General features: G+C 46.1%; 2 protein-coding genes across 2 annotated transcripts; both read left to right on the forward strand.

Moving 5' to 3' along the window:
• The first annotated feature begins 3,657 nt into the window (after positions 1–3,657).
• Positions 3,658–11,086, forward strand: FATE1 (fetal and adult testis expressed 1). Its single transcript, XM_016164592.2, has 6 exons — positions 3,658–3,761; positions 3,947–4,280; positions 5,289–5,416; positions 9,126–9,232; positions 9,643–9,721; positions 10,515–11,086. Exons 2-6 carry the CDS (start codon positions 4,175–4,177, stop codon positions 10,644–10,646), a joined length of 552 nt encoding a protein of 183 aa, XP_016020078.1. The 5' UTR covers positions 3,658–3,761; positions 3,947–4,174; the 3' UTR covers positions 10,647–11,086.
• A 13,499-nt stretch (positions 11,087–24,585) lies between these two features.
• On the forward strand, positions 24,586–30,843 carry CNGA2 (cyclic nucleotide gated channel subunit alpha 2). Its single transcript, XM_016164584.2, has 6 exons — positions 24,586–24,702; positions 24,918–25,010; positions 25,655–25,825; positions 26,923–27,030; positions 28,733–28,839; positions 29,175–30,843. Exons 1-6 carry the CDS (start codon positions 24,593–24,595, stop codon positions 30,578–30,580), a joined length of 1,995 nt encoding a protein of 664 aa, XP_016020070.1. The 5' UTR covers positions 24,586–24,592; the 3' UTR covers positions 30,581–30,843.
• Positions 30,844–70,843: the final 40,000 nt, after the last annotated feature.

The following is a 70,843-nucleotide window of genomic DNA, read 5'->3' on the forward strand; positions in this document are numbered from 1 at the left end:
GCCAGCTACAATCTCCGCAGTTTGCTACTCTGTTCTTCCTGTCTCTTTAAGGAATGAAGGGACAGCTGCAAGGCTCTGCTAGTCCCCCTTCCACTTCCCCTATGGCCAGGGGAGGGTCTGGGGCTCCAGCGATGACCTCAGTACCAGCTGCTTCCAGGAGCAGGAAGGAGAATTGTTCAGAGGTTCATAAGTTCTATTAGCAAGAGGAAAGGAAGCTCCCAGATGCCTGGAAGATCTGGGTTTGCAGCCAAAATCAGGCTTGCTACTTTGGGCTTGGGATTATAGCTGTCTGAGACATGGTCTGAACAGCACTGGGAAGCAGCAATCATGCCCATGGCTTTGAATGGCCTCTTCCATAGAAGAAGCTCAGATAATCCCAAACATACCTCCCTGAAAACAAGAAACAGTTTAAAACTGGGTGTTAGCACCATCTTCCACGTGAAAATGGAGAACTGAGGCTCAGAGCAGAGAAAACAACTTGTCTAAGATGACCCATTGTCAGAGCTAGAAGTCACTCCTAGGCGTACTTACCCTGGGCCTGAGTTCCTGCCGTCTTCCAATTCTTCATCCTTCATGCAAGGGAAGTGAGAGCAGGTAGCAGACAGGCCATCAGACCTCAAGCCAGTTGGGCATCTAAGTCAAGTGCACGGCTGGCTGAACAGCTGGAAGAGGCCAGCTGTGGGAAGCATTGGCGAAGGCAGGTAGTCGGGCAAGCAAAGAGTCAGACAGACATAAGACAAGGGCAGACAGGCAGGCAACAGCCCGAGGTGGACATCTGCTCTGTGGTGGGGGCGAGCGGCTGGAGGCCCTCTAGATTTCAGCACAAACTTGGATGCAATTAACAGTGTTTGTTTGGTCCCCAGTGCAGGCTCTTTGCTCACAATCACCTTTAGGGAAAACAAAGGTATGTTTTCTTTGGAGATGCTTAGCTTGAAGGGAGGGAGAGCTTTTGTTCCCACTCTTCTGTTAATAAAAGAGTTCTTGTTTTAATAAAGATCCGAACCCTCCAGCAGGTAGTTCACAGGAAAGAAACATAGCTCAATAAACATATAAAAAATTGCTCAGGTTTATTCATGATTAAAACAATATAAATTAAAGCGAAATGTGATAAATATCATTTTTCATCCATCGGAATGATGCTCTTTTAAAAAGTTTCATAATACAGTATTTTCTGTTGATAAAACTGTGAAGAAACCAGCACTTTCTTCCCCTTGGTAAAGGCACACTTGGTGCAGCCTCTTCAAAGAGGACATTGGTCATATCGGACGGTATTGGTTGAAATTGTCAACACACAAACTCTAGGACCCCACAATTTCATCTCTAGGTATCTGCAATACAGAAACATTTACCCATGTGTGCAAAAAGGCATGGCTAGGAATACTCACTGCTACGTTGTTTATAAAACTAAAAAGCTCTAGACATCCAAAATGTCCACGAGCAGGTCAATAAAGAGGGATGCATCTGCGCAGCAAAATACTGTGCTGTGTTTAAAAGACATGAGGTAGATTTGTTCTGACATGGGAGATCCCCAAGGCACACAATTCACTTAAAAAAAATAAATGGCAGAAGAGCACATACCTCAAATGTATGATCTCATTTGTGTAAAACGCTGTAAGCCTATACACACACACATCTAAGCCAGATGTTCTCTGGACCCCTCCCTCCCCTTCTCAGAGGCATTTGTCTAACCTCCAGGGTGGGAAGAGCTTCGGGTCCCCTGGCCCTTTCTTCTGGGAGCCTTCCACTGGTGTCCAGATCCCTGCAGCCCATCACTCACACTTGGCCATAGGCCACCATCCTGGCCTGCGTAAGGCTTGGCAGATCTCTCTGTACACAGGATGTTATAGCTCTTTAGGCCCCTCGGGCTGGCATACCAGACAGTGGGGACTTTTTGGAGTATTTTGAATGAGAATTTGGGGGCAATTTCAGAAGGAAATTATAATGGAAGGAAAAGGTTAACATGCTAGAGAGACATACTAAGGGACAAGTTCAAAGTCACACAGCAAATTCCGTCTCCCACCTCCCGGCCATTCTTGGTGCCCAAGGTGAAATGCCAGGGTTTATGGGTGGCATTAGGGGCCCAGAGACCAGGAAGGAGGTCTCCCCACTCACTTTGCATGGCTAAGGTGGCGGGTTCCTTTTCCGCCAGAGGGTAGTGCCTCTGCATGCCCAGGAAGCCCCCGCTGGTCGAGCCCAGTTGGCAGTCAAAGGGTAACCTGATCTGAGCAGTGCAAGGTCCTGCGTGTGCCTGTCCACGCAGTTCGGCTCTGCTGACTTGAGTGCTCTAGCAATCTAGCCACACCGTAGGGAGAGGATCGTTAATTCTATTGTCCAATGTCGAGACTGAGGCCCAAAGAAAGGAAAGACTTGCTCAAGGTCGAATCCTGAGACCCTGGTGAGAATGGGCAGGGCACAGGATTATTGCCAGATAAAAAACAGGATACCCAGTTGAATGTGAATAGCAGATAAACCATGAATAATTTTTAGTGTAAGTATGTCCCAAATGTTACATGGATCATAATTAAACTAAAAAATTATTTGTTGTTTATTTGAAATTCAGCTTCAATTGGCTTTTTATATTCTTATTTTTTCAGTCTGGTAACCCAGGCCTGGCAGAAACCCATGGATCCTGCTTCTCAAGTTCCTGAGTCCTACAGAGCACACTTCTTTGCCTCTAAGGTGCCCTCGAGAAGGCTCATATTTCATGGCAGCTGCTCCCCTGGAACTGGGAAGGGCTGTTTTAGGGGCCCTTGGGAATGCAGGCAGGGCCTATATCAGCTCTGCTCTGGAGAGCTTGGTTCTAAAGCTGGACAAGTGGGGCCAGGGAGGGGCACGGGCAGCCCAGACCACCCCGCCCTCTCCTAGCGAGTCCTGGCCCCTCCCTTTCCTCTCCCTGCTCCTTTCCTTCCTCCCTTTCTCCTCCCTCCACTTTTGTCTCTTCCTCCCACCCGGCCGCAGCTGTATTTGGCTCCTTTTACAAATAGCCTTCTCTTCCTCAAGGGCCTCTGTGATTGTTCCCAAGAGCTGAGGGTTTCCAAGTGCTGACCGATTCAAACTTCGGTGGTTGTATCAGTCAGGATTCCCCATAGAAAAGGAGCAAATAGGATGGGTGGATGTATATGTACATGCATCTGTGTATGTATAGAGAGATTTACTTTAAGGAATTGACTCATGCCGTTGACGGGCTCAGCAAGAGCAACATTGGCAGGGCAGGCCAGCAGGCTGGAATCAGGCAGGAGTTGATACTGCAGTCTCTAGCAGAATTTCTTCTCTGGAAAATCTCAGTGTTTGCTCTTAAGGCCTTTCAATTGATTGGATGAAGCCCACTCACATTATCCAGGGTTAGTAGTCTTCTTTATTTCAAGTCCACTGATTGTAAATGTTAATCACGACTACAAAATTCCACCAGTCTAGTGTTTACTGGAATAACTGGAGACTGTCGGCTAGCCAAGTGGTCATATAAACCTCACAGTGGTCTAATCAGTAGGGAAGTTGAGGGAGAATTTAGACTTACATCTAGAGATGCAGGGCCTGGAGATACTGGGGGCTCCAGCGGCTGCAGGCAGGTCTCTTCTAACTTGCTCTTCCCTCCTTTGGTTCTCATGGTTCCTGCGCAGGTTGACTCAGGATATCCAAGGACCATCTCTCCTGCCTGGGAACTCTGGATTTGGGGAGGCAGGGTATGCTCTGCAGAGGACAGCTTTGGAAGGGTGCTACGGTGGGATTGCTAGCCAGAGCTGGGCTTGCAGAAGCCACAACAGGTGTGTAATCGAACCCTGCTTGGGCCACTGACTGACTCTGGGGTCCCGTGCCACTCTCTGTCTCTTTCTAGAAATGACGGACGGTGGACCCCACCTGCCCCCAATGGGAGCCAAATCAGGTGACCTGAGAGCCAGGGCAGTTCTCACAGGCAAAAGTTGTGAGCCTTATCTCTTTTCCTGTGTAGCAGGGGAGAAGCAGAGGAGTAGGCCGTCATCTCAGCCAACAAGATACACCAGGAACAGAAGGTGCTGGTCCAAGGTTGGAGCCCACATGGGAGTGTGGCTCCACCCCCTAGTCAGGATATATCTTCCTTGAGCCCCTACACTTTGAAGCGCTGATTTTCCAAGTGCTTTCTCTCTACCCTGCTCCCTCTGCATCCTTGGCCATAGCTACAAGTGAACAACTGGTCGTGATGGCAGGAAGCTCCTCTAACATCAAGGAGGAGGTAGAAATGTCCATGGTAGAAGAGATGGTTCCTGGAATCCATGGGCAAGATCATGAGCGTCTGAGATTAGCAGGTGAGGATCCCCTGAAATGTCCCTTCCCTCGGGTGCCTGCACTTGTGTATTTGTGTTGGAGAAGCTGTGTATGTCGCTAGGTATATACTCATGTATACACACACACACATACACATATTCATGTATGTGTGTGGATACGTGTGATTGTCTTGCTGTGCATATACATGTATTTGTGGCTTGAGTGACAGAGAGCTGGGGGGAAAGGGATTGATGTGAGCATTTTGCAGCCCATGAGGTAGGAAGACGGGACCAAAATATGTGGTCCCTTCATCTCCCCTTTATCCAAGCCACCACTGTGTCTCTTGCAAAACATTCGGAGGGCTCAATTTATAAGATCAATCAGATCGATTTCCTCCCCTAACACCCAATGCCTTCTCCTGCCCTTTAGGGTGATATCCAAACTCATTACCATGATATACAAGTGCTGATGAAGGTCACATCCTCAACATATCTCATGCTTGTCCTATAACACCCCAGGACTGGTTCTTTCTCATAGCCTTTCTGCTAGCTGTTTCTTCTGCCAGGAATGCCTCTTCTCTAGATTTTCCATGGCTGGGCTCTTTTTCTTGTTAAGGTCTCTGCCTCAATGTTTCTTCTGACTTTTCTAAAAGTGGCCATGTCCTTCTGTCACATTGCCTGTGTTTATCATTTTGGAAGCATGTGTCTCTTAATCTGAATCTGCACTGATGGATTATTTTCTTTTTTGTTCCTCATTCCCCTTGTATACACACAGACAGTCAGTTTCTTGATGGCTGCCATCTTGCCTCTTGGTTATCACTCTTTCTAATAATTTACTTAGCCCAGAGAGTGGCTTTCGGTAAATACTTGCTAAACTTTTGAAAGGATAAACAAACTGAGGTCTGGGATTAGCTAGTAGACAGCAGTGAATGGATGCTGAGTAATTTTTAAGAAGTTTGGGGACCCGCCCCCTTTCTGGTGTGTTCTATACCCAGGAAGCCTTGGTAAAGCTTTTATGGATGTTCTTGAGGCCTTTGTTCTTCTCCCCAGAAATATTGGAGCGTGGATCTTGGTCCTTGGGTGCTCCTCAGCGGCGACAGAAGTTGGATTCAAAGGCTGCTGGCTCTGCTGCAGGCCAACCGGCTTGGAATACGAGTGCCAACCAGCCCAAGAAAGCGGTACTCTATGGGGTTCTTGGCGCATGGTGGCTGGGCAGGGTTGGGAGTACTGGCTATAGTGGCTCTAGTCTGATGGTGTTAGGTCAAGCAGGATGACATGTTGACTTGTGGGGAGGAGGAAACAAGCAAATGAGGGCAAGGACATCTAGCAAGGGGTTAGATCCATTCTTTGGTAGGCTGGGAGTTCAACCTTGGGAGTCTAGAATGCCTGACGCACATAGCGCTTAAGGAGTGCACATATATTTTACTCTGCAAAACTTCAGTGTATGTGAAATGGCACTTTCCTTTATTAAAAAATAAATAAGTATATGTATCGCTCTCTATATATCTAAATGTATCTATATATCTATATTTCTCTGTATATCTATATTTTATATATGATATATATTTCTACATATAAATATATATAATAAATAGAAATATATTTAAATAAAAATTATATATCTCAGGGCTGGGACAAGAAACAATAAGGCAAGTGAGGTTCTTATGTTTCCTTCCTGGCTGTTAGGAAATCCAATCAGTTGAATCTGATCACTTTATAGCCAGTCCTTTATACCATATTCACTGCGGGTGAAGGAATGTTCTAGAAAAAAAATAGTGGCTATATTGTTGCAAAGCATACTGGAAAAAGGCAGCCTTTTTGGAGATAAGGAAGAACTGTCCGTTCTAGGCCATCACTTGAGTCTAGTGAATTCTGTTAACTCCATTCAGTGTAGGTGAGGGCAAGCTTTAGAACAATGGTTGTTATACTGTTGCAAAGGTTACTGTGGAAAGGCAAGAAGGTTGGAGAGTGGGGGACTTGACTGTTCCAGGGAATGGATTAACATAAATGCTGAAATGATTCCACCCCCAACGAACAAAGAGGAAAAGAACTCCAAGGTCAGAGACCTTCTGGGAATAAAAACAGGTCAGAAATATGGAATTGGCTTCCTGTGTTCAAAGGCTGAAGCCAAATTAAGCTGCTCCAGCAGGTCAGACTCTAGCAAGCCACCTATGCCCCTAAGACTGATGGGGTGGTGGTGGTGGTATAACCTCTGGATTAATTAAAGTTACCTGTTAGGACCTGAGGAGCACACTTTTAAAAAACAAAGTCATTATTAGCGACCTTAGAAATAAATTTAGACATTTAGAATTACAAAAATTAATTTATCAATTCAATTTATTTATTCATTATTATTTGAGCAAAAAAAAAATAACAGAATTGATATCGCCTCTTAGAGAACCATAACATAAAGGACAATAATAATAATAATAATAATATTCTGCTGAGTTGAGGAGAAAAAATAATGTGCCTTAAAAAGTACATAAAAATAAAAATAACACGTTTGGAAATAATTAGCAGAGGGAAGCTGGGACTTGCTGCGGTCCATAGATTTTCCTGATCTCCATGAAATTTATACAAAGCTCTTGTATTTTACAATGCATAGAATTCTAAATAGAGAGTTTCTAAAATTAAAAACCAAAAAGCAACACAACAACTGTTTTTGAACGTGTTAAAACAAACTCTATTATTACAAACAAACCCCAGTCAACAGTCACTCACCCGTATTTGGTCTTCAAATCTCTCAAAAAACTTTCTGTCCTTCTTATCCCAGTCTTTAAGGAAATCAAGGGGATAGTTGGAAATTATTCTAAAGAGACCTCTTGATTAAATTCCTCTTTATAGTCCTGGGGTCCTCTTGACACCCACTGTCCATTTAACGCTATTTCTGAAGTTTCTTAAGAAGAAGAAGAAGAAAATAGTTTGACTGTGGAGTACTGTTCACACACACACGAAGGTTACACCAGCACCTATGTGTCCTTTTGAGAAAGATAATTTGCATTATTACAACAAATAGAGACATGATGTTAGAGTCCCTGTAAAAATCGTTTATATGGAAATTGTCCCAAATTCAAATTGCCACTGAATGCTGTTCCTAAGAAGAAAGGATGGCTGCACATCTTTCTCAGGTGATAGGGAAGCCTTGACCATCTATTTTTATTTTTAAGAATGAGGTAGATAGAAGAGCTAACCAGGAACTCTGAGTCTTGGTGAGGCCTGTCAAATGTCAGGTTCTCCTTTCAGAGAGACTGGCTGTTATGTTGGGGCACCCTTAAATGCCAGAATGAAGAGGTTTCTGTTCTGCTGCACGACCACCCCCACTTGCCCATTCATTTAGTTCAATTTGAGCTTGGGAGTAAATGCCCGGCTGCCAGCCAGGTGGGGTGGGAGGGGCCAATGACTATTTTTTTTACACATTTTCAGTTAATGCTCCTGTTTTTCACTCCAGTCCTCAAGACCTCCCCAGTGTCCCTACAGCCTCCAAGTTCGGGTCCTCTCTGGACGCTGCCAGGCGAGAGGGTCCCTTCTCAGCCGCTCCCCATCTGCTGCTGAGCCACGCTGAGGCCCGCTTGGCTTGCCTTCATTATTGGCACTTTCTGAATTCCACAATGTTGTTGAGCTCTTTTGTTCTCCGTTGCCTCTCCCATTATCTTCTTTTTTATGTATTTATACCATTTTGCTGTCTTCACTGTCACTTTAATGGAGTCTCATGGGGAAGTAGTGTTAGATATGAGAGGTATCACAGCGTAATGGTCAAAAGCACAACCTCCGGAACAAAATGTCCTGGGTTCAAATTACCGCTCTGTTACTTACCAGTTGCATGACTTGAGTAAGTAATTTGACTGTTCTCTGCCTCAGTTTTCTCATCTTTTAAGATGGGGTGATAGTTATACCTGTTTCAAAGGGTCAAGATGAAGATTTAACGACTTGATATCAGTTAGGTCTTGGAAGATGACATGGTCCCTGGCATGTGCTAAGTGCGTATTACACAAGTATCTTGTGAAATATCTCATCTTGCACTGGAAACCTAGAGCTGAGATTTGAACCCAGGTAGGTCTGTCACATTCTGTTCCTCTAGGCCAGTGGCCCCCAAGCTTTTTGGCACCAGGGACTGGTGCTACTATGAGAATCTAATTCCTGTTGATTTGAGGTGTTGCTGAGCCGCTGGGGAGCGGCTGCAAACACAGATGAAGCTTCCCTTGCTGGCCTGCCACTTGCCTCCTGCTGTGAGGCTCGGTTCCTAACAGTCCAGAGACCAGTACCAGTCTGTGGCCCAGGAGGTTAAGGATCCCTGCTCTAGCTCACACTGGCTCTTCAAGGCATGACATACCCCTGGCCCCAAAGCTCTGGGCCAGAGATATCCACTCCAGATAGTAATTAGAAGATGAATAGAATTAAAAGACACAAGGATGGCTGGGCTCACTCAGAGAAGGAGAAGGAGGCTATGGTTTCTCAGTAGCCGGGCTTCTTTCCAGAGTTGCGAGATTTCCCATGTCTTTGAGAAGTGCAGTCGCCTCTCCAGGCCTCGATTTCCTTGGCTCTAAAACCAAGGTTTTCCATTCTTCTTCAGTGGTTGCTCAGACCCAGCTGATGTCTGCATGTGATGGTGCTGGCCGGAAACAGGGAGCTCTATCGCTGCTCTTCCTCGGCCATAGCCTAGATGGCCGGGAGCTACTGAGGACTATAGTGTGGGTGGGATGGTGGCAGGTGGCCAACTTGTGAGGTTCCCAGGCTCTCCTAGTGGTCTGAAGCTGCCAGCCCTCGATTCTGGAGGATCAGACACCATGTGACTCCCAGGAGGGTGCTCCATGGGCTCTGGGCAAAGTGTGAGGCAGCCACTCATCTGGACCTGAACAGGCTACTTTGACTGACCATCCCTTTTCTTAGGGGGCCAAGCTGCCGATGCCCAAAACTTCGAGAGAACAAGACCATGGGGATGCCTCTCCTCAGGAGTATCCTCGTGACTTCCAAGCCATCAGGTTTCATTATGAGAAGTAAGAAGCATCTCAGAAACCCTGCAAGGGGAAAGGAGGAACTCTTTGGGCAGAGACCAGGGGGCGAGGCAGGGAAGGTAGAGGGGCTAATAAGCACACTGGTCACAAAGGACTTGTGAGCAGCTGGCTATAGTTGGAGTACTGGGGACCTGTTGTCTCTTTATACAGCCCCTGAGCATCCTGGCTCCTTACCCATTCTAGACCTCTGAGTACTCTGGGTCTGGGCTGACTCCATGCCCTCAGGCCCCCGTATCTACTTACCAAGGAAGAGAAGGACTGGAGGCTGACAGAGTCACTGTCCAGAGAAGCCCTGACCATAGCTGCTTGCCCTCACGCCTTCGTGTATTTCCTGCCAGGCCTGGCTTGGGGCAACCAACAGCTCTGACCCACTGTCTTTTCTCATTTTTCAGCAGCCCAGAGGCAGATATAATTGCAGAGATTGGCCTGGAAGAGCTAAATGAACTGGAGATGGAGGTCATGAGAAGCCAGGTGAGCGCCTGCTCTGCAGGGACCCACATGGAGGATGGAGGAAGAATCATGGTGTTTTGCGGTGGGTGGGTCTCGACAGCGATGAGGTCAGATTGAGGCCGTGCAGTCATTACAGTCACCTTACCCTCTAGTAGCCAAGGTGCGGTCAGGCTCCTTTCCCCTTCCTATCAGTTACCGTGGCTCCAGCATCCCGTCTTGCTGCCAAGCCTTAAGCCTGCCTCTCTCCTAAGATGTGGAAAAGGAATAGAGGAAGAGGAAAGGAGGACAAAGAGGGAATCTAGGAAAATGCAGAAGTCTATGAAGAGTGCCTCTCAGAGGTCTGAGAGAGAGGGGGTCTCAGACCAAGTTCAACTCTTCTTGCGCAGAAAGCACAGCAGCCATGGGCATGAGTGTGGGCACAGAGAGCCATTGACCTGGTGGCCCTTTCTGGGCTGAGTGTCACCCCATCCTGGGGCGCTCACTGTGGTTCTGCTGCAGCCCCCTGCCAGCCCACCCCAGGATTGAAATGTCCTTCAATGCTTCCACCGCCCAGCTGGGAAGGGCTGTTTTTACCCAGACAACGGGATGCATGCCGAAAAAGGGGCAAGACAGCTGGACCTGTCAACATAGGCAGCCTGACCCACCCCAGGCACTGGTCTCAGCCGCTGTGCCTACTTCTTACCTAAAGGCATTTTGACCTCCCAAAAGGAACCAAAGCCTTTTCCTATTCTAACTTCATACATTTCCCCACTGGTAGGCCATGGGCTTCTCCAGAAGAGCCTAGCTTACCAGTTTGCTGTTGATCTCTCTGCAGCTGCGTGTGATCACTGGGCGTCTGTGTGCCCTGGAGGACCAGGGTGCCACCGCTCGCCAAAGGGAAGCTCTGTTCTTCACCATGCTGCTGTCGGCCTGCGTGGTCAACTTGTGGTTGTGGATGCGCCAGTGATTTTTCCATGTACCACCACGCTGCCAGAGCCATCGCCTTCTTTCCCTTCTTTCCTTCTCTCCATGGGCCATCCTTGCAATCCTTCCTCTGTCTCCCAGCAGCCCCTAGCGGTGGCAGGGCCATTTTCCAGCCTCTGGTTGGACCCCTACTGGGGGAGACGTTAGCTGCTGCGAAGTAGAGGAAGTGTAGATGAAGTAGATAAGTAGAGAAAGATCTGAATGGACTGAGATACAGCACCTTTGAGGGAAGGTGAGTTGCATCTGGTCCCAGTAATGTCAGTGGTAGGTGCTTCCCTCCTGCTCATCAGGGCTCCATGGTGACCATCTCATCCCTTTTGTTCCATTCTATGTGACAAGCTCTTGGCTTGGCTATGTCTTCCTGTTTTCTTCCATGTAATGCATAGGCTCGGCACAGAGAAATGCTCAATAAAAGTTTAGTGATAGCAGCAAATTCTGGTGTCTGAGTTTCTTATATCAAGGACTCATGTGGTACCCTAGTTACCCCTTCCCCTCCCTCTCCCATTGTCCCCATTCCAAGCAGGGGCCTTCTTAGCAGGGGGGCTTGCAAGGTCCTTCATGTTGGTCTCAGGTGGGTGAGTACCTGCAGGAATGTGTTTCTGCGGCAGCTTGTCCTGGCCGGGCATTGCAGGGACTCAATCAGAGGAAATCTCCTAGAAAGGACCAGAAAACTTTCCATTTACCCAGGAGTAAATTGAGTCCCATAGGAGGTGATCATGGCCCCAAGGTTATCTAGCGAGATCAGGTCAGGGCTGGGTCTAGGATGTGTTCTCCTGAGTTCTTCATACAAACGTGCTGACAATAAGTCCCAAATTCATTTCTGAATGCTGCATGGGAAGCCATACGGCGGGGTTTTGAACCCCATTCCCTCACAGCCCTTTGAAGCTCACTTCAGACAGGGCGGATTGCTGGGTAGGGCAGTGGGACTCGATCTAAGCAGACAGGAGTGCCACTGCTTGCTTGAGGCCCAACCTCAAGGCAGATGTGCTGGGCTGTAGGAAAACTTTGGAAGAGCTGCTGCCCTTTACCGTGAAACCAAGGGATAAATGTATGTCTCTTGCAGTGCAGGGTCCCAGAACATTCTCTTTGGCTTTAGTAGTTTACCAGATCATCCCTAATTCTCAAAATTTGTCATGACTTCTTCATCTATAAAGATGAGAGAATGTGTTAGTCACAAGATATAAAATAAACATGACCATGTGTGTGTGTGTGTGTGAGAGAGAGAGAGAGAGAGAGAGAGAGGACAGACTTGAGTCCTAAAACATATCCTGCTCCTGTCTGGTGCTCTGTGGCTCCCATACAATGAGGGGGGTCCTTCACTCTTGACTTTCTGGGGCTTGCAATACTTCTGAGAGTCCAAAGTCTTGGAAAGAACCTGGAGCTTCCCTGCCCCCTCCAAATGAGCTCTGGGGCTCCAGGAATCACCAAAGGCCAAGAGGAAGGCTGGAGGACCTCCTTGCAGGCCACGCCCCCGCTGTCTACAGCCTCAGGACAGAGTCGAGGTGTCAGAACTAACTAAGGGGAGAAGCCCACGGTTCAGGTTCAGTGAGGAGCAGCATGCATGTGCTTCCTGCCACCAGCCATAAATTCCCAGTGCCTTTGATGACATGCAAGGCAAGCCAAGGATAATAGGAGGCCTGCCCTCAATTGGTCCTCCTAATGCTGCACCATTCTTCTGCTATAGCAGAGCCACACAGAAAAACTAAGAGGAAGACCAGGCTGCTATAGAGCAGGGCAAGGCCTGCCTTTGGGACATGGGCGTGTGTATGTGTGAGAGAACACAGACCTGTTTGCAGAAAAAGTCTGGTTGAAAATATGTTGCGAAACAAAGGTTCACCCTTGAGAGCAATTTAGCTGAGCTGCAAACAAACAGTGTGGCGGCCCCTTGGAGAAATACCTCCTGGGCTGTGGGAGCTCAGGTGGAGTCCTTGCCTAGGCCCTGACTTCCCCTCCATCCGCTCTGAGTAGTGACAGCTTGCGTGTTCTGAGTCCTGCCTGACTGCTCCATCTCCAGGGGCCTCCAGAGGGAAACTGGAGCCCGAGCTGCCCCATGGTGGCCTCCATGGCTTCTTGGGACACAGGCAGTGGACGCCTCTGCAGAGTTGTGTAAGGGACCCCGTTATGGGAACTGGCACCCTCTGTCTGATCCTCTGGTTATTATCTGTCTGGAACATCTGCCCCCTTGATGCTATTTCCCTGCCAAGCTGCCCTGGCCTTGGCCAAGCACAAGGCCAGCCCTCTCCCAAGAAGCCCGGAACTTCCTCATGAACAAGTGAAGGGGAGAGCGGGGCTTATTTACACTTCAGAGTGAGAGGGGTTCTTCTGCCGCATGATGTGTATTGTTCCTTTGTGAAATTCCCATAGGGTGCCCAGGCTTGGTATTAGAGGAGTACACAGACAGTTGCCCACTAGACCATGAGCTGCTTGAGGGCCAGGGCTACCTTCCATTGCCTTCCACATCTGTACACCCAGCAAAAGTAAACAGCTGGCCAGAAGACTTCTGACCAGGGTCTCCAGAGAGCGATTCTGGCCTGATTGCCTCCTAAAGGGAAGGTCGGCTTTGCCTTGGTCCTATAAGCCTGACCTTTAGGGCATGGCCTCTGTGGAAAAGCCTTCTGCATAAAAGATCAATTCTAACCACGTACTTTCTCTGGTTCACCTATTATGTGCCAGCATGTTGCATTTCAAAATTATTGAATTACACAAATCCTGCTTGATGATATCCTTCTGAATCAAGCAAACATTACAGGTGTAGCTAACAAAGCCCCTTGTCCTCCGATGGCAAGCTCCTCCCGTCCCCTCCCCCACCAGAGCTAACTCCTGTGGTTGGCCTAGTGTCCATTCTTGCAAGCTCCTGCTGTCATCTGCAGATACGTGCACCCATATGTGCCATGGGCTTTGTGCACAGGGTCTCATGTAAGCCGCCCCATGTAGCCCTCTAAGAGAGGGGCCAGTCCCCCAAGCCATGTGCACAGGTGGGGAAAGCTGTAAGCTTTCAGTCGTGGTACCTGCTGGGCCGACCCGCCTTTGCGGGAGCTGAAACTCAATATTCCAGTTTTTCTGTCTCAAGTTGGTTTCTCAGCAGCTGGGGGAAGGTGGGTAGAAGAAGGTAGGAATGTGAATGGGGGAGGTGAGGGTGCACTGAGCTGGCTCCATTGTACCTGAGAGCAGCCCGAAATCCTGACTTCTGCAAAAGGAGCCAATGACTCACCATCCAAGGACTCTTGCTCACTCCCCCTTCCTCAACCCTGGTTCCTCTGGGAAGCCAAGTTCAGGGGGTCTTGGAGGGGAAGGAAAGGATTTTCCTTCAGCACTCCTCTACTCCAGTTACCTTTTCCTTCTCCCAGAGTTTTCCCTGACTTGCCCTCTGGCCAGGTAGGCTGGCTGGGACTGTAACCAAGGCCTGGAGGCAGGTGCGTGAGGGCGGTGAGCTGGTTGGTAGCTTTGGGTCCCCAGACGGAAAGCCCTGAATGATGTATGTTCCAGGTAAGGGAGAGCTCCTCGGGGAGCTTGGGAGGGGCTTGTGCCTGGGTCTGGGCAGACAAGCAGCTTCCACAGTTGGGCTGCCCAGCATCTACCTCTCACCTGCTGACAGCCTGGAGTTTGCAGAGCCCACAGTGAGAGGGTCAGGTGTCCAGCCAACAGGCAGGACAGCCTCTCCAGTGGGCAGGTGCCACTCTGAGCCAGGGCCTTGAGCTTGACTCAGCTGTGGGCATGAACTCCTTTGGGCCACTGCCAGCCTCCCCTGCTGGCGTCAGGCAAGGAGGGGAAGCTCTGTGACTGGGAGGCTCCCAATCGTGTGGGGGTTCAGAGACCCTACTTGGCTGGGGACAGGAGCATCAGGAGGTCTCTGCTGGTTTCAGGTGCTGATGAATCCTCAAGGGCTCATTCCTGATTGGAGGCTTTGCAGACAGACTGACAGATGCTGACTGTGTCCAGAGACATCCCCTTTGAAACCGTCTGATTGGTAAGGAAGAGGGCTCGCATTGGACTGATGTAGGCACTGACCAAGGGCTGACACCTTCCTGTGGCCACAGGCCGGTGGCATCCATAGGGTTGGGCTGGAGCTCGTTAAAATGTGCAGGTCATTGAACCGGGCTTGACAGGGGACCTTGTGTGCCTGGTCTGTCCAAGTTGCTAAAAGAAACTGGCTATGTGGGGAACCTTTGTTACTTGTCAAAGCAGCCAAATGAAATCCAGGGAGCTCCAGGATTATGGAGGCACTTAGTGCTATGCTAGGCTTGACCGAAGGTGATGAGCCATTGTTTCCTCTTAAAAGGACAGCAGGAAGAAGGCTTGGAGCAGAGGGGCCAAGGGCCTACCTGGCCAGGAAGGGTTTGGTGGGAGAGAGGGAAGAGCCTGTGAACCTCACCACCTGCGCACACCTCCACTGTCTGCCTGGCCCGGAGCATTTCTGGGCATCTTAGCCTCAGAGCATGGAGAGTGAGCCATTTAGAGCTCCATGGCTCTCTGCATATGAGGCATAATGGAGGTGGAGGGGATTATGTGCACTTCTCCCAGGAAGCTTGCTAGGATTGTGAACTTTGCTTTCAGCCCTTCATGCTTCACCCCGTCCTCCTCAGGAGACCATCTAGGGATGCTTGCACCTACTGCAGGTCTCTTAAGCCTTGGAAGCCTGCCCCTCTGCCATTTGGGCAAATGTATCTTTAGCAAATCCTTTGCAGTTTCTGACTGAGGGAAGATTCGAGCACCAGGTAGCGAGCCTGGGGTATAACAGGCTCCTCATTTTGGTCCTCCAGGTGAGCTTGCCCTCCATCTCAGCTTGAGCTCAGACCAGCAAGTGTCGAATCCATCCACATTAGACTATGGCCATAGGAGGCAAGTAATGCTGGGTGGCCTATTCCCTAGACCTCCCGTCACTGTCTGGGCCCTGCTGCTGGCAGAGTATAGGCAAAGCCCTTAGCATCACTTGTTAAATGGAGGCTTCCAGGATGGTGGCTTCCATCTCCAGAGGGAAGGACACTGAATGCTTGGCCTGGGCACATGTGTTTCAAGTTGAGCCCCAGCTAATGCCGACAGGATGCATGTACTTGGTTGGCCCTTAGGTACCATGGTAGCCTCAGAGCTGCCAGGACTAGCCCTGGGTACATCCCACTAGGCTCCAACATGAGATGGCCCCTCAGGAGATGAAGCTGCAAAAATGGGTCTGGTGAGATCTGGAAGAGGTTTGAATGCTCAAGTGCAGAGTTTAAAGTTTGTCATGGAGTTGATATCTCCATCCATTCAACAAGTACCTGACCTATTCTTAGTCCTGGGACACACCAGGGAATAAGTCATACCCAGTCCCTGGTCACATGGATGTGACCATGTCATGGGGGACAGTAAATCACTGTCAGGACATGATAAATCTGTGATATAAATAAAATGGAGGAAAGTGGAGATAAAAGGTGTGGATTTGAGAAAATGCAGAGCAAGTTTAGGGAATTCATTCATTCACTTTCTAAACACGTATGTGTTTGCCACTGGGCTAAGCTCTGGGGACTAATGGCTAAAGAAAACAGACAAGTCCTCGCCTTGATAAAGCTTATTTTTAGGGCGAAGGCATCAGTCCACAGATTTTCGAAGCAAGAGTGACAGAGAGACTCAGATGTGGACTTACTGAACTCAGCCTGGCAGTGTGGAAGGTAGCAAAGAGGAAGGGCTGGGGATCTGAAGGCTGAGAAGAATTGAGTCAGAAGGCTGTAACAAGGGTTGAGGCCAGGCCTAGGGCAGCAGCAGTCAGGATGGACAGGGAAGAAGGAACTGGAGAGAGATTTCAGCAGAAGCGCTGATAGGATTCATGTCTGGGGTCGGGCTATGCGGGATGACTCTTAGGTTTATAGGTTGATCACATGTGGGAGAGATGTGTGTTTCTCAAGATAAGGTATTAGAAAGGTAGGATCAGGGGCTGGGGTGAGATGGTCATGTCAATTTGGGACATGTTAAGTCCAGGACCCAGCAACTACCCCTAGGAAATAGAGCTGACCCTTGGGTACCTGGGGATATGGACCATGGGATCAGCTTCTCAGTGAGGACAGCAAGAGCTGGGGGATGAGTATTATCTCTAGAGTTCAGCCTGTCCTAGGAGGAGCCTCCCTTGGGACTGAGTGTGACTCATGTCAGATATATTGTTCCAGCCTTATCTTTGTAAAGAAATAAAGCCTCTCTTGGCAAAAGTAGCCCTACCATGGGAAGTTTCTGATGTAATGGTGTCTTCACTAGAGGCTCTAGATCTTTCTCAAAGTAGTGACCAACCACCCAGGCCTACCACTGGGCAAAACTCTGCTTTCTCTGTGTCCTACTGGAGATTTAATTTACTCAACAAATAGTTCTTAAGCATCTATTTCATGAAAGTGTTAGCCTGGAGCCTGGCCTCAAGATGGCTGATGATAGCCCAAAACAGATCAGCATCAAGCACCCACTGCCTGCCTAGAGAGTGCTAGGCATTCTCTCCACCTCCAGGTTGGGGCTGTCTACCCCCAGCTCCTGCAACTCTCCATCATGGCTCAGTCTCTTTCCCCTGTACCCCCAGGCCTGGGGCATGAAGGGTCATTGCAGCTTCAACTCCACACTCAAGTCAGCTCCAAGAACCTGCCAAGCCTGGTGTAGTTCTGACCTAACTCTCCTCTTGGTATTGCCCTGGCTCTGTTCACCTTCCAGGCTGGCCATGTGGCTGAGTGCACTTTGACAGCCATATTGCTTGCATATGAATCTGTACAATGGGGATAATAATAGTAATAGTTTTGTCAGGTTGTAAGGATTCATTCAGTTAACTTAGGTCAAATATTTAGCACATGGTAGCTGCTCAATGAATAAGAAGTTGCCTCACTCCCAAGTTCTAGCTTCCTCTTGGCTCTCCTTGTTGCTGTTGGCCTGCTTGCCTACCTCCCTGATTTTCTCCCTGCGTACCCTATGCCCTGCCGCCCATGGACCCCCCCCACCCCCCGACACCATTCCCTGCCTGCTGCCCAGGACATTTTCCAATGCAATAGTCAGAATTGTTTATCTGGGGCACTAGTTTCTGGCTGAGACTTAGAGCCTGCCTCTCTAGGCCGTTAGTCACAAAAGAGTTTCCTTCCCAATCACGGTGGAAGACTTTGGCTTGTATTAACTTGAATCTGAGGCCAAGATGGCCTGGACTATAAAAGAAGTTGTAATACCTGGTTACCTGCAGAGTTTCATGAACCTTCTGGGAAGACCCACTGGAGTTCCTTCCTACTAGCAGTTCTATCTCCTGAGATTCCTCAGAACTGTGCCAAGGTCTAACCTTTATAGCCTCTCCCCTTCATCCTTCCCTTTCTTCTTTCTTCCTTACACCAATACGTATGGAGTTATTTCTAGGTCTCAGTCCCTACATACCAATGTAGGCACTGATGCTTGCTTTCAGGCAGTGCACACTCTAGTGAAGGAGGGTAATGGCAAGAAGAGTGGCATAGTCTGGACTCAGGCTTCACCTCAGGACTTTGGGAAGTTGGAAGGAAGCTGTGCACAGGGAGAATGAACATGGACATGCTCTTCAGGGAGAAGTTTGAGTTCCAAAGCAGCCTGAAGGCCAGAAGCTAAAGGCTTGAAGGCTCAGTCAACCACGAATGCCTATGATGATGAATTCATTGTGATTTGGGACAAGGTGAAGTGTGCTTGTCCAAGGGAAGCTGGAGAGTAATGTCAAGTTGGAAATTGGAAGGAAAGGCTGAAGCTCAGCAGAGAGGTGCTGCTGTCATCCTCACCCTTATTAGTGGATATTTGATGCTCCCCTTACTTTTTTGATTGTACATATTGTGTCTTATTTCTCTGGCTAGTTTTAAATTGTTCCTGTTATCAATGGATTTGTGTGATTTGATTACAATGTATCTTGGTACAATTTTCTTCATATTCCTTGTGCTTGGATGTCATTGAACTTCTTACATCTGTGGGTTTATAATTGTATCAAATTTGGAAAACTTTTTGCCATTATTTCTTCAAATATGTTCTCTCTCCCTTCCTTCCAGAACTTCAACCACATCTGTATTAAACCACTTGAAATTGTACCACAGTTTTCTGATGCTTTGCTCTTTCTTTTTCTGATTCTTTTTTCTCTCTGTGATTCATTTTGGATAGTTTTACTGGGTCGTCATCAAATTCACGAATCTCTTCTTGTGCAATATCTAGTCTGCTGTTATTCCATCTAACGTATCCTTTTCATCTCACAATATGTTGTTTCCATCTTTCGAGTTTGATTGAGGTCTTTTCATATTTTCCATAACCTTACTTAACTTTTTGAATATATAGAATACAGTTATATTGACTGTTTTAATACTCTTGCCTGGTAATTTTATATTTAGGTCAGTTCTGATTGATAGATTGTTTCTGCTTCATTAAGGAGAAATTATGTGCATGCCAGGTAATTTTTGAATGGATGCCACACACTGTGAGTTTTCTCTTTTTGCATGCTAGATACTTTTTTATTCCCAAAAATATTTTTGAGATTTGTTCTGGGATGAAGTTTAGTTACTTGGAAAGAGTTTGATTCTTTTGAGTCTTGCTTTTCAGATTTTTTCCCCCAGTGGAATCAGAACAGTTTTCAGTCTAAAAACCAATTATTTTCCATTATAGATGCAAGATATTTATGGATATATTATCCAATACCCCATAAGGTTTTCCAGCCTAGATGGTAGCATTAGGCACTATTCCAAATCTTTTGTTAGGGTTAGGGACTAGAATCTCTAATTTCAGGGAATGATTCTTTCCCCAGACATGGATAGCTTCCACATAGGTGTATGCTGAAAAATGCTCAGCTGAACACTTGAGAGGGACTCTCTGCATATCTCCAGAGTTCTCTCTCTGTGCTGCTCTCGTTTCTTCAGTACTCTGCTCTGCAAACTCTAACTGCCTTGGCCTCCTTGGATTCTCTTATATGTCTGTATTCTCAACCTAGGGAATCTGTCCATTTGGGTACCACATCTCTGCGCCATGGCCTGGAGACTCTCACAAGAGAGTAAATTAGAGTGATTGTAGGGATCACCTCATTTATTTCCTGTCTCTTAGGGATAATGACCCATTTTTTGCCTAATGTCTAATGTCTTGAAAATTGTTATTTCATATATTTTGCCTAAGTTTAGTTATTTCATTCTGGAGGGTATATCTGGTTCCTGTTGCTCCATCTTGTCCAGAAGCAGAAGTGTTGAATATTCCTTTAAAATCAATTAATTGACATAGTGGAGGCCTAAGGTGAGTAATAGAAGTATAAAGAGAGGAAGTAATGGAAGATGAAAGATGCAGGTTATCATCCATTGACTATTTATTTAAAACTTACTTATTGAGCATCTACCATGTGCCAGGCACTGAGAAAAGATGGTATCTCGGACTGAGGTGCTAATTGTGGAAATAGTGAAAAGTGATTGGATACAGGACATGTTTTGAAGGTAGATCCCATGTGATTTGCATGTATAAATGTGGAGGTATGAAAGAAAGAGAAGAATCAAGGATAACTCTGAGGCTTTTGACTTAAATAACTAAGAGAACGGCCTCGCCTTTGTTGAGTATGGAAGGATAAAGTTTGGAAGGCAAGATCAATTTTGCACACATTCAGTCTGAGATGCCTATTCAATATCCTAGTGGTAATGTCAAGGAGGCAAACTGGAGTTCAAGGGAGAGGCTAGGCTGGTGTTATAAACTTGCAAATCATCAGCATACTGATGTGTCTGAAGTCACAGAATGGATGAGGGAAAGATGAAGACGTAAAAGATAAGGATTCCATCCAAAGACTGAGTTCAAGACACTCTAAACTTTAGAGTTAGGAAAGAGGAAGAGGCTTCTTCATAGGAGACTGGAAGAAGTAGTCAGTGAGGTATGAGGACAGCCAGGAATGGAAATCTGTTTCAAGAAGGAGAGAGCAGATAAGCTATGTTAAATGCCACTGAGAAATACAATAGAGGTGAATGAACAAGTGACTGAGGATGAATTGTGTTCTTGGCTGTTTTCTCTTTTCTTCTGGGAGAAACACTGAGGTCAGAGACTCTGCTAGATTAGCTCAAGAACCTCAGCATGTAGAACAGACCCAGTACACAGCAGGTGCCTTGAGAATATGTATGGACTAAATGAATGAAAGAAAAAAAATAGAGCACTGGCCAGTTGTGAGAACTTGAATGGTCTCAAACTTGAAGTTAATAGCTCTTGCTTCAATTTTTGGCTATATGACTAACTTATCCCTTCTGGCCTTAATATCCCTGAAAGAATTGTCTTCAGAATGCTTTCAGCCAACATCCAAGAGACTTCTTGGACCAGGTTGGTTTTTCTATAAAAGCTTTGTGCTAGTTGTTTAACTTTTAGATAAGGAGAAAAGAGGCCCAGAAGTATACCATAAATGATGTTGGGCTTTTTGCAGAATCATCATGACTTACTCTTGGTTTATAAGTCTCCCTCTTTGAGGATTCCACTTTCTATCTAGGACCTCTGCCTACCTCTCTTCTCTGTTAACTCCATGGTCTGTAGTCTTCCTCGTTCGGCCCAGTCTTTCCCCCAGGTCTCCCCTGTGCTTCCTCACAGCAGCTATTGAAAACCTCTGGCTTCATCCAAAGTCTCCATCTATTGCTGCCCGATGCCTCTCTTGCTTCACTGAGAATGCTGGGATTTTTGTGTGTGAGCTTCTTAAACTGTCTCTCGCTGTACTCTTACCCCCATCTTAAATGTTTGTCTATAACCTCTTTCCCTCCTGGCCTGTTTGTCAGTGGCCCTTTCACCTGTGTACTTGATAATTCTCTCGCCAATTCTGGTACCTGGATCCACCATATCCATCTTTTTCATGAGTTCCGGCATTAACTGGAGTTGGTCATGAGCACACATATTTTCATTATCTATTGAATCCTCCTCAAAACCTTTGCACTTGCTTTATTATCTCCTTTCTGTAAAAAAAGGTAACAGCAATTGCAACACAGAGAATTTTTCACAAGCAAGTCCCCTCCAATTCCCACGCTATCTCCTTTCTCAGTCGAGGTTCTAGAAAGAGAGCTACATTCTCTATCTCTTGTTCCTCATCTCCTACTTACTCTGAAACCCTGCAAAATATTCCCTATTTTCCCACTACTCCTGAGGCTGCTCTGGATAAGATCACCAGCTAGGACCCTGTTAGTGAATACAGGCCCCCTCTAGCTCTCTCATCTCAAAGAGAGGAAGGCTCAGACTCTATAAGAAGCCCTGCTCTTCCAGACATTGTGGTGGGGTGATGACCCTACGAACTCTTCTGCTCCTGAGACTCTCCCTTCCCAGGGGTCTGTCATCTTCACTCTCCTCCACTTTGTTCCTCAAGCCATCTGTCACCTTTTCAGCTCCTGAGAACTCTCCCTTTAGCCTCCTTCTATGCTCTCATGCTACAGGGGTAGGTCATCCTCTCTGAGAGCTTTAACTCCCAGACCTCAGTGAATGTTGGGATAGTCGGTCTGTTGCAGCAGGCCTAGAGAGTGATAGCAAAGGCTCAAGACTTGAACAGGGCCTTGGACACAGAGAACTGTTGATAGACAGAGCTTTCACACTTTGGGAGGACAGTTGACTAAGGACAAAGGCTGCTTGGATGTGATAATGATCGAAAGAAACAAGGAGTATGGTTGACATCCAGGTTTCTGGCTTGAGTTGCTGGTTAGAGGACAAGCCTCTTTACGAGGTGGGTAAATTGGAAGAGAAGCCAATTTGTCAAAAAGAGCATCAAGTTCATTTTTAGCTATGCTGTGTTTGAGGTGCCTCAAAGGAGAAGCAGCTGGAGATATGGGTGGGCAGCTTGAGAGAGACATCTGGTTTGGGACATAACGGTAACTGAAGTCTTGGGACTAGATAAAGTTTCTTGGAATGGGCTTGTTCCCAGACAAGTGGCCTGAAGGGGCGATTCCGATGTAGGGTAGTATGTGTGGCAAAACAGGCGCCTCTGGGCATCCAGGCTCAGGGAAGGGCTTGTTACTGGCAAAGAAAGAACAGGGATCGTGACAGAGGAATCTCTTTTGGTCCCAGAACCTTAGAGATGGGATAATTCGTATCATGTGCCGCCAGAGCTACCCTCGTGTGGGCTCAAGGCCAGTGCTATTGGGGATGATCGGTGAGGAAGGGAGAGATGCAAGTGCAGGCAGGCTGGGCCAGCACTGTCTCTCCATCAGTAACAGGCTGTCTTAAATCCTCTGTCTGGTATTTGTATCCTCTCTGGGCTGTTCTTGGACTTCTTGGCCTTATTCTTGTAAGCACAGCTCACTCTGAACCCCAGGTCCAGCCTCCCCACACTAGTTTCCCCTCCATCCTTGCAATAGACTTGTCTTTCACAGCTTCTCCTCTACCCCTGAACTTCATTCACTGTGTTATATCCCCTCTAAATTTTCAGACTTCTAGGAGACCAGCCCTGAAACCCTGATCAGTGGTAGCGGCCCCAGCTTTGTTTGTGTTGCTTGGAAGTTTCAATCTCCATGGTCTACTGCCTCTAGGGTCCAAGCGAGTTCCTCTCCCTCAGGTCCCCTCATTAGCATCCTGGTTCTCTGGTCCCACAGAGAGTGCCAGATGAGCAGCCCTGAGGCTGCTTGTTATTACCACTCACCACAGAGGTCGACCTGCGTGCTATCACCATGGTGACAGCTCCAGAAGCTGGAACAAGCTGGGGAGGGGGGGCGGTTCACAGGCAATCCAATGGTTTTGGTGACCATTTCTGACCAAATCTGGTAAAGCCTACCAACTGGTCTTAGCAGGAAATTGCTGCTCCAAGTCTCTCCTGCCTCAACCTCCCTGATTCCATGGCAAAAGATACAGTAGAACAAAATCTTCTCTTTTCTGGAATTTTCTCTTTCAGCCTATTTTGTGGGTACTTCTTCCTCTACTAAATTTTTAAATGTCGGGCCTCTCTAGGGCTCTGGCCTGGACCCTCACTCTGTAGTCTCTTCCTGCACGATCGCACTAATTTTCTCTTCCTCGCTTCCCACACCCAATCCTTCTCTGAGTCCTGTTCATTTTTCCTAAATAGTTCTCCACTCTGTCTTGCCTCATGCTCCAGTGGCACAATCTTCTCCAGCCTTCTCCCACCTTGTTTATGTTCTTGCTCCTTCGATAATCCAGTCTCCACCTAGCAGCCCCAAGGATATTTCTAGAATGTAATGCTGTCTTTGTCGTGTTTTTGCTTAGTCCTTCCAAGGCTCTCTGTGGCCCAGACTAGAGAGTCCTGACTGGGACCGTTGCGTATGGAGCCCACTGGAGTTCTCCCTTTTCTCCTCCTTACTGCCTGCCCCACCCATAGGACTCCTCTCTGTTTCTTAGCTTCAGTTACATTGTTTTGGGGGTGCTGGAGAGAATGTAATTGGAACAGAAAGGAAGGAACCCCAGAGATAGTGCCCCTGGTTGAAGAAGTCAGTGAGGGATGGAACTCCTACCTGAGAATCATGAGCTCTGGGATGGTCTTGGGAGAGAACCACAAGGCAGGGGGTGGGCGTCAGCTGCCTTGAGCCAAGGATATACATCTCCTCTCACTGGGCAGGAGTTTGGGGGAAGTGGCTAGTTTGGAATTGCTCAGCAGCCTAAGCATGCACCAGACATTTTCTAAAACAGGGCACCAGAAGATGGCTTAAAGGGTTTTCTGTTTGTTTTGTTTTGTATTAGCTTTCATAGTTTGTATGTCAAACAATTCACTGGAGTAAAAGAAAAAGGAACACATCTTGCAATTTAATATTTCTTGCCTTTTAATTACTTATCAGGGTGGGGAGATCACTAGATCTTCTTGATGCTTGGAGCCTAGCACTTAGGTAATGCTGAGTATCCCTGCCCTGCACTGGTGGAGCAATACCCAGGTTTATCAGCATTTGCTAAATGGGCCCTGGTTTTCATTTTACTGCTTACCAGCATTTCTCCTGCCTTATATGGATGTCAGGGTCCTCTTTGACCTTTCTCTTTGCCCTCTCCCTGGCAGGCGAGGGTCCCACTTGTACATGGAGGATGACAGAAAAATCTAATGGTGTGAAGAGCTCCCCAGCCAATAATCACAACCATCATGCACCTCCCACCATCAAGGTCAATGGCAAAGATGACCGCAGGACCAGTAGCAGGTGAGTGTTCTGAGGCTGGTCATTTCAAAGATGGCCTGGAGGCTGCTACTTCCTCCCAGCTCTGCCTCGTTATCACACAGCAAACAATCTTAAATTCAAGAACACTCTCTCAAGGTACCATAGGATGTCTAAGCACCTCCCAGGAGGGGAGAGTGCTGATAGGAGACGAAGTATGCCTCGAGAACCCTTGGTCAACTCTGTTCCTCCCTCTGCAGGCCACAGTCTGCAGCTGAAGATGACACCTCTTCAGAACTGCAGAGACTGGCAGAGATGGATGACCCCCAACGGGGGAGGGGTGGTTTCCGAAGGTAGGTTCCACCATGGTCCTGCTGCTACCCCCTCCCTCCCATGGGGACTGTCAAAGTAGCTACCATGGCTCTCTTCCTCCCATTCCCACCGTGCCTTTCCACCAAGGCCTCTGGGAAACATTGTCAGTGCTATCCTAGCTCAACTCTTACCTCCTGAGGAGGCTTCTATGAACAAACTTGGAGTCGCAGAGGAAGCTTACCTTTAGACTTGTTAGTCTCAGTGTCGGGGCAGGGAGAGGGAGGAGGGATCTTTCCCAGGAGACAGCTCTACATAGAGAGCAGTGAAGTCTGCAGCCCAGAGTTGTAGGCTTCATAGAGAAATAAGGAAGCTTGGGCCAACCTTTCTCCAGGCCTGTCCTCTCTTAACACAACTTCCATCTTGCCCTGGAAACTTCCTATTTGCTCTTTGTAATGAACTGAGATGGCACCCCCTACAGGAAGTCTACCCATTGCCGTTTGGCTGCATTTGGAATCATGCCTGAGCTCCAGCTCTCTACCCTCTGCCCTGGCCAAGATCCCATCTCTTAGCATTGGGAAATAATGGCCTGGCCTGTTTCCCAGTTCCATCATCAGACACTGAGCTCCTGGGTGCAGGTTCTAAAAACATGGTTCTCTCTGGCTCCTGATCCCTCTTGCACTTCTAGGATCGCCCGCCTGGTGGGAGTCATCAGAGAGTGGGCCAACAAGAATTTCCGTGAGGAGGAACCAAGACCTGACTCATTCCTCGAGCGTTTCCGTGGGCCTGAACTCCAGACCGTGACGACACAGCAAGGGGATGGCAAAAGCGACAAGGACGGCGAGGGCAAGGGCACCAAGTATAGCTGTCCGGCCTGTGGGATTGGAAGGGCTCTAAATCATGCAGTCAAGAGGGCTTGGTGGAACTTCTTATGCCACCATCAGAGGCAGAGTAGCACCTATACCAAGCCTTGCCATGGCAGGAAAAGGGGTGGGCAGGGTAGATCTACTGTGATTTTAAGCCTAGAACATTCCCATTGTCTATCCACGGCCTTTCCAACAGCCATTAGTTTACTTGCCGTACGAACCCCTGGTGGTTTTTCTCACCTAAGCTGCCCCTTGCCAGATTTCCTCTTGTTGTGCATGAAGCAAGTAGCAAGGGCATGTGGGAGAGATTGGTTGCAGACTCTGTTCCAGCAGTCAGTAGATGCAGAGGAGGGTGCAGTTAGACAGTGCCGTTGAGAGTGCGCCCATACTAGCGCCAATGTGGGAGCAGAGGTGGGCCTTTGAAGAGGCCGTGCTGGCAGGAAAGCCAAGGAACAACTGAGCAAGAGGAGGCGGCGAGGGCAGAGAAAGCAGAGGCGGAGGGTCTGTTCTAGGAGGAATGAGTAGACGACTGCAGATGTCTGGCCAAGCCGACATTCCCCACCTCTGGCCAGTGTAGGATAAGGGCTCTTGCCAAGGCAGGATGCAGCATCTGGGAAAACGATTTGGGGGCTGGAGGCCAGAGAGCGAATAGGGAGGGCGGGGTGGGCAGGAAGCACGTGGCGCTCACTTGCTTGGAGTTCCTCTTTCTTCCTGGGAGGGATGTGGGAACAGGTCTCGAACCTTCATTATCATCCTGTGGAAGTCCCTCCCCAAGCCCCAAAGCTCACCCAAATAAAAGCACTGTCCCTCATTATTCCCTTTGGACAAGGGGCCTCCAGAAAACATGGGAGCCAATGGGCCTAGAAGGGGTCAGAATAGAAAAGGGAGTGTCACTTGCCCATCTGAGCTCTCCTCAGATGCCCAGTACCAGGTTGTGGATCCCTGAAAAATGGGGCCCTAAGGCTACTTACCCCTCACCCTGCACACCCCCTTAGGCATTGCTCTTTAGGGATCCCTGGCCTCTGGGAGTGGGAGATGTTGTCGCAGTGGAGACCTGGTCTCCAAACCTGGCCTCTGTCTGTCTCCTCAGGAAGAAATTTGAGCTATTTGTCTTGGACCCAGCTGGGGACTGGTACTACCGTTGGCTCTTTGTCATTGCCATGCTTGTCCTCTACAACTGGTGCCTGCTGGTGGCAAGGTGAGCAGGGAAGGGTCTGGGAAGGGTGGTAGACAAAGCAGCCCGGTCTCCAGGCCCTGGGATTGGGAGCATACCAGTAGTAGCTGTGGACACAGAACTCATCCTAAGCCAGCCCTCTTTCTGGATTCCCCGCTCGTCAGTGGCGCCTCCTTCTGCCCTAACACCACCACCACCACCTGGATTTAATATGCCAGCACAGCTTCATGTCTAACTTTTTATCCTTTTCCTGGTGTCTGTAATCTGTTCCTACTCCTCCATCCACACCAACCTTGTCCAAAAGAGAGGCCACCCTCATCTCTCCCTGGGACAAATACGGCAGGCCTGCATCCCTTCTTTACAGACATTTCTTGCCCCTTCCAATGCATCCTCTACACTTGTAACGAGTGTGGTTAGTAAAAACTGGAATCTAATTATGTCACTCCCTCCTCACAAACTCTTCAATGACCCCTATTGTCCACAGGATGAAGTTCAAGCCTTCAACGTGGCCTTCAAGGCCCTCTAGACCAGGCCATTCCTCTAGCTCCACCTTCTGAACACACTTTAGCCCCAGCATTCACTACTTTGAATCATAACATAGTGTACCCTCAAGAGAACATTTTTCTCTCCGTTTTCAACCTATGAAGATTTTTCTTACAGTCTTAATTCCAAAGCTACTCTCTACACAAGCTTTCCCTGACAGCATTTCCCACCTGTCATTCATTCGGCCAGGAAAAGACTGAGCACCTATTGGGTACTAAGCTCTGGGCTCAGTGCTGGGGTTAATGTGCTGAATGAGACACACATGGTCTCTGTTTTCTGGGAACTCTCAGGCTGGTGGGGGATGCTGATAGTAAACATGAACAAAACAAATGCCCAAGATGAGTCCAGGGAGTGGGGGCAGGAGCTACTAGAGAAAGAATGGTCAGGGTAGATCCCTCTTAGGAGGTGGTATGTTAGCTGACATGTGAGAGGGAGTCAGAGAGGAAGGTACAGACCAGTTCCACAGGCTCTGCATTCCAGGGGAGGGAGTTAGAGTCTTATTCTAAATGTGACCAAGCAGTTAGAATTAATTGCTTCTCCCTTTGACTGCTACACTCACTGTGTCATAACCCTGAGTTCTATCCTTTACTCTGCTCTCTGACTAGGCCACTACCATTCAGTCACCAAATCTCATCAATTCCTCCTAAAACTCTCCTGCAGCCTCCAACCTCTCTCCAGCTACTTACCTTAGTCTAATCCCAGCTACTTAGCTCTCTCTCACCTCGACTGGCCAGTGCTCCATGTTGGGTTCTCAATAAGTGTCTGTTGAATAGACGACCATGGAGGCTGTTCAGCTGTGTGTTACAGCTCATCCTTCCAATGACTTATTTTTCATTCAACTCACAACCCATTAAGCATGTGAATCCTGGTGCTCTGGGCTAGGGCATGGGGCATGCAGTAATGGGTAAGAGGTGGTCTATGTGTTCTTGGAGCTCGCAGTCCAATGGATGAGACAGATAAGTAATTGTCAGTAGTCATGCTTATGTAATGATGCTTATATAATTATATGGGTTGGAGTCGAAGTTGCTTGTCAGTATGTGTGTCCATGGTATCAGAATGCCTGTGACTCATCAGTTCTCCTGGTAGCCATCCTAATCCCTGCACATAGTAGGCACTTCAGTTTGGGACCTCTAGGAGGCCTTGGCTTATTTTGTGGGTAAAACTCAGCCATGTCTTCCTGTAGAGCCTGCTTCAGTGACCTACAGAAAGGCTACTACCTAGTGTGGCTGGTGTTGGACTACTTCTCAGATGCAGTCTACGTTGCGGATCTCTTCATCCGATTGCGCACAGGTAAGTGAGCAAATGAGAGGCAGGAGCAAAACCCATATGTCTGAAGGCCTGAGTGAAAATTTTCAGGGAGCCTTCTTGACCCATTGTTAAAGTCAGCTGCCTGGCTGGGGCTTGGGTTGGTGCCTGTTCTTCTTTGAACCTCATGGTCCGCACATACATACTGAGTGAGATTCAGTCCAGGGGGTGATCCCTTAGGCACCTCTGGCCAGCCCTGTTACATGAATTTCTTATACCCCTCCTTGGGAAAGAGGGTTAAGTGAACAGTTTATGCATTAGCTTATTGGAAGGGACAGGCCTGAGGCCTGAGGTGATGTGTTGGCTTACATCTCCACTAGGTTTCCTAGAGCAAGGGCTGCTGGTCAAAGATACCAAGAAGTTGCGGGACAACTACATCCACACCTTGCAGTTCAAACTGGATATGGCTTCTATCATCCCCACAGACCTAGTCTATTTTGCTGTAGGCATTCACAACCCTGAGCTGCGCTTCAACCGCCTGCTGCACTTTGCTCGCATGTTTGAATTTTTTGACCGCACTGAGACACGCACTAGTTACCCCAACATCTTCCGCATCAGCAACCTGGTTCTCTACATCTTGGTCATCATCCACTGGAATGCCTGCATCTACTATGCCATCTCCAAATCCATTGGCTTTGGGGTCGATACTTGGGTTTACCCCAACATCACTGACCCTGAGTATGGCTACCTGGCTAGGGAATATATCTACTGCCTATATTGGTCTACACTGACCCTCACCACTATTGGGGAAACACCACCCCCTGTAAAGGATGAGGAGTATCTATTTGTCATCTTTGATTTCCTTATTGGTGTCCTCATCTTTGCTACCATCGTGGGAAATGTGGGCTCCATGATCTCCAACATGAATGCCACCCGGGCTGAGTTCCAGGCCAAGATTGATGCTGTCAAACATTACATGCAGTTCCGCAAGGTCAGCAAGGAGATGGAAGCTAAGGTCATTAAGTGGTTCGACTACCTGTGGACCAATAAGAAGACTGTGGATGAGCGGGAAGTTCTCAAGAACCTGCCAGCCAAGCTGAGGGCTGAGATAGCCATCAATGTCCATCTGTCCACACTCAAGAAAGTGCGCATCTTTCAGGACTGTGAGGCTGGCCTGCTCGTGGAGCTGGTATTGAAGCTCCGTCCTCAGGTCTTCAGCCCTGGGGATTATATTTGCCGCAAGGGGGATATTGGCAAGGAGATGTACATAATCAAGGAAGGCAAGCTGGCAGTGGTGGCTGATGATGGTGTCACTCAGTATGCCCTGCTCTCAGCTGGGAGTTGCTTTGGAGAGATCAGTATCCTTAACATTAAGGGTAGCAAAATGGGCAATCGACGAACAGCCAATATCCGCAGTCTGGGCTACTCAGATCTCTTCTGCTTGTCCAAGGATGATCTTATGGAAGCTGTGACTGAGTACCCTGATGCTAAGAAGGTATTGGAGGAGAGGGGCCGGGAGATTCTGATGAAGGAGGGGCTGCTAGATGAGAATGAGGTGGCAGCCAGCATGGAGGTGGATGTGCAGGAGAAGTTACAGCAACTGGAGACCAGTATGGAGACCATGTACACCCGCTTTGGCCGCCTGCTGGCTGAGTACACAGGGGCCCAGCAGAAGCTCAAGCAGCGCATCACACTTCTGGAAACCAAGATGAAGCAGAACAATGAGGACGATTACCTTTCCGATGGGATTAACAGTCCTGAGCCAGGTGTTGCTGAGAAGCCATAGGGCTTGGGCCCAACTGCCTCTCCAACCCTGACCTTAAGTCAAGAGCTAGAAGAGCTGTGTAGGTCTTCACATTTGAATACGTTACCCCCATGTTGCCTTGAATTCTCCCAAAGCCTCTGTTCCCAGGTTTTTGGCTCAATCACCCAGGAGCCCTCCTCTAAGTCCAGCTAACAGCTAAGCTTGTGCACATCGTAGATCATGTTGGCTTGGCTTCCAGGAGGTTCAGCCTGTCCAAGTGTGAGGAAGGAAGAGGGGAGCAGCTGAATTGTCTTCAAAAAGTGTCTGCTGGAACTGAGAGCCTAGGCAATAATCTGATCTGAAGAAGCCCATCTACAGATAGAATGGTGTGCTCTGCAGCAATACTCCTTTCTCTCTGGGCACCTTTACACCTAGCCACTTACCACGTGGTTTGGGTTCTTGCTTTTCTAATATATGTTCTGACTATCCCCAATTTCCACGCACATGTATGTAATTCAAACGTTACCCAGTGTCTGTCTCCTAAGGCAGGCTAAGGGTGTGGAGGGGGACAGGGAGAGGAGATATTCACTCAGAGATGCCTCTTCCTCTCAGGCACTCCAACACCTGCTCTGTTGATCTGTCTGTCTGCAAGCTGGGAGTGAGATCTCTGCATTCTTCTCTGGACCAGAGAGATGATGATGCTCCTGGTTTCTGGTCTATTCCCAGACAGGAAATGAGGAGCAAGGTAACTGGTAGTTAGCTACCAGGCAATGCCACCAGGAGAAGGAGGTGACCAGGAGCACTGGCCATCATCCTTATGCGCAAAACATTTCTTAAGAGGCCCTGAAGGCTGATGGTGAGTGGGAGACTTCAAATTAATACTTGCAATAGAGGTACTTACAAGTAATAAACTCCTTTAAATTATTTGTGGTTATTGCTCTACTCTGCTATTCACATTTTCTCCCTTCCTCCCTCAACCTCTCTCTTTTCCCCATACATCTCTTTTTCACTGATCCAGAACTCACTCACCTGCAACACCCTCTGATGTCTTCCACTGACTTCCTAAGCCCTACTGGTCCTTCGGGACTCAGCTCGCACATCATCTTCTTGAAGAAGGCTCCCTTGACTGTACCCATTCCCACACTAGGCAATCAATCACCCCTTCTCTAGGCATTCACAGTGATCACTGGCTCATATCACACCTTGTGGTTGGTTTTGATGAATCTGGTTTCCCTCCAGACTGTGGCTCTGAGGGCAGGGACCAAGAGAGTCTCCCTCACTGCTCTGTTTGTAGCCTTAGAAACATGTCTGGCACAGAGGAGAATGTTTATTCACTGGGGTAGTAAGTGAACACACCAAAACTCCTATGCTTCCATTTGCCACCAGTCATGTCTTAATAGAAACACTGGCTATGTCTGGGGAGTTGGAGAGGATCTCCTAGATGAACAGATATTTGAGTGGGTACCATTGGATGATCAGGAACCTGAAAGACAAGTACTAATTAGTGGGCAAGAATATGTAAGTAAAGATTAAGAAGCCTTCATGCATACCAGTTCACTCCTCCTCCTTAACTATGGTACAATACACATAAAATTTACCATGTTAACTATTTTTAAGTGTACAGTTCAATAGTGTAAAGTACATTCACATTGTTGTGAAAAAAATCTCCAGAATTGTTTCATTTTCCCAAACTAAAATTCTGTACCCATTAAATGATTTCCCATTTCCCCTCCCCCAGCCCCTGGCACCCACCATCCTACTTTCTGTCACTACGAATTTAACTACTCTAGATGCTTCATATGAGTGGTATCATATACTCTCCTTTTGTGACTGGCTTATTTTACTTGGTATAATGTCCTCAAAGTTTATCCATGTTGTAGCATGTGTCAGAACTTCCTTCCTTTTTAAGGCTGAGTAATATTCCACTGTGTTAAACCATATTTTGTTTAACTATTCATCCATATCAAGGTACACTTCGATTGTTCCATCTTTTTGCTACTGTGAATAGTATCGCCATGCATATGAGTGTACAAATATCTGTCCATTTTTTTTGTTTCGCTTGTTTTCAATATTTACTCAGAAATAGGATTGCGGAATCATGTAGTAATTCCATTTTTAATTTTTTGAGTAGTCGCCATACTGCTTTCCATAGTAACGGTTTACATTCACATCAACAGTGCACAGTTTTCCGATTTTTCCACATCCTCACCAACGCTTGTTTACTGTTTTATATTTTATTTAATTTTTTAATAGTAGCCAACCTTATGCGTGTGAGGTGGTATTTGATTATAGATTTGATATTCGTTTCCCTGGTGATCAGTAATTTTGAGCTTCTCCTCAAATGCTTGTTCAGGCCATTTATATGTCTTCTTTGAAAAATGTCTGTGTAGTGTTTAGCTCATTTTTAAATTGGGTTGTTTGTGTTGTTGTTGTTATTAAGTTGTAGGAGTTCTTTATATATTCCAGACATTAACCTACATCGAATGTATGATTTGCAATTTTCTCCCACTTCATAGTTTGCCTTTTCACTCTGTTGCTTGTGTACTTCGATGCACAGTTTATAATTTTGATGTAGTCCAATGTATCTATCTTTACTTTCGTCGCCTGCGTTTTGATGTCACCCTTCATTTTTTTTTTTTTTTGGAATTCTTTCTTCTAGCCTTCTTTTAAATTTAATGTAACTTTTGACCTCTTCCTTAGCTGATGGGGATACATCTTAACAAGGGCAGATCCACTTGAAGATATCTATAATTACCTATGCGTAGGCCCTTGACCCTGAGAGTGGCAGCAGTAGGAGGGCGACATTTATGATGGAGCAGTGTTCTGTGTACGTTCTCCCTTTGGTTGTTGGGTTGGGAGGAAAGGCCCGAAGCCCCATCACTGGAAGAGACTGAGCCAAAAGGAGGTGGAGCCCTTGGTTTTGGCAAGAAATCTGCAGCATTTCTTCCTGGAGCCTGGTTCGCCCTCAGTCCAGCGTCAAAGTGTGCCCGATTTCCAGCTCACATTGCATCTTGAATCTGGTTCTCCCCAGGGCAAAGCAGGTGGCTCATCTGGGTCACATGAGGAACCCACTGGTTTGGGACAAAGACTTCAAGGCTCAGCTCTCCCCCACCCTCCATCTTCCCTTTCTCCAGACGTCTTCAGGTCTGATCACTCACACCTTTTTGAGGCACCTCGAGGATCTATGTTCTCTTAAGCTTCCAGGACTTTTCTCATGCAGCTCACTCTGCCTAAATCACCCTTTTTTGTCTTTTCCTTCTCTGAGACTCAGGTCACAAACTCCCTCTCAGAGCCCCCACCACAGCCTTCTGTGAGAGAACCACTTGCACACTAGACTGCAAATGTCTGCTTAACAATTGATCTCTTCTCATTTAAACACAGTTCGTTTTTCAGAGAAGAATGAATGAGTGACAGAAAGACTATTCGTGTGGTTTGGGGAGTGTGTTTCTGTGTGCGTGTGAGAAAGTGTGTGTGCGTGTGTGTGTATGTGTGTGCGCGCGCGCATGCGCGCACTCAACTGTGTGGACACCTGTGTGGACGTGGTGTGGATTTTTGTCTGAATACCTGGACGTGTCTATCTCTACTGCCTCACTCCCAGACCTCTTCTCAGTGGCTTTCTGCAACAGTCTTACTCTCTCCTGTCTGTGGCTGGCCGCCGCCCCGACTTCTCTCCCATAACTGGCTGTAACATAAGAACTGAAATATATTTTCCATTATGTGGTGTATTTGTTCAGCACAGTCTGACATTCCCTGCTCTTAATTTAAAAATGTTTAAATTGGACTGTTTTTTATTTTCCTTTGAAAATACCCTCCTAAGGTAAATTGCCTTATTTGTACGTGGCCATCAATTTCCTTTTCTCTGCATTGGTAACCTTCTATAGAAAACAAAAGCCCCTGCTCCCACACACCACTCTTCATTAAATTTGGGTCCAACCCTTGGTGGCCCCTGCCTTGCTTGCAGACTGCCACCCCTATCTCTGCCCACCTGAGTCTCAGTCTCAGCAATACCTATCTGTCTTTCAGTCTGGATCTTAAAGCTAGTCTGACCTCTTTCTCCCTCTCCTGAGAGGAGGCTGAGGGAGAGGATCCCCTTCTCATGTGTGGCCTGGAAATGAAAGCTCTCAAAAGCCCCCAGTGCACAGACACAGGGAACCCAGCCACCAGAGGGCGCATAAACCTAAGGAAAGGGTGGTGGGCTTTACTTTGTTAACCCCCACCCCAATTAGAGGGCTGAGCAGGGTCCACTGAGGCAGTTAAGTGGCTGCCCCCAAGGAATCACCAAGCTGTAGGACCAGATCCCTCTCCCTGAATGCCCCACCACGATCCCTTTGAATGCCTTCAGAGGTCCTTGGGTGTCAAAGCCAATGGTCCAGTTCAAATCTGCATATCCTAGGTGACCAGACTCTGCTTGAGGTTCGAGATGGAGGAAGTGTCAGGATTGAACTGTAATGGGACCTGGGAACTATGGTTGTCATTATTTTAATGTGTATTCAGAGAAAAATACATGGTAGTCTACGAAAACTTTGTTATGGATATTATTGCTTAGCACGGAGCTAAAGAAAAAAGCGAGTTGATTGAACGTTGTTTTAAGGAAAATGATTGTGTAAATAACTGTTTCAATGGCACATGAACGTAGTGCACAGGGCATAGTGAATATCCAAATGCCTGCCTGATACCATGGTATTTCAAAATTAACACCATCATAACTCACCTTTTGATTTTCTCCCAAACCAACTTTCCCCCATCTTCCCCATGTCAGTAATGGCATGTCCACCTCCCCAGTTGCTCAGGACAAAACCTGTGAAGTCATACTGGGCTCCTCTCTTCATTTTGTCCGCCATATCCAGCCAGCCAGGAAATACTCTCTGCTTAACTTTTAAAATAAAATCAGAATTCATGTACTTCTCCCACCTCCGCTGACCCCACCTTGCTCCAGGCCACAACCAGCTCTCTTCTGAACGACGACAGTCACCTCCAGACTGGTGTCCTTACTTCTACCTTACCTCTCTGCGATCCTCTCCAGCTAGCCACCAGGGTTCGCAAAAAGCAAAAATCCTATCACATTACTTCTTTGCTTAAAACATCTCAGTGGTTTCCCATTATTCTTTTTTAAAAATAATTTTATATTTTTCAATTACAGTCAACATACAATATTGTATTCGTTTCAGGCATACAATCGAGTGATTAGACATTTATATAACTTACAAAGTGATCACCCGAATAAATCTTGGATCCATCTGATCAACAACCATCATTCTTATAACAAAATCTAACCTCATGACTGTGGCTCCAGGTACTGTCTGCCTACTTCTCTGAACTTGCCTCTTCTTTCTCTCCTCTTGCTTCTCTCTGCCTCAGGCCCTCTAGTCTCTGTTTAATTCTTTGCCCATGCCCACCGAGCTTCTTCCTGGCACTTGCTGTCCCTTTGCCTTAATGCTTCTTCCTCTGGACTTTGCTATGGCTGGATCCTTGTCTTCAGGGCTCTGAAGGGTCCCTCACAGTTATCCACATCAAAAACAGTGCCCCTCTCCTCCATAACCCTTGCCTCATCACTCTGTTTGACTTTCTTTATATTATTATCACTCTCTGTAGCCATCTAGTTTGTTTCCTTGTTTATTTTCTGTTTTTCCCATTTGACTGTCAGCACCCCAGGCAGACATTATTGATGGTTCCTCCATTGTATCCCAAGCACCTACAGCAGCCAGCGGCATGTCATCATGCCCTCTCTTTCTAAATAATTTTGTTGTAATTTTAATGTGGACCCGAGAGGGGGCAAACCCCACTTTCGTTTCGTCCACCATTTTACCAAGACTTGTTCTCTCACTCTCTCTCTTTTTGATATTTTTTATTTTTTAAAATTCAAATGCTGAATTCTGGGAACTCCTAGAGTGACTGGCTCCCTCCCCTCTCTCTAATGGATTAGACCACATGTCCTCAACCTCATCTCTGTTTGTCCATCCTCATATGTCCTGAGAATGCTGTGCCCCCATAAGACTGTTTGGCATTTAATAACCCATCCATAACTGTCCCACAGGGAACTCAGCTTATACCTACTTTCCCCCTCAAATTTCAGCCTACGACTTCCTTCTCAACCTTCAATGTTAGCCTTAATGCCACCTCCTCCTTAAAGCTTTCTTTGATCCATTGCAAGCAGCCATATTGTCCCTGTCCTTACTGCTCATCTGCATTTGTGTCTTTTACCTTGCTCCTTGGGGAAAGGTCCGTGTGGGTGTCATACTGCCTTCCTCGTAGCTGAGGCTGGTTGGGCCTGGGTGTGCAGGTGGAGACTTGGTCCCCAAAGGGCTCTGCTGAAGATAGAGCTTTACAAGCTCAACAGGGAGCTGGAGTAAGCACGTATGGGGTGCCACCTGGTCCCAAGGGGAAGAATAGCTTTCCATACTAGCTGTGGGTTCAGTTGCAGGCCACCTTCCCGCTCGCATGTACTAAGCCATCAAATACTATGTGATTTTGCTTCTTTCCAAGGCAGACATTTCCCTGGAAGAATAATTCTGCCTTGATTTAGGGCCTGACACCAAATCAACTATAGTTAGCCCCAATTGGAAGGGTTGATAAAGATGCACTTCTAGCTAAAATGTTTGCTGAGCACAGGTCCAAAGGGGCTCAGTGCCATGCCAGCGGAGGACCTGACAGAGCTACTGGCCTGGGACCCCAAGAATATAAGCTAGTTTCTGTTCCACCCTTGTTTGCTGGGGACTTGGAAATTTCTGCCCTTTGAAACCTGGGGCATAACACCATGAAGAAGTTGGGGAAGAAAGCATTATCTTTACTTCCAATCAAACTATTCTTTCTTGGCTCCTCCAGGTTTTGTGAGGTCCTGCTCTTTTCCGGTACTTTCCATCTAGTTTACTCACGTGACTAAAACTGGGCAGTGCTCTAAGGGGGTGGGAACAAGTTGCTGATTTGTCCTCCATAAACAGATAGTTCCCTGAGAACCTGATGTTTGCCCAGGGTCTTGAAGGATTCAGAGGTGCTGTCTGGGTGAGGAGGGTCGGGTTCCAGGTCTAAGGAGCCAACTGGGCAAGGATGTTGAAGACGAAGGCCCAGTGACCCAGTCTGTGGCTGGAGTGGAGCATGAAGCCAATGTTCTCTTGGGCACCATGGATCCTGGTATTAGCTTGGCCTCACTGGCTGAAGTTAGACCAATTTCTTTACGATTTGGGCTCAGTTTACCACTTATTTTAAAGAAAGAATTTCTCAGGGCCCTTTGAAGCCTTCCTGGGGGCAGGAAGAGAATGGCTTTGTCTTATCTCAACTCATAGCCTGTGTTACTCAGGTTTGTCGAGCCTAACTTCTAGGCAGATCTTCAGAATTGCCAGTTTCTATGGATCAATGTACTTAATTAGATGGGGTTTCTTGTTTCTCTTTTATTGGATCGAGTGAGCAAATTAAATTGGGCAATTTGTTATTGTTATTTATATGCCAACTTGGTTTCATAATCTGGTCTCGTGCCATATCCAAGTCCTTCCAACTTCTTTCCAGAGTAGTGAAATCAGAGGCCAGTTGGAGGAGTGGGTATCCCTAGGATCTGCAGGTTGATCTTCTGGCTCTTGTAGGTCTGAGTCCCTGGAGCATAACTCGACTCTCTTTGCAGCTCTAAGAGAGCAAGGTATGTTGTTAGAGGGGCTTCAGGACTACTTTTGTATGAGAACAGTGGTGAGATGATAATAATCAGAGATTTCCAGTGTTGCCTGTGAACAAGGGTCTCCCTTAAATTTTCAGCCTCAGTTTTCCTGTCTGTATAAAGTCTCTGGAGACCCTTCCTTTCTGACTTTATGGGGCACTCAGGCTCTGGGGAGGAGGAAACTGATCCAGCCCCACCAAGATGCAGCAGGTCAGTCCAGTGCTTGAAGAAGACGCAGTCTTTGAAACCCAGATCTTAGAGGCTAAGCACCTCATTGATGGGGTGGGCAGTCGGGGTCAGGGAGGCTGGGTTGGGGTCTGGGAGGTGCGCCTGCTGGCCAGGCTGTCTCAGGTTCAAAATCTTTCTCCCAGCTGCTGTTCCATCGCAGGCCGCAGAGCAGGGTGGGGGCGCTCTCGCGCCGCGAGAAGAGCGCACCGTCGCGCTTTCTAGCTCTTTCGCATTCTCTGCATCGCGGGAGACCTTTTGCCAGCCCTGGACTCCAGGGATCAGGGGCCCCCGGGGCGAGAAGGGGTTGGGGCGCTGTGAGAAGTGCAGCCGCGGGCACGGGGCACGACAGGAGGAAGCTGTCTGGTTGCTTGCACCAGGTCTACCTATCCTCATCTCCACCGAGCCTCGCCCTTCACCCCCTCCTCTCACTGCTCGGGGACCTGAACGTATCTGCCAACAGCGCAGTGCCACGCTGCAGAGTCGTTGTTCCAACCTCTTTTTTTACTCTCCGGAGGGGTGTGAACCATCCCACTCTGGAATCCGCTCTGAGAGAGGGTGGGGCTGGGGCCATTAAGCAACCAGTAAAGTTCTTGAAACCACCAGCCTGCAGTCAAGTCTGCAAACAGGTTTCCCAGACCTGTTGAATTCAGGCGTGCAGTGATAAGATGTGACAGACTACAGATCCGATGGCTGCAGGGCTCTAGCAGGGGCTGAAGACAGGCATTCGGGGCATGGGGCTTGGAAAATAACATTGACAAGGCAACAATCTGTGCAGGCGAATTGTGGATGCAGACAGAGCCCCGTGACTGCACTGGCTGTCTACCTATGAGTCACCTCTGCAGATGAATTTCATCCGTGCACACTTAGATACATGTCGTGCGTAGAAAGAGATACTGGGTTGGAGCCCTCTCTCAAAACAATGGGACAATTTGTAGTTCCTGACAGTGGCTCAGGAGCATTGCTTCCCCATGCCAAGCCCAGAAGTCATGGTCTTTGTCTTCCCTTCTTCTTTGCCCATCTTGTGCAAAAAAGGCTGGGGACCAGTTCCCCAGATTTCAAGTTGAAATTGACCTTCCCTAAAGCCACTTTGATTTGAGGGTCTCCAGATGTCCCTCCAGCCTGACTTGATGAAGTCACCTATTGTGGCTCAATCTGCTTGTCCCTGTAATTGTCTGACCCGGAGTGGATGCCAACATTGTGAATATTTCTTGAAAGATTGAAGAAATCAGTGTATTCCTCTATTTTATTTAACATGCTTGGATTTTTCTGTGTATTATACCCATGAAACGAAAGTACAGCTCTGCAGGAAACAAATGTATGTCCAGTATATCTATAGCACAGTAGGAGTTTCAGGAAATAAACCAGTTCTGGGCAGGGTACAGGTCAGGTTGTAGGTGGAGAAATAATCTGGAAAAGAGTCCCAGGGATGCAGCTCATTTTGTACGCATGGCATTGCTCTTCCTTTTCTGTTCTAACTATGTGGAACAGAAAACTTTTCTTTGGCCCAAAGGCAAGAGAGACAAGGCAGTAAATGTGTGTGAATGTGCCGAGAGCTAATTGTGTGTGCTATAGGATAGCTTCAGATACTCACTGCAGAAACGTCCATGGAGTGGGTGGTTCAAAACACTGGCTGTCATGGGGATTGCAACTCCAAAGGTGCTCCAGACCCCTGAGGTGACAGCAGCCCCCAACTGAGGGAGCCAATGTGGGTCCAAATCCCTGGTCTCTGGTGAATTGTTGCCCCAAATGTAGAGACAACATCACAGCCAGCTGGAGTAAGCACTGATTGGTGACATTTGAGGATTTTGAGTTGGAGCCAGCTAGGACATGATTTTTGTATATTTTCAAATATTGCCGTGTATTGAATTTTTTTTGAATGGCACAAATGCCCACTACTTGATTCATATTTACTTGTAATTTTAAGAGCATATTTTTCACAGCAAGTGACCATAACTGGATCTGTCATGTCTCCTTTACATTTGGGGAGACCTAATAGTTTGGACTAGTGGCCTTGCAACAACCACGACTTTGAGCTGGAGGTGGTTTGCTCCCTGCTACACAAAGGAGTGGGGTCCATAGCGAGTGGCCAGCTCTGACTGGAGAAAAAAGAAAGAAGGAAGAAGGAGAGAATGAATGAAGGGAGGAAAGGAGGAAGGAAGGGAGGAGTTGGGGAAGTAGGGAAGGAAGAAAGGAGTGAGGTTGGAGGAGGGAGGGGGAGGAAGGAAGGAAGGAAAAAGGAAAGAAGGAAGAAGGGGGGGACAGATGGAGGGAGGAAGGAGAGAGGGATGCAGGCAAGAGGTCAGGGAAACATCTGGGTCCCTGTCCTGGAGACTCGTGGCCACAGATTGACAAAAGCTGGAAAAGTTCAGGTGCCTCTCAAACCACGCCAGCATCCAATACCCAATACCTGGCAATTAGTGCTCAGCTCTGCAAGGTGGCAAGGTTTCCCCAGAGGAGGTTGCCACAGTGTCACTCATGGAGTGGCAACGATATTGGCGGCTCATACAGCTGTGCTGGCTTTACTCTGTTGGGAAAATGTCTCATTTTCTCCTGGGAGTCTGGCCAGCAGCTCATTGTAATGTCCCCTCTGAAGTGGATGGATCTTCACAGGCTTGGCCGGTCAGCCATCACACCTCGGTCACAGGTGCCATGTAAGGCGGTCCTCTCTGCCTTTCACCTTTTTTGGTTTCCTTCCTCTGAATCTTTCTTTGCTGTTCTTCTCTCTCCCTCCTTTCCTTTCCTCAAGGTTTCTTCCCTTCTTCCCCAGCCTCACTCCCCATTCCTTCTTTTTCTCTTGTTTCTCCCTCTCCCTCCTCTTTCCTCTCCTCTCTGTCTGTCAGTAGCTCTCTCACCTGTCTTCACTCCTTCGGCCCATTCTTTGCCTTTCTTCTGCTTTTCCACCCTTTGCCTTCCTTTATTCCCCCCTCCTTTTCTCCCCTAAGGCTCTCTGCTTACTCGTTACTCTCTTTTCCTTGCCTGTTTTCCTCTCTTTATCCTTTTGTCTCTCTCCTTCCCTCACCCATCTCCCTCTCCTCAGAATCATCGCCCTCGTTGGCTGTCCTTTGGTCACTCTTTCAATATGTCCCTGCCCTCCTTTCCCATTCTCTGTCTCTGTCTGTCTGTCTCTCTCTCTGCCTCTGTCTCTCTGTCTCTTCTTTGTCTCTGTCTGTCTGTCTTTTGCTCACTCTCTCTCCCACCATCAGTTCTTTTCTCTCAGTTCTTCCTTCCACCATCAAGCTCTCTTCATCTTCCTTCTCTCCTTCAAGCTGCCGCCCAGACCCTCTCCTCCCCATTTCCTTCCCAGTCTCTCCTCTTCCCATTCCTCGAAACCCTATTCTTCGCTTCCCTGACACCCTTCTCAGCATCCCAAGCAGTGGAACCCTGATAGCAGCCTCTGGAGCTGGGAAAAATTTTGCCTTGATGGATCACTGAGCCTGGGGGCCAAGACTCCATCACTCAGCCCTAGCCTTACTCCCCTAACTGTTCTAAGCCCTACCTCAGGAAGCAAGGATTTGGGAGCGTCAATGAAAGGCAGATAGAAGGGCAAACCCCGGGAATCAGGCGTGCTGGGATAGTCTCAGCTCTGAGCTAACATGACCAATGGGCTGCTGACACGCACGTGGACAACGATAAGAGGGCTCCGTGAAGGTTCCTAGGAATCAGTGTCAGTGTTCCATCAATAGCTGTTGCTCCTGATGGGCACCTTCAGCAATGAGCCAACTGTGAGGAAGCAAGATCATGAGCCGAGCCCTAGGCAGATATCGTGTAAGATGACACTTTGGTCTTCCTCTTGAAACCTCTCTTGACTGGACGGCCCTCCATCCAGCCTCTTCTCATAGGGTCTGGCCATATTTGCCCATTGCCTTCATCCTTAGCTGCTCCTTGTCCCAGCCCGTTTCTCGGCCCTGAGGTCCATGGCCTGGTCCTTCATTTCCAGCTTACCTCGTTCTCTGCCTCTGTCCAATTTGCTACTCTGTCGCTATGCTCCCAGCTGGCTATGGGGCAATAAAGAAAGAGTCCCTGGGAAGCCACAGGGTAACCCATCCATCATAGAAGAGGCACTGGGTTGTGCTGGGGGGCAATTTCTGAAGGTGGCAGGCACATGAACGCAACACAATCACAAGCTCTGCATTAGAGCAAGAAAAGCCATCAATCCTCCACAATTACATTCTAAATGAGGACTCTGCCCTTTACAGAGACAGCCCAGCTGGCCCAGGGCACAGATCTTCCATTGGATGAGTTTCTATCATCCCACCAAGGCCCGCCAGGAGACAGCGACAACAGCATTCTGGGAGAGTCACAGAGTACCTAAGGGAGTTTGGGTGGGGACGGCTGCACAAACATGGTCTCAAGCCTCTTGAACAGGAGACACTGAGGACCACTTAAGGTGGATCATTCCAGCAGTCGAAGAACTGCAGCCGCAAACAAAGCTAGGGTGACATTGAGCAAGTCCGGGCCTCAGGATCTCAATATTAAACAGAAGACTGGATTAATTGACCTTTCACCTGTGGTGATATTGGCTTTTCAAGGCTTGTTTTGCTCCAGGCTCCGTTCATATGTAACTTTATTTAAGCCTCTCATTAACTTGACAAGCTGGGGTTCCCCATTTTGCACATCCAATAAGCAAGGCACAGAAAGTTCGAGTGATTGGGCACAGATGCACAGCGAGAAAATGGAAGAGCTGGGATCAAAACATGGATCAGTTGGCTCCACACCCCCTTGGCCGGCAATATCTAGGTATTTATTGATGGAGCTGGTCCAGGGATCCGGCACTCTGAGCTGTTGCCCAGCAGCAGGAATTTGATGGGCGGAAAGGCCAAGCTGTTGGGGAGAAGACTCGAAACTGCTCAAGTGAGTTGGTTGCCTTCAGTCAGCTGTTTTCCTTCTGTCCCTACTACAAGCTGGGAAGCAGGGCGCCTCCCCCAAGGTGTTGTGCATTTAATCATGGTTTTAATGATGGTGGAGGCGCTTAATGTTTTATTAATCCCTTCCTGTTCCCACTGCCTGCATCCTCCGTCCCTCAATCTCTATATTATTGGCTCTTTCTTGATATTCAGTTCTCAGCTTAAGTGGCATCATGCTTTAGTCATCCACTCTAAAGTGGCCATTTAGCGACTCTCTATCATATCACTTTATCTTAATTTTCTTGTCAAAATTGCTATCTCATATTGTCCTCCTTTATTACTTTCTTTGTTCTCTCTCTCTCTCTCCTCTCTCTCTCCCCCCTCTCACTAGACTGTCAGCCTTGTGAATATAAGACCACCTCTGTCTTGATTCCTTTTGTACCCCCAAAGCCTGGCACTGTGCTTGGCACTCAGCAGGGCCTCAAAGAACATTTACTGTAAAGCCCAGGGGAAGCAATGACTAACCCAGTCCGGAAGCGTTAGAGAAGGTATTGAAGGATGAGTAGGAGTTTTGCAGGCAGAGCAAGACAGGATATTTCTAGCAAGGAAAATAATATATACAAAATCTAAGGTAGGAAAAGGCCTGGTGTTTTTGTAAGATTATAAAAATGCTTTAGCTGAAGGGTTGGGTATGGGAGAAGACAATAAATAAAGCAGAAAAGGCAGGCAGGGGCCTAATCACAGAGATCCCTGAAAGCCACAGGGAGGCATTTACACTTTGTTAGATTACAACAGTTGAAAGCAGGGTAGATGTACATTTGGACCATTGTTTTAATGCCATGTCTCTGCTGGCCAGCAATATGGATAGAAAGGAGAGGAGCAGTGAGCAGTGCTCACTGCTGAAAGAAGAGTCCATGCCAAATAGTTGGTCAGACAGAAAAGTACGTATGGGCTCTGTGCAGTGGCCCAGTTTGCAAACGAACAAAAGGCACATGTGTTGAAATGTTAGCATTACCAGCTCCAGCCTTGACGTTCCCTGAGCAAAGGTGCTGAACTTGAACACCAAGACCCTGGGGAGGGCTGCCTTTCTTTCTAAGCATCCTGAGCTCTAGCGGCACCAACTAGGTAACTACAGGGGCCTCCAAGTGAAGAAAGAGATGCCAGGAGCCCCTTTAAACAAAGGAAATGTCCTGATGCCTTCTACCAGCTTTTCCTGCAGCCCGGAAGTGTCCCACTCCATCAGAGCCAGGCCCTGTGTGTACTCCAAGCAGAGTGAGGATTAAGGCCCCTAGGCATACAGCATGGTGCATGGACCCGAACCTGCATATTCACATGTGAGTGCGCACACACACACTGTAGGCCCGGGGCTCTGGGATGAAGCAACTTCTGTTTGAGGAGCTGTCCTGTGTCTGAGTGACTGGGCTCTGAACTCTGCCCCCCCCCACACCCCGCTGCATTGCACTGCTCTCAGTTGTTGTTTTAATTTGACATCAGGAAGGATGACAACATTTTTGGCAAGCCCTAGGAAAGAGGGGAAGAATTTTGATATTGCCTCCTCAAAGTCCCAAGTTGCTGAAATGGAAATAGGCTGCCATGTCAGGGAGGAATAAGGGGGAGAAAATTGCCTATTGAGCAATTTGGCTTGGTCATAAATATCCCCAATAATCCTTCTCACTGACGTGGTGCTTTGTTGGACGCTGAGCTTTCTCCCATATGTCAGCCTACTGGCTCTTCTCAATGGGCATGTTAGGTAAACAGGACCAGGACTCTCTACCTTGGGAGGTGTGATCAGAGTCCCCAGCCCAGGGCATTGCTGTTTATGCCATTTTGCATAGGGCCAGGTCCAGGCTCGAGAGGTCCTTGTACTGTAGTGAGGAACCTGGCCCAAGTAGTCAGCAGACAGGAGACAGGACTGTGACAAGGGGAGGCAGGAGGTACAGGCTGTGCTCTGAAGAGTCCTGCGTGTCCAGCTCCTCTGTCCTTCTCTCCCTTTTTTTTGGGGGGGAGGGTTGTAATAAGGTAGAATTCACATAACATGAAATTCAGCATTTTGGCCATTTTACAGTGTACGATTCAATAACACTTAGTACATTCACAATGTTGTGCAACCATCACCTCTGTTTAGTTCCAGAACATTTTTATCACCCCGAAAGGAAATCTCATACGCATTAAGCAGTCAATTCCGATTTCCCTCTCCCTTCTTTTCCTTGTAGAAAACTTATTAAAACTTATTTGTGGACCTCAGGTGCAGAGAGTCGAATTACATCTACCCCTTCTTTCAGGGCTGGCTATCGAATCACCTATGGGATGTGCGGGGCCCCCTTTTCGTTTTTTGTTTTTCCCATTTATTTCAGGTCTCCCACTTCCTTACCCCCCTCCATTGGCCCCCACTCTAAAGCATTTGAGATGAGTCCTTGAATATGTATGCATTCTTGTAAAATATAGTGTTGTTTTGTGCATGTGTTCTTAATTTGCATAAATGTTATTGTGCTATAAATCTTGCTCTGTTTCTTTTTAAAAAATCAGCACTATAATTTTGAAATCGGTCTGTGTTGTGCATACATTTAGTTACTCTGAACTGCTGCTTAGTTTTCTATTTTGACTATCCATTTTCCTGGAGATGGAAAAATGGCCTGTCCCAGTTCCATGCAATGCCATAGTGACCCTCTTGGACATGTCTTGGTTAGACCTGCATTGGAATAGGTCCCCAGATGTGGCCTCAGTGGATCAAAGAATACATGTGTACTGCTGGTTAGCTCTCCAAACTGTAGGGCATTTTACAGTCCTACCGCAAGGGCATGGAGGCTCCAGGGTCACATAATCCTTGCTAACCCTTGATATTGTCCAACTTTCTAATACTTGCCAAACTGAGAGGGGCCAAGTGAATCGTATTGTTATTTTAATTTGCTTATCTTAAATTACTAATGAGCTTGGGTATCTTTTCACATGTTCGTACCATTATGTAAATTGCCTATTTAAATTATTTCTGTTTTTTTTTTTAATTTGGATTACTGTCTTCTTGTTGAATGATTCTTTTGAAAAATTTTAATTAAATTTCTTGGGGTGACATTGATTAATAAAATTATATAGGTTTCACTTGTACAATTCTATAATACATCATCTGCATATTGCATTGTGTGTTCATCACACAAATTCAGATCTCCTTCCGTCACCATATATTTGACCCCCTTTACCCCTTTATACCCTCCCTCCTCCTTTTCCTCTGGTAACCACTACACAGTTGACTGTGTCTATGGGTTTTGTTTGTTTGTTTTTGTCTTGCTTATTTGTTGCTTTCAGTTTTAAACCCAACATATGAGTGAAAGCATGTGGTTCTTGACTTTTTCTGTCTGACTTAATTTGTTTAGCACGATATTTTCAAGATTCATCCATATTGTTGGTTTAGTTTTAGACATCATAAATGTATTACCCTCTCAGTCACTTACCATTTTCCCTCAATATTATAATTTTTGAAAAAAAATGTTTAATTGAAGGTTTTATTTTAGGTCTGATCCTTGCTTTCTCCAAGGCCAAAAGGTATTCTCTTACATTTTCTTTTAATAACTTTATTTTCTTACCTTTTATATTTAGGTTTTTATTCTGTGAGAAATAAATTTTTATATATGGTGTAAGGTGTGATTCTAGCTAGTTTTCTTAGAACTATTTACTTAAAAACTCTTCTTTTGGTTATTGATTTGTTGTTCCAACTTTAACATATATATTAACTCTCTATTATTTTTCTCAGGATCTTTTTTCCCTGTACTCTTACCTATTATTATTTTTAAATTGCTATAACTTTGCATTCCATCTTAATATTTGGTAGGACAAGTCTTCCTCTTTGCTTTTTTTCTGTACAATTGACTTACCTATGTCAAGACCTTTATTCTTTCAATGACTTCTTTCCTTAATTCCCATATAAACAAGCTTATGGCATTGGCACTGAATTGGCAGATAAATGAGAATCCTTCCTTTCTGTCAGTTCCTGAGCAGAACAACTCCTTCATGGGAGCTAGTGCTTCAGGCATCACAAATTTATATCAGGTCCCTTGTTTTATTTCAGGACCCATGAGAAGCTCTTGAGGAAGGCAACCTCATTATATAGATGAGGACAATGAGGCTCAGAGAGAGGTAGGAATTCCCAGAGATTCACAATAAGTTTGCCAGAGTGGTAGGACTTGAACCTATGCTTCCTGAGTTCCTGTCTTTGGCTCTTGTCACCACACTAGGCTAACAAAAGGTGTTCAAAGAAAATAGGCAACTCATGCTCCCAAGCACAAATACTTGCCACTGCCGCTCTCCACTCAAATGAACAAGGTAAAGGGACAGCATGGCCAGAACTGCTTTGAAGAGGCAAAAGCTGATGGCAACTTGGCATTTCAAAGGTCATCAAGCATAGTTGGGTGGGTACAATCAACGCAGAGGAGGGCTTGAGGGACAATGAAAGTAGTTCTGGAGCCAGATAGGGGGAAACTGCAGGGGAGCATATGGAAACAGTTGAATGGGTCTTAACAGATCAAGTTCTCCTACACTCCAGCAGTCAAGCAGGTAGCGTGGGTCAGGAAGAGAGAGAAAAGGACATGGTGCTGATAACTGCACTGATGAAGCCAGCAGTAGTCTCTGCTGGCAGAGGTGGTGCTTTCAGCAGGAGTTCCTGAGACATATTGAAAAAGGGCTGGGAGTCTAGTCTAGATAGGGGCTCAACCTGAGCAGCAGTTTAGCAGAAAGATTTGATACAGTCGTCTTATGATTATAGACACTCCTAGTAGAGTTCCACCAGGGCATAACTGCCAGTAAATACTCCAACTCCATTTGGGTAAGCTTTTTTTAAAGGTCAGCCACTGCCTCAGAATGGGAGACCTCCTTGGTCTTAGAGGTGTACAAGGAGAGGGTACATGGCTACAAGAAAATGTAAGGTGTGCATGTGTTTGGGATGTAGATTATTCTACATCACTGATTCATTGGTTCCCAAGCTGACTTGGGAGTCATTTGGGGAGTTGGTTAAAAACACAGATGTCAGTCCCTACCCTGCTGACTCACCCCCAGGCTGGTGAACCAGTAGTTCAGAAGAGTGTTTTTCACACTACCTAGGAAGGAAGGACTAGTTTTTCAATCTCCATTTTGTCACAATCTATACTCTTATAAAATACAAAATCACACACTTCTGTGTTGCAGCCATGTCAAATTGCTAAAACAGTACCTAAACACCTACTTTTATTGCTGTACTTTATTTCATGAATTAGCTAATGCTAATTAGCTAATAAGCCTGTGGAACATGCTTTGTGTAGCATGGGTACAGAGGATCATTCCTCTAGAGATCATTTTCACCCTGGAGGTTCTAGGCTGCTGTGTCTCTGTTTCTAGTCGGCAGTGGTTATCCTGCTTCTACTATAGCTTTCAAGGCTCCCCTGGAGCCAGCTCCCTTTGGGCTTGGTTCAATAACTGACAGCCCAGTTTGCCCTATGCTTGCCTTGGCTCCCCAATTTTCCACTCTCTGTGAAGGTGGCAGACTATATAGTTCTCTCCCAGAGTCCAAAGACGAATGGAGCTAAGATGCTTGTTGAGTCTTTTTTTTGTTTAGGGGTCACAGGCTTTCCTGTTCTGCACTGTACGTGCTAAACAAAGCATGCATTGACTTAGCAAAGACCTGGCCTGAGCCAAAAGCATCCCTTGTGGTCTCCAAAGTGCAGTTCCCAAACCAGAGCCTCAACTTCTGTGGCAATGTTCCAGGGGCTGTGGTCCAGAGGGCGGAAGGGCTTTCGGGTGGGTCTGACTGCAGAGTAACAGCTGCACAAAGGCTCTCAGGAAAGGCCAAGGGAAGACTTTATTAAGGGAAACAGGCCATTTGAAGTCAAAGGAATGGAATGTACCACAGCGATCACTGAGGTTCTGTCACACTTGAGCGTTCCATGGTTCAGAAAGAGATGTTAGTTAAGATTCCTACTGTGACTGATCTGTGTCCACTTTCTCTCATGGCCACAAAGACAAATTCACTGCATCAACATTTGCTTAACATCTTCTAGCTGCTAGTCTCTGTGGTGAGCCCTGGGGAGTGAGGTCAGTGAAAATTCACAAATGGCCCCAACTCTGCAAATGCATTGAGCTCATAATATAGTAGGAACGTAAAAGGTAAACATTGCTCCTGGGACACAATCGCCAAAGTGTGTGTGTGTGTGTGTGTGTGTGTGTGTGTGTGTGTGTTTACGCACATATACATATGTGATGAGATATGGTCCTCAGGGTCCTTACCCATGTAGAATTGCTCAGGCTGGCTATGAGTTCTGCTGTCTTCCCCAGCAGTCTGTGAGCCCACTGAGGACAGGGACCCAGTTGCCTTTGTCTCTGTAATCCCAGCACCTTGCCAGGGATTTGTCCTGGGAGGTTCTCTTGAATGATTTTCAGATAAGTGGATGTGCAAATGCTGGGAAGTTGAGGGCAAGGTCTCGTGGTGACCTCTCCATAAGTCAGCTCATCTACCTTCCACTACTTCGGTGATGACCTCTGTGACTGTGACTGCTAAACCTCCAACTACAGACAATATCTCTTTTGTGAGCGACAGACCCATAGCTCCAATCATCTGTTTGGCATTGTAAGGCCGCCAACTCAATATGAACAGCATATTGAGTCCAGACTCATGGGCCCAACTGCCCATCTTACATCTTTGCTCCTTCAATGACTAGCTGTGAGATTATTTAATTTCTAGGACTCGGTTACCTTATTTAAAAATGAAAATCATCATCACCATCTACCTTATAAGGTTTGAAGAGTAGTAATGTACAATGTAGGGGAAGGGGCCTGGAACACAGAGTGCCCTGTACTGCACTCAAGACTGTTACTAATATTATCATGTTCTATTCCAAAACTCAAGACTTTCTACGAGTTGTTTCTCCTCTCCTGTGTTCTTCACTCAGTAAATGTCTTTATGATCCACTGCCCGTCCACTTCCCAATATAGTTTACATTATGTCAACTCGAATTCTTATCTCTTTCTCTATCCTTACTGCTACCATCCCGGTCCCAGCCACCACCATCTCTTGCTTGGATCACTGCAATAGCCTCCTAAATGGTCTCTTTGCCTCTATTCTTCCCCACTTAAAGTCTACTCTCTTCAAAGCACCCAGGAGGATCTTTACAAAGCTTATAACTCCTGTTCAAAACCTTCCAATAGCTTTTCGTACCATAAAGAATAAAACCCAAACTCTTCCCCTAGCCTCCAAACCCTGGACCTCGCTCACCTGTATGACCTTATCTCCTGCTTCTCTCTCCATCCTCCACTATATTCTGGCTACACTGACTCCCTGGCTCTCCCTCAAACACAGATGGGCGTCCTACTTCAAGATCTTTGCACATATTGATTTCTTTGACTAAATCCTAGTTCATTCTTCCTATTTATGCTTTAGTTTATATACTACCTCTGCAGGAAAGACTTCCTCAATCTCCCATACTAGATCAGATTCTCCATTCCATGGTGCTCATGGCATCCTGGGCTCCTCTTTCATAGCTCTTAGCCCAGATGTCATTATACATTTATTGGTGTGCATATCTGATTAATATCTTTCTCTTTCATTCAAACTAACTGCTTTATAATGGCAGAGACTTTGTCTGTCTTGTTCAAAACTATGCTCCCAGTAGCTAGCAGAGTGTCTAGCACCTAGTAGATGCTCAATAAATAGTTGTTAAATGGATAAATCATTGAGACAAATTTTAATTTGGGCTTGGAGATGAATGGGCTTTTTTTTTAATTTACAAGAGATTGGGTAGTATAGGAGTAGGAAAGGGATTCTAGGTAAGAAAACATGAGCAAAGACATGAAGCCATAGAAATGGACAGTGGATTGAGAGAAACGTGAAGATCTTGGAATGGCTCAAGAAGAAGGTGTATGCAAGGCATGTTGGGAGGTGAAAATGGAGAGGACAGCAGGGGCATGGCACACCAGACCTTGTGCTCCAGGCTAAAGAACTTCATTTTTGTCTGATAGGTAATGGGGAGCCATGAAAGGGGTATACTATGAGGAAGAATGTTTCCAAATGAATATTCTGTCTCCTTCATCTGGCCCTACAGATCTTTCATTATAAACCACTTCCAAGTGCTCAGGATAAATTTTCACAAGCCAGACCAAGTCCCAGGGACTGCCAATGGTTCCTCTTCTTTCTTGCCCTAAATCTTCCAAACCCTAAGAGTACATTTTTATTTTGCTTTTTCATTTTACATTAACAATCATTGCTCAAAGTTAGACAACTAGGGGCAAAGGCCACAGCTATAAGTTTGAAGGGAAACTGTTGTTGTTTCCAGAAAGGGTTTGCATAACTATAACCTCCAGATTTCAGGGACTGAGATATGGCCTAAGGCCAGAGTGAAGAGAGACAGGATGAGAGAGAGAGAGAGAGAGAGAGAGAGAGAGAGAGAGAGAGAGAGAGAGATACACACAGAGGGAGACAAAGAGACACAATCTGAGAGCAAGTCAGAGAGAAAGAGAGAGAGACAACAAAGACAATGAGAAAAGACAGAGACAGAAAGCTAGAGAGACCATTAACGACCATGAAGGCTGAGGAGCCAGAGAGGAATGATACCAGTGAGAAAGGCCTAGAAGCCCAGTCAGAAGCACAAATGTGTGTAACTAGTGTCACTTTGTTCAACTTCTGATAAATTACCTTCTTTCCAGTGAAAGGGGATATATGAGCTCTGGAGTTGGAAGCTAAGTAGGAAAAAAAAACCAAAACAGCAAGAGAAGCTGATTGAAAAATAATCATATCAGTTGGTTAAGAAGTTTACTGGCAACATTTTTATATCTGTTGCTTTTCTCTCTTTCAAGCCCAGTCTGTGAAAAGTATGCACGAAGGTAGGCACACGGGTTTCTCACCCTCAGAGAGGAGCTTGAAATAACTAATGGCTGGCTGGCCACCCTGACGAGGGTTTCGTCCCAAACCTGCCTCAAGGTCTATCCCCTCTCTTGGCATCTGCGACTACTTGTACACTCCAGTTAGCCTTGGTTATTGTGTACCCCGCCCCAGCCTATGTCTCCAGGGCAGGAGAGAAGATACATGGCTGTGGCACCCAGGGATTTGCCTTGACACTGGGTATGTGAGAGCTGGATGCCATTCGATGCCAAATGGAAAGAAAAAAATTATGCTTTCTGGCTTTTCACTGCTGTACTGGAGAAGGAGCTGTGGGACGGCACGTCTCTGCTTTTATTTTCAATGTCAATTAGAAGGAAGCCTCACATATTCTGGTTATGGAAACAGTGCAACTGCCCATCGTACCCTTGTGAAGAGAACCTGCATCAAGGTAGGAAGGACAAGATCTGGATTGAGTTGAAACAAAGTTTCATTCTGTTTTGCCACAGTTGTGGGTTTGGGCAACCTCTTCTTCTCTCTGGTCTCTGTCTTACCCATCCAACAAGGAAAAGGGACAGGTGATCGCTAAGTGGCCTTCCACTTGTGACAATCTAGGCATCTCAGGGTTTTAAACCACCCAAGAAAAACTCTCATGACTTTCTCAGAAATATGAGTTGAATGATCATACCACTGTGTAGACTCACAACTACCTGAGCAACTATACTAAAAGAGCGTGCACTGATAGCTGGGTTTCCATTTTGAACGCAGTCAAAATGTGACATGTCTTAGAACTCTGTTCTTGATCTTGATCAGTCCCAAATTTGATGACACATGGATTTGCCAAATTTACCAATGCTACAAAGCTTGGAGAGAAGGATGTAGCCATTGCTAGTTGTAGCACCCTGGCCAAACTCAACGAGATGACTTTTTAAATGGTTATGTGGAAAATCATCATGGTTTAAAAAATAAATTCTATGCCCCCAATTAAAGATCTCTAGCTCTGAAGAAACTCGGAAGAAAAATACTTAGTGTGGCTGGAGAATAAGCTGCCAGAGTAGAGAGAAGTAGTAACTTCCTGCTGAGCAAATCATGGCCAGAGTCTTTAGCTTAGTTCCGGACCCCATACTTGAATAGGGTTGGGTACAATCTGGTGTAAAAATAAAACTACCAGGATGAGAGAAGAGGAGAAATTAGTAAAAGGACCGTTGAGAATGGAGAGCAGCAGATTCTTGGGGAAACATGGCCACCCTCTTGAGATTTCTAAAACTCTGTCCTGAGAAGGAGAGAGCAGGCTTGTCTGCTGCTTGTGGGCCCCAGAAGGAAATCTAAAGATGAGCTATTGGGCTGAAAGATCAAGGAATCAGTTGGCTATCAGAAAATTGTGTTTTGTAATTATAACATAACAAGTGTCTTCTGTAATCCCTGATCCAAATAGCACATTGGGCTGCTTCATGACAACATTCTAGCTCCAAGTTTGAGGAAGTGTTTCCTGGTGACTACAGGACAAGGAGTCAAATATCCTGCAGTGAGTCCAATGTGGGAGGCTAGGTGAGTGAGCTATAGCCCTCAGAGACTTTTTTATATAGTCCTGTTCACTCATTTGTTTACCATACAAGTATATAATAACCATTTCCTGAGAATTGATGAAGACTAAACTCTGTCAACAAAGAATTTCTGTGCCAGAGGGCTTCGTGTGGCAGCAAGATGACCTCTGAGCCATCCATCAATGAGACCTGTATTGGGAACAGAGAAGCCTTTGCACAGAATGCTGTCCTTCTGCTGTCTATTGGAGATGGAGGCCATGTGTCAGCAGGAGATTTGGTCCAGCCTGGGGTGGGGTATGGAGCAACATGGGAATCATGTTCAACGCTGTGCCTGGGACCTTAACACCATTGGTACCATGGTGTTAGCGGCATCTCCCTCTTGCCTGTCACCAGAACTACAGTGGCATTCGGTGGAACCACAGGCAGCAGAGACACCAGGGAACCCTCAAGGTTATATGACTCACCAAAGGTAAAAATGGCCAGATTGCAATGACACAAAGCTTTGGAGATGAACGTGCCAATTAGTATGGTAAAGAATGAGGTCCCGGGGGCTTCAGAACTCTGAATCTGTCTCTTCTCTTTCAGAGGAGCAAAAATTTGGGAGGCAGCTCGGAGTCCCTCATGAAGAAGATGAGTCATATCATGCCCCTGGGGACAGAGCTGTCGAGCCATGGTGTGAGCTTAGTACTCTTCAGAATTCAACTGGCAAATTTATCTACCTTGGTTTAGAGGTGTATTTGGTTACCAGAGATGCTATAGGAATGCATGGATGTGGAGCTTGTTGTCAGTACCCCACTCGACAGGGCTCCTACTGCCTCCATTTAGGTTTAGGTTACAGTCAGCCATAGCCTCTAACCTTCAGCTTTGCATCCATAAGCACAAGCTGCAAGCCCAGTCTTAAGTCTCTTTGGGTTAGGGGCTCCAATTTTGCCTGGGCATAACAAGAAAGGAATTGAGGATGTTTGCTCTCCTGGAGCCACTGGCTAGCCAGGGCATCAGCGAGCCTCACTGGCGTCCTTCTATCCAAGCTAACCTGTGAGATTGATGAGCCACAGGTGAACTTGGGCACAGTGCCACAGTTGCAAAATGGAATGGTCCGGGAACTGGGCTCCCTGTATTGAGTTACTATGTTTGGATTGACTGCCACTGGCTGCTCCAAGGTGATTTGGCATTTCTGCCCCTGCTGCAGAAGCCCTTTATCAGCATAATATATATGTAATCTGCAGCCCTAGCCTCAACCACAGCGATAGCTGTAGATAGAGGCAAGGGAAGACTCACAGTCCACACTGTCGGGGCTGGCTCTATGGTTCTGTGGCCTGCTGTGTACATTGAAAAAGAAAGGAAACAGCAAGCAAGCAGGCAAAGGGGCTAGGCAAGGTGTCGGGCTAGGGGCAGGGCTGAGGACCTTCTGGGCCAAGCAGCGATTCCCCTACTAAATGTAGTAAGCAGGGCCACATCCAGCACTCCATTCTTACTACTGCTATTGGTACCACCACCATCAGGGCCATCCTAGGCTCCCTACGTCCACTAGTGCATGCTGGGGTTTGCAGGGTCTTCCCCAAAGGCTCCATATCTCCTGTTGAGGAAGGAATGGCCACCGATAAAGCTTCAGAGGATGTAATTAGTTTTTCTTGAAATTAGTTGAGTCATAAAAACTGGTCAGGTGCTGAGTCATGGGGCCAATCAGGTTCTGCCTTTCACAGAAGTTGTGTGGGAAGTAAACTTACAGCTGCTTCTGGAAAACCAGAGTTCTTCTTACATAGGACACATGTTTAAAGTTTGTAAGCTAGCTGAGAGAGGTGACTGCCTTTAGAAAAGGAGCACCCAGGACATGATAAACCCCAACATTTCTTCATCTTCCTCCTGCACTGTCATTAGACAAGATGAAAGGCAAGAGAGCAAGGAGCCATGGCAAATACCTCCTAGCTGAAAAGGGCTCTTGGAGATGCCAAACTTATCCATCCAGCTACCAAAGGTCTATTCAGTTGAACCAAGGCCAAATGTTGACTGGTTGCTTGGTAATATAACTTGATTAAAACTTCTGGAAGGCCTGGATCCTACCAGAGGGAACCCCATGGGACCTTCTTATCAATCCTGGCTATCTGATGTGATTGGCAGAGAATAGTGATAGGTTGGTGAGTGGGGACCTAGGCTTCTTGGCCTTCATGCATTTAGAGAACTGTGTGTGTGTTTTTAAAAGCATCGACTCTAACAAATGTTTATATTTAACTATTTAAATCAGTAATAACGGTTCTGCATTAAGTGACTTTCTAATCCCAGTTCGATCCTGAAATTTCCTTACTATATTTTGCTATAATAAAGCATTATGGATAAATGGAAACACAAACTACATTTTCTTTGATCCAGTTAATGATGTTTGTGAGAAGCCAAGCTGTTTTGACCATGAGCCAGTAACCTAAGCACCACGATTCCCTCAAAGTTTATTTAAATTAGGACAAAGTACTGGAGAATGTTCGACTGTTTCTAATATGCTCAACTTGTAAATTTAAGTCTTGACAGAAAGGGTCAGAAGCTTGGCTGACACCCTCTCTCACAGGGCTGGCCACTCAGCAGGCCTTTGGAGATGCTTGTTAAATAAATAGGTGAATGAATGCCCAGACCCTAATCTGAAACCAACTTCTTTCTTAGGAAGTTTGACTGTGTCTCTTAACATGTTCATCTGCCATCTTGTCTAAATTAGTGTGGGACTTACATGAGAATAAAGCTGGTAGAGATGGCAGAATAGTTGTGTCTAGGTTGTCATTTCACTCTTTTTATGTTTTTCCCCCTTTTTTAAAAAAACTGGGACTTCTGCTCCTTCTTTCTCATCCCAGCTTATTTGAGTCTTTTACCCCCAGATTTGTGCTGTGTTTGCAATTGATGGAGTCTTTGGGCTCCTTTCTCCAGCCCTCTTTGATTCCACAAGACTCCATTTCAGTATAGCTAGCAAGGCCAGTCCCATCCTGAGATCTCACATCTGGATGAGTAACAGCTGGCTCTGTCCCATGCTCATCTCCCAGCAACTACTCTCTACTCTACAGGCTCACAGATGCCCTATGCTTTGGTCCCCACCTTGGACTCAGAGGGCCTCTGAGTGAAGGAATTCCAGGTATCTGATGCTAGCCTAGTTGTATCTCTTCACAAACGCTTCCTACACACCCAACACTACAGGAGCTGTCCCCCAAGGGCAGATTGTGTCCAACCTTTTTGTCTTTGTAACTGCCTTTTTCCCACCCAGATTGCCCTCTTAAAATTGATTAAGTTTTCATTTTGAAATAACAACCTCTTCCTGAAGCCTTCCCTATTCTTTAATGGACTCACAAAGATATCTTTAAATTTAAAAAAACCTCTGAACACATCCAATCCAATACCCCATTATACAGATAGGGAAACCGAAGCCTAGGGAGGGTCAGAGCATGCCAAACGCCACAGAGCACATTAGTAGTGAGTGGGAACTCAAATGGTACTCTCTTTATATTTACCTTGCCTCATTCTGCTCTCTTCCTCCTCACCTGGTTGTCAGTTGTCATTAGGCAGTAGAAATAAAGCAAACGCACATAAACTCTCATTTCTCAGAAAAAGTAAAGGAAAAATTGGAAGAAAACATTTCAAAATATTAACCGTGACAATCTTTGGGTAGGTGGAATGTGAATAACATTTTCTACTTCTTTCGTTTGAAATGTTTCAAATGTTCTTTAATGAGCATATATTGCTGGTAAAATGGAGAAAGTCAATACATATGCAGAGATAGAGGAGGAGAGGAGGAGGCAGAAGAGGAGAAGAAAGGAAAGGAAATGGCTTGTAAATTCAGTGTGGGGGTAGGAGCCTTTTGGAGAGCCCAGTGCTTTCTCAGCAGGCCCTGCACATCCCTCATGGCGCAGGAAGCAAGCCAGCAATCCTTTAGATTAAGAAGCAAACAGCTCTCACATCAGCCCCAGCCCCACCCCCAGCCCCAGCTGTGTCCCAGAAGAGAGGCTGCCTGTCCTAGAATTACTGACCTCCTGATCCACATCTGCAGTGGTGACTTCACACTTCATATTCTCTGGTTTCTTGAGTTACTAGGCTCACTTGCAAACACTGAGCCATCATATATTCAGTGCCAGGTTCTAGGGTGTGGGCTGTGCAGGGAGTGTGATAGAAACAGGAATCAGATGCAATTGCTGGCCTTGAGGGTTTTCAGTGCAGTGAAGGAGACAGATGTAAGCACAAATAAGGCAAAGGCAGGATGGAGGGAGCTCTCCTGTCCCACCCCAGATGCCTGGGGGAATGATGTCAAGCCCGCCTTTGAAACACAGCTGTCTTCATGGGGCAACATCTCAGCAGCTGCTTTCGTGGCTGCTAGAATAGGCTCAGTTCCTACTTGCCGAGCTTGGCATGGCCAGAACCGGCCTTTACAGGCATATGTAGCCCCTTTTCTGAAGAGGCCCACACTCTGGGACTGAGACCTCATCTCTCCAGCCCTCTATCTCTATCACTGGGGAGAAGAGGCCCCATGTCTGGATCAGGCGGGGATTCTTTGAATAGCCTCCATGTAAAAAGCCCAATCAGACAATATTTTGGTTTTGTCTCTTCTCCCAATGTGTCACTTCACCTCCAGCTTTCTGGTGGCGATGGTTACATAGTTGTATTCACACCGTGCCTTTCCTCCCCCTCTTCGCCCCTACCAGTGAGGCCCTTTAATAGCAGCCTAGCAAGCAGTGTGGAAGGGTCCACATTCTATTTCCGAAAGCCAGGGCATAGCAGGTCCGCAAAATTGCTATTCCCTACCCATATCCCTGGGCCACCTGGATGTTCATGACTAGGTAGGGGGAAGTATGTACATATCCTCTCCAGAACAGGAGCATTGGAAAGTAGGACTGCTAGGACAGTTGCTCTGGGCAACCAGGAATGGAGCTGGGCAGAGCTGGGTGGAGAGTGGCTGCAATCTGATTTCATGTGCTCTTAAAAGCACCCCAGCTCAGGGGCCTGTGTCTCAGAGCAGGCTGAGTTTCCTGTGTGATTGGACTGCATGCTGGGCAATCATAGGGAGTAGGAGAGAGCAGGAATCTCTGCGCCAGGGACTAGGAGATGGCATTGGATTCTGTCATAAGCTTTATGGGGAAGTGAGGATTGGAGCTAGCTCTTGGAAAGTGCCCAAGATTTTCAAAGAGGGCGGGAGGGCTGTATAAGCAAAAGTCCATGAGGACAAGAGCTTCAGTGCACATGCCATGCCAGGTATTGTGTAGGAAGAGTATTGAAAGGGCCTGGGGTAACTCAAGTCCCATTGGGTCAAGAGGTGCAGCCCCTGTACAAGGCTCTGTGGGCAATAGTGTGCTCCAAATGACACTGCCCCCTCCGGTAACTGTGGCCCAAAGACCTGAGATATGGCAGAAGAAGGACTGTCTTTATGCATTCCTCTTAGACATCATCTTTATTCTCTGTCCTCTGATGTCTTTGGCTGGCATGCTTGGTGTTGTGAGTGGTGATGAACCTTGATTGTTTCAGGTAACAAGATAAATTTGTCAGTTGAAGGGCATGAGAGATAATATTTATTGTGTTGACACTGAGCCAGAGTGGCAGGTGTGTTTTCTGCCCTTGGAAGTATGCCTTCCTCTTGGTTTTGGGTTGATTATGGCCTTAAGAGACTTGTTGATGGGTAGTTTGCACACCTGAGGGTAAGGGCCTTTCTTACAAGCCACATATCACAAGCCATGCATCACCTATACATACACCCATCATCATGGAAGGGAGAAATGGCCCCCACTTCCAGAGGGTCCTCAAAGTTTTTAACTGGGCTGGGAGATATAGAAACAGGAAGCTGGGATTTCTGCAGCCAGTGTTCTAAAACAATGTGCTGCTCTTTTTAGAGGGGTGGGAGGTGGAAGGGAGGGGTAGAGAAAGACAAATGACTTGTTTTTCACTAGGGATGCGGCTTAGGAATCATATTTCTTTCTGTTTCTAAGTTTTTATTAACATGACTTTCTAAAAACAAACATCCATACCAGTGTTGGGTGTGAGGGTGGAAGAGGGGGGGAGGGCAGGGGCAAGAAATTCTGCTCTATTGGTAATAAAGCTCCAGGTTTATCCAATAATGGATTTCATAGCCCCCCAGAGAAACATGGTCCTCAAAAATAATATACCAATTCTTCAGGATGATCTTGTTGCAGTGAATATCAATTCAAGTTGTGATCAGCTTCTTAAGATCTCTGATGGTGTCATTGGTGTTGCACTTCAGGTGCTCCTTGCTGAGTGGCTCCAAGATCTACGCTGGTGACAGCTGGCCTCTGTTTTGGGCGTGGCCTCGAGTCAACTACAAGCAGAGCATCTGTGGATTGCTTGCTGAATCTTAACAGGTGGCCCTGGAGGGACACAGGCTGGGGTTAAACTTGGTCTCTAGCTGAATCCCTCTCAGGACTGTGCCACTGGACATCTACTACACAAAGCCACACTAAGAAGACCGGGAGACTTAGGAGCTTTGCTTAGTACATAGAAACAGACATGGAAAGGCAGCCAAAATGGGAAGACAAAGAAGCAGAAACCACATGAGAGAACAGAACAGAAATCCAGGAATAATGGAGTCAAGTAATCTGACAGATGCAGAGTTCAAAACACTGGTTGTAAAGATGCTCAGTAAACTTAGGAGAAGAGAAAATGAACTCAGTGAGAACTTTGACAAAGAGATAAAAAAAAACCCATAAAAATGGAAGTAGAAATTATAAAAGAGAACCAGTCAGAAATGAAGAATACCTTATCTGAGATGAAAAGTATATTAAATGGAACAAGCAGAGTGGATGAAGAAGAGGATAGAACCACCAATATAGAGCTTGGGAAAGCCAAGGACACTCAATCAGAACACAAGAAAAAAGAAGCCAAGACTATAATGATAATTTAAGGAGCCTATGGGACAGTGTTAAATGTAAAAACATCCAGATTATGGGGGTACCTGATGAGGAACAAGAAATTGAAGAGCTATCGGAAGAAATGATGATGGAAATAATTTCCTAACCTGGTGAAGGAAATAAACATACAATTCCAGGAAGCTCAGAGGGTCCCACACCAAGACATATCATAATTAAAATGCCAAAGTTTAAATACAAAGAGAGAATCTTAAAAACGGCAATAGGAAAGCAGTTAGTTACCTACAAGGGAGCACCCATAAGACTGGCAGCTGAATTCTCAAAAGAAACCATGCAGGGCAGAATGCCTTGGCACAAAATATTCGACGTAATGAAAACTCAGGATCTACAACCAAGTATACTTTATCCAGCAAAGCTATCATTTAGAGTCAAAGGCCAGAAAATGAGCTTCCCAGACAAAAATAAGCTAAGGGAATTTATTAACACCAAGCCAGTATTACAGGAAATGTTGGAGGGACTTCTTTAAGAAGAAAAAAAAATGTATCAAAAACAGGAATAAAGAATGGTAATAACTACATTCCTATCAACAACTACTTCAAATGGAAAAGGATTAAGTGTCCCAAAGAAAAGATAGAGTGGCTAAATGGATAAGAAAACAGACTCCTACATATGCTGCCTACAAGAGACTCACTTCAGATTAAAAGACACACAGAGACTAAAAGGAAAAGGATGGAGAAAGATATCGCTTTGATGGACCTAGAGGGTATTGCACTGAATGAAGTTAGTCAGATAAACGCAAATATCATATGACTTCACGTATGTGTGGGATCTAAAGAATAAAAGAAGAACAAGAAAAATGGAAATAAACTCATAAATATGGAGAAGACTTTGAGGGCTGCTAAATGGGAGGGGGATTGTGAGGGACTGTGAAAAGGCAAAGGGATTTAGAAGTACAAGTGTATAGTCACAAAATAGACATGGAGATATAAAGTATAGCACAAGGAAAATAGTTAATAATGTTGTAATAAATATGTAAAGGTACTAGATTTAGTAGCGCGATTGTTTTGTGAGTTGTATGGATCTCTAATCACTACGCTGTACAACTGAAACTAATATATTATTGTTTGCCAACTATAATGGAAAAATAACTCATTGAATTGTACAACGTAAACATGAGCAACTAATTGTCTATTATATTTCAATAAAGCTGTAAAAAAAAAGAATTATGCAAGAACGTTGACAGCAGCTTTATTAATAATAGCCTAAACCTGGAAACAAGTCAGGTGTTCATCAATAAGATAAGCAAACTGGTTAGACTTGTATACAGATACTGCATACACAAACTGGATAAACAGTGTTATATTTATCCAATAGAGCACTGCTCAGCCATAAAAGAGAATTACTGATGCATGAAACAGCATGGATGAATCCAAAAATCATCATCATTGTGAGTGAAATAATCTACACACAAAAGAGTACATTGTTATTCAGTCTCAGGTTCCTGCTTCTTCCAGATGACACTGTGAAAGAGATTAGTATTAGATGGTGGCTTTCTTTCATTTTTTCCACCTCTACATGTCAAGATCTAAGTTAATTTTCCCACAAATACTTATCCATTTCTCTCAACATATTTCTATACTGATTTGAGATGCCTCCTATATCATGTACGAAATATTCATATTTTTGAGTCTGCTTCTAGACCTATTCTGTACACTAATCTGTCTCTTCTGTTACATTGTGCTGTAATTATTGTGACTTTAGAATACATTTTAATATCTGCTATGTTAGTGTTCCCTTACTTGTTTTTTAAAGTATTTCTAGGTATCCTCAATTATGTATATTCCAAATGTGCTTTAGAATCATCCAATCTAGGCACCCCAAATTACAGTCGGGATTATGTTATGATTTGGGGAGAGTTAACATTTCTTTGATAATGAGGTTTCCCATATAGGAATGAGCTCTCTTCCTTCATTTGTTTAAAATCTCTTAAATGACAATAGAATTTTACATTTTTGGCATATGGTTGAAAATTGAATTGGCTAATGAGGTAGGGCTATAGCAGGGTAAGGTAGAACCACCTGTCCAAACCTCATAAGTGAGCAGAGAGCTAGCCTGGGAATAACAAAACGCGAGTATCTCTATCCTTCTCTCCATGTGGCAGCAACCCCTCCCTTCTGGTCTGGCCCTTTGTTTGGGGATCTGCTCACTAGTCATTTGTACATTTTTTTCATCCTTAATCCAGAAATTCCATTTAAGCAAAAAGATAATGTTCTACATGTGCACTGATTAATATGGTAGCCACTACTGGGCAGTGCCGATCTGGGTCAGTGGTTTCTAGGTAAGCCTGGGATTTGAGAGGTGGTATGTAGATTCTGATGATTCGTATGAGCACACTGGCCACTAAAAATACAGCATCAGCAGGCTCTTAGTTATCTTTAGCTCCAATGTCCATATGTACTGATTACTATGGGCAGGCTTCTCTTGACCTCTCCCTCTGGCTATAACCTCTAGCTATCTGAGTACTTCAGGGCAATCCAAGCTCAGTCAGAGGACTCTCTGATGACAGATAGAGCCCTCCAGCCTCCTTAGTTTTATTCATTTTCTCTCATCAGACTTTGGTTTTGTGAGCCAAGAACTTGGATAATTTGCTTTGCTATAATCCCCACATGGAATAGGAAGCATAGGCCTCTTTAGGCCTCTTCACTGTGACTGCCACATAGGCTGACTGGAAAATGAAAAGAACATCCAACTCTGAGGTAGAGGTCTGTACATCAACATCTGGGCTGAGGCCTGGATTGGGGAAGGTATCCAGGAACTTGAGGCCCAGTCCAACTGCTGCAAGTAATAAGGGAAGGGGTCCAGCCAGCGGTCAGTGCCATGAGTCACAGAGCAAACAGAGCCAAGGCCAAGCCACAGGCCAGGAATGAGACACTGAGGTTCTGGGATCAGTCAGCCCCTGCATAGACTTGGCCAGGAATAGCAGGGGAGACTTGAAACACAAAACCGTAAGGGGAAAAAAAGAGATACTGGCAGATATTAATTTTCTGGGCATCCAGAGTCACTCTAAAGAGGGCTCGTCATTTGTTCTAGAGAAGGGCTCACTTGCAAGGCTCCTCAGAGCAGGTCAGCTGAAGCCAGAAGCCAAATGAGTGGCTCAGGTGGGAGGGGAACTATAACAAGCAAAGTTAGGGGGAGATAGCCCACTAATGTGGGATAGAGGCTTCTCTGGGTCTGGGCTAGAGATCTAGGTTTCTTGGTATGGACCTCTGGCCAGATAGAGGCTGATTAAGGGGGAAAGTGGTACAAAGATAAGCCTTCTTGGAGAATTCATGTCAATCCAAAGTGGGAAGAAGCCCTGGTTGACGACAAGGGTTTCAGACTGGTCATGATAGAAATGCCAAGTGAGATTGCAAAGACTTGTGGGGTCTCATCATTCTACTGATGATTGGGGAGTGATAATTGGCTAATAGGGCTCTCTGCATTCTGTGAAACCCTCGAAGTGTGTCCTAAAACCTGAGATCATTCCTAGCACTCACCTCAACTCCTTCCTGCTGCTCGTTAAGCCAGTCTGCTTACACTCCCTTCCTGTTGCTCCTTTGGTCTCCTCACCTTCATTTGGGAAATGACCTGAGAGAGTCCTCATGGATCTCACTTCCATTTCTCCTGCCCCGAAGAAGTCACAAGCCTTTCGTACTAGGGACATCTCAGAAATGTTCTGAAATCTTCCAAAAGTCTCCTGTACTACACTTTGTTTCTGGTCTTCATTGCCTCCATTTCCCCCAACTTCTCTTTGACAGTGACTAGAATCCCATGCCCCCAAATTTCTCTATTATCCTTGAGGGAGAAACTCATTACACTTTGCCCATTTCTTAGCATTTCTCCACTTTCTGGAACTGCAGATTCCTGCTTCCAAAGCCTTCTTTCTAGCTCTTGATCTAAAAGAAAGGAAAGAAAAAAGACAAATAAATTTAAAAACCTCGATCAGACTCAACTGAGTCTTTCCTATCTCAGGAGCTGCAGACCAAGTAACTCCCAAATCCTCAAGTTTTTATCCTTACCCCAGAGGGAAAAGATCACAATTGGGCATTTCTTACAAAGACCCAAGACCAGAGCCACAGTGGAGAACTCTGATGTTGGAACTGATTTCACAGCACATATGGAAAAAACATTTACATATGCTTGTTTTGAAATTTGCTTATGCTCTTGGAACATTCTTTTAATCACTTCATTCTGGCATAATTCAGTTTCCCAAGTCCAAATCCTAACAGAAAACAGTTTGAGGAGTGGTGACTGCTAAGGGACCATCCAACATATATTATGAATACCATACGCTGTAAAGGGCAAATAACTTAGGTTTAGAGAAGGAACATTTAATCCCTCCTGACTAGGGAAAAGAAAATCACAGGGTTTCATACTGAGAAACAGCCCCTCCAAGGCCATTTTTCTTTCCTTTTGGAGTCTCTCAGATTCCTTGGAAACAAAGGCAGAAGCACTATGATGAGAAGAAAATCACATCTCTGATTAATGACTTCAGTTAGAGGGCTGTTGGGAAGAGCCACAAAAATGATTCCTTTAACATTACATACAGCTCATGATGGAGAAGGGTGGTGTCAGAGAAGTAGCCAAGTCATTCTTTTTCTTTAGATCCCTTGTTTGAGATAGCAGATAGTCAAAAATTTGAAGGAGGCTCAGTATAATCCTGATGCAGAAACTAAGAGATTAAAGCAAGGGAAAAAGAAAGAAAGTACTAGGTCGATCGGTTTAGGCTTACCAAAAAAGTTTCTTTAAAGTTCTTAGAAACTTCTGTTTTTCTAAATCTTGCTCTAACTATGTATCCCATTTAGTTATTCTAGTTTACCTTAATGCCCAGCTGTATTAATGAAATGGTCTCCTTATTAGGTTACAATTGAATAATAAAGCTTATTAATTTTATTCACTTAGCCATTCTCAAAGAGTCTAGCTGTTTTTACCAGAAACACATAACCAAGACTTTAGCATCTACTACCCGGTTACTGTTTATCTTAATAATTCTAAATAATTCTAGAGAGAAAATAGTAATCTTGGAGTCTGTTTACACAATCTCACATTTCTAAAATACTGGTGATTCCCTGTTGGTTTGATGGACCTGGAGCCTACTTTAATTTCCTTGTGATGAGGATCTGTTGAGAACAAGACCCAGCCAAGACTTCTAACCCAGAGAATCTCAGATAGTTCATTTGCCTCATTTCTGCCTTTTGGGGGATTATTGGTGTGCCTGGCTTTGCCTTGGAGATTGGCCTCTTGCTGATAAACCACATATGACCTTGGAGGTCGCAGAAGAAAGAGAGACAATAAGTTATTCTCTAATTGACTAGAACCAATGAATCTGACCTTTTTCCGAACAAAGCTATGAATCTTTCTACAATGAAGCAGCCACTTGGCAGATTAGTCATTGTCAGGTTAGTAAAGGGCCGACCTACCCAGACAGAACAGCTCTCCAATACTATCAAGACGGAAGAATGTGTGCTCAAAAACACTTCTAAACCTACCTCTGCATGTTGGCAGGGATTTGCCTGCTTGTGTGTGTCTGGGGGTGGGAAAAGGGGGAGACTAGCATATAGTGTGGCAATGGTTGGCAATTTGACAAAGATCAAGGGCTAGCTAGGCATCAAAATTAACATAGATTACAAGAGCTTTGAAGTGACCAGGAGACAGGCTGAGCCAGACAAGGAGGAAGAAAGCCACAAATGAGAAGGAAAACATTTACAGGAAGGTGAGGAGCATAAGAATCGGTAAGATTTTTCCAGAGTGCTCATGGCCTCCCATTTTCTAGCAGAGAGCTGTCTAGCTGAGGCAGAGCTTGGTCTTCCTAGGATCCTGGAAAGACCTACATTGAAAGCTGTTTTCCTGAGACACAGAGGACATGGCCAACCATTTCTTTTGGCTAGAGTCAATTCCGCTTTGGTGGGAACAAGCCAGACTGAAGTTCCAACCATGGAGTATGTCTCATCAATCAAATAAACTTTTTTCTAACACTTACATTGGTTAAGACACTGTGTGAGGCAAGGTCAGGACAGGGCAGTTGGAAAGCACTGGTCACCAGTGCCTCTCCATTATCCTCAGGACAAAGTCCAAGCTCCTTGGCCACCTTGAGATGCTCTGTGAGATGCTCTCAATGTAATGCTCTAGGTTCATCTGCCACTTCTGTCCCTGACTCACAAACTTTCTCTTCAGTCACATGGATTGACTTGCTATTCCCCAGACTCATGCTCCTCCCTGTTACTGTGTTTTTGCTCAAGCTTTTTCTTTCATCCCTCCGACAACTACCCCTACCCCTCATGCATTGCCTACCTACTCATCCTTCGAAGCCCATTCCAAATGCCATTCCTTCCAAGGAGTTCATCCTATACCCTCTGCTCTACTTTCCCATCTTTCTATATAGTGGCAGAGTTAGGTGTGTACAAGTGACCTGGGGAAGCTGATGGCAAACAGAGACCAAAGCTGACTCAGCCCTGTCCGCCCTACAGGGTTTGTCCAAATTTTCGTCCAGAGCAGGTTCCAAATACATGCTTGCTAGGATAAAATGCATTCCTTCCACCTCAGAGAAATAAAAAGTCTTTTTTTTTACTTCTTCCAAACTTTCTCAGTTTTGATTTATGGAGTTCATTAACTTAGTTATTTTCCTCTCTCCTTATCCTTTGTGTCTGGTTCTCTAGAAGGCTGATCTTTTAGTTCCAAGGTGGAATGAAATAAGTAACCTTTTGGGGGAACTTTATAGTTTTCAAAGCACTTCAGTCACCTGTGAATTGTCCCCAACTTAGACCTGAGGAAACTGGCTCCGATGTGAAGAAACTCGTCCATGTCAGAGCAATGAAGTGGTTAGCCAGGGATCAGAGGCTGGACTGTCTGACTCCAAGTCATGTTCTCTCCATCAACGGGAATCACAACCATAGGAACAACAGTCACAAGTATTTATTGACCACTCATTAGTGCCAGGCAGGCACAGTGCTATGCACCTCACATGGGTTATCGTGTTTTATCCTGACGACAATCTTATGAGGCATATGTTATTATTTCTAGTTGCAGAGGATTCGGAGGTTTAGAGAGCTTGAGAAACTGACTGAAGGACATATGGCCAGTAAGCGGTAGAGTTGACACTTAAATCCAGATTTGGTGGACTCCACAGGGGCTGGTTGCTTGGAACTGCAGTTTCTGAGCCATGCTGTCCCTGTGTGCTGGTAAAGTCTGCTGCCTTGGTATTCCCATCCACCTGCATGCATTCATATACTAAAATAGAAGAGCCAGCACTGCCATAGGAGTCAGAAGCTTTGTATATCAGTCCTGACACAGCCACCTATGCTGGGAGAAATTATCGACTCTTCCTGGCCCCATATTTTCCTTTGTAAAAAAAAAATAATCTCTCTGTAGATCTGGGAATTGAAGAAGGTTTGGAGACTATAGGGCTACTGGGTTCTTCCTGACTCTGGGCAAAGCTGCTGGTCATGTCTTGTTTTCTGGTCATGTCCTGTTTAACCCAAATTTCATTCTGTTTCCAAATCAGTTCTCCTGAGGACTTTCTTTACTTGTCTCACTTCCAATCACACCCTTACCTCCCTCGCCTGCAGGAAACTTAGTTCCTACATTGAGTTCTGTGAGGCCATTCAACATGAATGAGCAACAACTTGGTTGTTGTCCCATAGACCTGGGCTAGAGTCCTGTCTCTCTCACTAACCAGAAGCGGGATATTTGATCTCTGTGAGTTTTATTTCCTTCCTCTGTAGAATATGGGTAATAATTGTATCTACTTCATGGGTCATATTGAGAATGACACCAAATAATGTCTGAGGAGCACTCAGTTTGATGCCTGGCACCAAGTATATGCTTAAAGAATGCTGGTTGCTGATGGTATCATTTCTTTCAAGAGTAAAATGTTACCTTTTCTCCACCTCAATATTTCCCCTCTCCTCTAGTCCTGAGGCCCATCTCTCTACTGCCACTGTTATTGTCCTCTCCATCCAGTTTCCTGAGGTCCCAGCTTTGTGAATCACCACCATCCATACTTACTTTCCGGCCTTTTGCTCTGTTGGCTCTGGCCCTGCAGTCTAGAAAATGCCTAGGCATGTCCTATTCCCCTGAACTTCTTTGATTTTTCCTTTGCTTTCACCCCAAACATCTGGAAAGTGGAGATTGCCTTTGAGGCATCTGATTCTCACCCAGGCTCCCTCCTCATCCCCCAGCCATCTGTCTTTGTCTTCCAGTATTTCTCAGAACCTTATCCTACGACAGGCACTCAAGACCTCCTAACTTCCAAATCTAGTGGCCCCATCTTGCCCGCTGTAATTGCTCCTAATCACCAAGGTCTCTGTCCTGCACTGCTAACCCCATTCTCCTGAGATGAAGCTCTTTGCTTCCCAGCTGACATTTCTCACATTGCAGGCTTGATTTTCTTCTCTCTCACCAAACATATCTTGCATTTGAGTCTCCCACAAGGTTTCTGAAAAATACCAGAAACACAGCACTGAGACAGGAATGTTGGCCTCTTCCCAACCCTGTCGACTCCCTTTGGCTCCTCTTCCTGCTCCCATCCCTTGACATCGGCACTCCTTAAGCTTCTGTCCTTGGCCCAGTTCTCTACCTCAAAACTTTCTCCCCTGGAAGACTCTCAGACTCCCACAGTTTCTGTGCTCACTTCTGTGTTCCCAGGTCCCTATATTCGGTCCCATTTCCATCCGAGACCCAGATCTCCATCTCCAATTGTCTGTTGGATGCCCCACCAGCTACAGAATCTTCACATATCTGAAGCAACACTCTCTCCCCCATCAAATCTGCTCTGCCTACTTAGCCTATTTCTGATCATGGCACCAACACCTCCTAATCACCAAGGTTTGAGACCTCTGTCATCTAAGAGAGCCTCCTGTGTGCTTTCTCCCACCAAAAAACAAGTCTTAGGAAATCTACTCCTGCACTAAAGCTTTCACTATCTTCACCTAGATGACTATAGTGGTTTTACTTGGTCCCCTGACATCCATCCTCCCTTCCTCTCAATCTTTCCCCCATCGTAATAGCCAGAGATTTCTTCTTATAACCCAGACACAATTACTTCTTTACACTGAGTGTTACTTCTTCTTTGAGAAAAGATACCTTCTCTTAAATTACAGGGAAATTAAAATATATGGGTTTTTTGTTTAAGAAATAGTTTAAACTTAAACAAAAATACCATTGAAAATTGCTCATCTCTCTTCGCCCATTGCCCTCTCATCTGTATACCCATCCTCATCTCTAAGTATGAACATAAAGGCAAGGTTAGAATGAAGGCTGCCCTAACGATGATTATTGTATAGAGTTTGAAGTTATTTTTAATTTCCTTCTTTGACCTTTTCTATATTGATTTAGTTTCTAATTAGGAGAACACATAAAATTTACAGAAACAATAAAGTCATTCTTCAGGACAAAGAAAAAACCTTCTAATGACTCCTCATTGTTATTAGAATAAAGTTCAAAGTCCTTAATCTAGCTTAAGAGATCCTTCTGATTGGCCTATGTCCATTTATATCACCTCACTAAAAGCCAGCCACCTCCCTCCAGTGTCCTGAGTTCTGGCCCCAGACACTCTTACAAACTCAACATTCTTTGTATATACCTTGCCATTCCTCTTCTTTCTTCCTTTTGCTACCTTTGAAAGCACATCTATCCTTCTGGGTAAAGTGGACAATGAGAAAAATGAGATATCTCTGTGGACTGATAGGTCTCTTTGTTTCTCAAGCACAGTACTGGCCTCAGAGTCAATTGTTGACAGCCAAGAAGTTAACACTCCTTTCAAGTGTAGCCCGCTTTCTGAAGGAGGAGCAAGAATGAGAACATGGACCAGGTATAGGTGGATTGAGTCCTGACTGTGGACAGGGGCCAGAAAGAGTGACTAAGGCAAAAAGGATTTAGAAGACCAGGAGGCAAAGGTGGGCATGGCCATCCCTTGCTCTTCTGGTGTGTACATGAGCTTGGTGATCCACCTTCACCAGATCAACCACAGGAGGCAGAAGGAACACATGCCTTTAGGCACCAAGGGGGTCTCGACCATTCAGATCTCATATACCTCAACAGTGCCCACCCCAAATATGGGTCTGCTGTGGTGACACAGAACTCTACAACCAAAAGACTCTGCCTTGGATACCTGCCTTTTCTCAGTCCTGCTAACCACTACTGGTCTTATGCTACTGCAAAGGTGAAGGGAAAGGTGCTCCATGCAGGCCACCATCATCTTCCCTTTTAAGCCCTGCTCTGTCTCTACAGGAAGCTCTTTGCAGAGATTACTTAACTGCTCCTGCAGCACCTTGAATACAATTTGTCCAGGACAGACCCAACCCTGCCTCCTTGCCTCCACCACCACCACCACCTCAAGCTGTTC

The sequence above is a fragment of the Rousettus aegyptiacus genome, unplaced genomic scaffold (genome assembly GCF_014176215.1).
Source record: "Rousettus aegyptiacus isolate mRouAeg1 unplaced genomic scaffold, mRouAeg1.p scaffold_m13_p_9, whole genome shotgun sequence".
Taxonomy (NCBI): domain Eukaryota; kingdom Metazoa; phylum Chordata; class Mammalia; order Chiroptera; family Pteropodidae; genus Rousettus; species Rousettus aegyptiacus.

Bases quoted from the DNA above. Each gene is read 5' to 3' on its own strand.
- FATE1 (XM_016164592.2), top strand. From the start codon at position 4,175: ATGGCAGGAAGCTCCTCTAACATCAAGGAGGAGGTAGAAATGTCCATG. The intron at 5,417-9,125 runs GTACTCTATGGG...CCCTTTTCTTAG, and splicing joins CCAACCAGCCCAAGAAAGCG to GGGGCCAAGCTGCCGATGCC. The intron at 9,233-9,642 runs GTAAGAAGCATC...CTCATTTTTCAG, and splicing joins ATCAGGTTTCATTATGAGAA to CAGCCCAGAGGCAGATATAA.
- CNGA2 (XM_016164584.2), top strand. From the start codon at position 24,593: ATGACAGAAAAATCTAATGGTGTGAAGAGCTCCCCAGCCAATAATCAC. The intron at 25,011-25,654 runs GTAGGTTCCACC...TTGCACTTCTAG, and splicing joins GGGAGGGGTGGTTTCCGAAG to GATCGCCCGCCTGGTGGGAG. The intron at 27,031-28,732 runs GTGAGCAGGGAA...GTCTTCCTGTAG, and splicing joins TGGTGCCTGCTGGTGGCAAG to AGCCTGCTTCAGTGACCTAC.